The sequence below is a fragment of the Rhizophagus irregularis genome, chromosome 13, assembly GCF_026210795.1.
Source record: "Rhizophagus irregularis chromosome 13, complete sequence".
Lineage (NCBI taxonomy): Eukaryota > Fungi > Glomeromycota > Glomeromycetes > Glomerales > Glomeraceae > Rhizophagus > Rhizophagus irregularis.
The window spans coordinates 1,205,018-1,275,311 of record NC_089441.1 but is presented as its reverse complement, the minus strand read 5'-3'; the positions used below and the strand labels follow the sequence as shown (position 1 = coordinate 1,275,311).

Genomic DNA, 70,294 nt, shown 5'->3' with positions numbered 1-70,294 from the left:
GATACCATTTGCCAAATCTAATTTTTATGATAAAAATAAGAATGCGGCTCGTTAAATTTAAAGCACATTCAAAGTTGTATCGTCGTTCATTGGGCAGATCACACAATCAAGCCAGTTTGTCCATGGTGGTACAGTCAGGCAGGTGATTGACAGTTGCGCCGTACGTATTATCGGCGTAACCTGTCACACATTTCGGACGTGCGAGTTTAAACAAATTTGACGCACTTTTATCATTTGGTTTTTGTTTTTTTGTTCTTAAAATAACGGTGTCACGACACTAATTTAAAAATGATTTCATATTACATATTACATGACAACTAAACTGTTGTATTTTCACTGACAAAGTTTTCTCTTAAAATTTCACAAAAAAAAAAAAAAAAAAAAGATAAAATGACTAATATCGACAACGAAACCCAACCTGAATCTAGTAATAATGTTACAGGAAATACACAGTTTACTTGTATGATAGATGGAAAAACAATGAAAATAATCATGAAAAATTTTAAATATTGGACCAAAGAAATCGGCAAACATTCCAATATTATGAATAAACATATTAAAGAGGTTAAAAAACTTCATGATATGTTTCGTAAATTTGTTAAAGATTCATTGGATTTTAATAATCGTTTAAAAAATTATGCGGTTAAAGTTTCATCTATTAAAAAATGTCTTAATGGAAATTGTTCTAATGAAGGAATTTTAGTATTATTGAATGACCTTTTAAAAGAATCAAATGATAATTATATATTAGCTAAAGAATTAGAAAAAAGATTATTTGTTGATGGAGGAGTTGGTTTTGATGAAGAAGATGGAATTATGAAATTTTTTAAAAAATTAGTAAATAGTATATTTGGTTACGGAGAATCGGATGATAAAAAATGCGGCGGAATCATGAACGAATTAATTAAAATCCAAAATTCTTTGCCAGGATATATTGAAGATTTTGAAAACGAGATTGCTTCAAATGAGAAAGCATTAATATCATATGAAGGTGATACACGTTATATTATTTATTTTTTTGTGGTATCAAATTTAGCTCGACTTACTAAAATGAAAGTATTTGAAGAAGCTAAGAAGGATGCAGAAAAATGGTTAGACGAAGAAAAAAAAGTAATTAAAAATCAATTGAGTGGTAAGAAGAATGAATTGAAAATGATAAATCTCTTTAACGATAATTTAAGAACAATTATTTTGGGAATTAGTGATATCAAAACTTTTTGGGGCGAGCAAATCGAAAGTATTAAAAATATTATTACAAATCTCAAAAATTTCGAAAGTCAAAAAGATCAAAACATTCAACAAAGTTTAACTGTTCACATTCTTAAGAAAAATTGGGAAGATATAGAAAGAAAATGCCAAAGTTATAATAAAGTGATGAATAATGTATTGTACAACGACTATCTTGATTGAGGCACAAATTATTTTCTTGATATTAAACATGCATAGTGCAATAAAGCATGATGATTCGTGTTTTAACTACAAATTAACTATAGTTATGGGGTCATAAATTATTTTGGGATGTTCGAGAAATTGTTTTTAAAATTTAAAAATTTATGTATTTTTTTTTTTGTAAAATATTTATTTATCAATAAAGTATAAATAAAGTGATATTAAATACGTGATAAAATATACGTAATTTACGCTTCTCTTACTAACATTTTGCGTTAGATAGTAAAATAGAATGTATGTTTTATAATTATTCCCAAATAATTTTTAAATCAAAATAATTATTAATATTGCCGACGAAATTTATATTTGAATTTAGTAATAATGATACGCAAACGCAAATGATCATGGAAAATTTAAGAATTTTACCGAAAATGACAAAATTAAAAATTACATTATAATTGATTAAATTTTTTGTTACGAGATTTATTGAACTTAAGAGAATTATAAATTAGCTAAAGAGGTTAATCAATAATACTAAAGCTTTCTTTATTGCAGATTAGAACACAATAATGACAATATACACGGCCCAAAAAATAATCATATATATAAATGTATAACTCGTATAATCTCTTGATATATCAAAAAAAGATCTATTACTTCTTCATTTTGATACGTCATAATTTAATTGACGCAGAAATTACGTGTCGTGATTCTTTACTAAATTTATTCAAGAATTAGTTTATTGCTTGAATGAGTGTAATAAGAAATTGATTTTACCTCAATGCAGATAAGTCTATCCCTGGTCAATACGTCGTTCATCGCTCTATTATAAATTTGGCATTCTTTTTCTACATTTTTCCACTTTTGTTCGATATTGTGAACAGCTCGTTGACGATTAATGTCTCTACCAGATTCGAGATTATCGATAAGGTATTTGATTCTTTCGGTTTGCATGCCCCAAAAAGTTTCGATCTTGCTAATTTCCATAATAATTGACGTTAAACTATTATCAAAGTCTTTTATCGAAACTATTTCATCCAGCTTACGATACAGATATTTTACATCAATGAAAAGAGAAATAACATATCTAGTAACTGCGCTAGCTAATCCATTACCTTTCGGAATTAATGCTGATATTTTCTTTCTATTAATTTCATCATTAATCGTTTCAATACGACCTGGTAAAGAATTTTGTATTTTGATCAACCGGTCATTAATTCCAGATTCGTCATCAGTTTTTATTTTTTTTTTTAATTCTTTAGACAATTCATGATTTTCTCGAGACTTTTCTAAAAGGTCGTGCATTAATCCTAAAACAACTTCATCAGAATAATTATCAAAATCTTTAAAACATTTTATAAAAAATAAAATATCAAGCGAATAATTTGATAAACGTTCGTTGAATTCCAATGAATCTTCAACAAATTGACGAAACGTATCACGAAGTCTTCTAGTTTCTCTAATATGGTCGGATATAGCACTAGATCTTCCAATTTTAATTCTTTCGGTACAATTTTGAAAATTTACCATGACTTTTTGCATTCCTTTGCCAAATTCCATCATGCTGGCTTGTACATTATCATCACTGAATAGATCAGTTACATTTGTAGTTCCCATTTTTTTTTATTCGTAAATTCAGAGAAAGTTTTATTAATTTATTAGAAATGTGAACGTTCCTTAAATATATCAATAATTGTATTACATAATTTACTTAGAAAAACGATAATAATAAAATTTAAATTCTGTTATTGTTTAAAAAATCGGTCATTATATTTTTTTGGCTAGCTTTTATTATATAACCTTTAAAAATAAGTCACGTTATAGGAATTCCACAATTCAAATGATCGCCGATCAAGAGTGTGACTATTACTTTTGCGATGATTATTAAATAGCCTATTACGTCATAATTACAGTTAATTTTACAGGACATGTTTAGGACACCAAATATCCTAATGTCATGTGATCGAGTTGTCGGCAAAGAATCTTTTTGCTATATACGATACATATGTTCCATCACGCAATATAATATATATTTTTTTTTTTTACGAAAACTTAGATATGCATTTCATTCTCCTTTTTATATTTTTATATATTGTATAAATACCGCTTCTTGGGAAAAAAATAGACGGTACGACTAATATAAATATTACGTACTAGAGGTACCGCAGCGATCACTTAAATAATATTACATCATAATGACATCATGAAATTTAGATAGGGATTTCATCATCATGACTCGCTCATCGAGAAATTATTTAGGTAAATATAATTTGGTCGTGAATTTTACGTAATGCATGAATTTTCTTATTAAAAAATGCAACGGTAATTGTAACCCGTTTTAACCGGTTAAAAATAATTCCGGTCAAAATTAAAGAAAATTACCGTAATTAGCCTTCCTAAATAAGATTGTCGGTAAATCTTTCGAAATATGTAATGTAACGTGAATTAAATTGATCGACCAGGTCATTTGACCAAAATAATACAAAAATGGAACGAATAAAAAAATAAAAAAAAATCTCATTTTTTCCTTCTTAAAAAAAAAATATTTATTTAACAAAAATAAGGTTTCTTTTTTTAGTAAAAAGATGCCTTTATCTTCATTACCTGATGAATGTTTTGGTGATATACTCTCTTTTCTTGATAACAGATCATTATATAGATGTTTATTCGTGAATAGGTTTTATTGTAAACTTTCTATTCCCATAATTTGGAAAGAACCTTTTAGACCCATTTACAGAAAACCTAAATTTCCATTAGTAATAAACACTTTACTCGTCTGTCTTAATGAGGATGAAATTTCTTCCTTGATTCCTTATAAAATAGATTTTCCAATAAACAAACCACCTTTATTTGAGTACGGAAAATATGTGAGAAGGATCGATCAAGATTTTGTTAAACAAAATATTATTACTTGGCTTAACCCTTCTGAAGGATATGATGTTGACAGACATCAAGATTATAGAGTACAAAAATTGATGGATGTTATATATCATATGATTTTACGACAAGGCTCAAATATACAGAAATTTAAATTAAACGTATCTCAAAATGATTCTTATATTGACTTACCAAAAGTTTCCACTTTTATAACTTTTAATCCTGGAATTACGGATTTAAGATCTTTGAATATGGAGATTGATTTAGGGCATAATCATTATATGAGTTGTCAAAATACTATTGAATTTTTAACTATTATTCCTACATTTTGTCGTAATATTATTAACTGTGATTTATGGATTTTCAAATTAAACAAAATTTTCGTCAAGCCATTTTTAGATATTATTCAATTACAACCTTTAGAAAGAGTCTTAATATGTATTGTTAATATAGAAGAAAATGCTAAAAAAATTATAAAAGCATTAGAATTTCGTTCAGAAACTCTAAAGGAGTTATTGTTTGAATGTTTGGATTTTCGAGATATTGATTTATCATTCATATCAAATTTAAAGCGTCTGGAACGACTTAAATTTATTTATTGTAAAGGTTTTATATCACATCATTATGAATTTCTATCTGATAAAAAATTTCAACTTAAAGAATTAAAACTATGGCATAGTGGACTTGATGACCTTTATGATAGATTTGATGGTAATGACATAAAATTAAATGTTATAGATACTATGATTAAATCTCTTGGTGGTGAATCATTAAACAAACTATCCTTAAACATTATTACTCTAGAGACAATCAGAACAGTAAAAAAATACTGTCCGAACATTACTTTTTTACATATTAAAATCTTTTCAGGACAATATTTGGATTTAATTATTCCCCTTATTTGTGAGTTACCATATTTAAAAATTTTAAATATTCAAATTGGATCTTATAGAGTTAGTGCAAGTTTACTAGTTAAAACTTTGGGTGATTATTTGACAACTGTTCATCATTTATTCTTTGACTTTTTCATTGATTTATCATCCTTTGAATATTTTACTAGTAATTGTAAAGCTAATATAGAAAAATTTATTATTCCTAATAATAAATCTTTGAGAGAAGGTTATTTAATATGTTTGAATAATTATCAAAAAGTTCATAATTCTTTGAGAGTGTTGGGAATTGAAGATGAATTTGATTTAGATGATGAGGAATCAGAAATAATTGAAATAATTAATTCCTTAAAAGAACAAAATGTTAGAATTATCCCATCAAGTCAATTATTAAAGTTGTTTTATTAAAATAGTTTCTTTGAGGGAGGGAATTAGATAGTTGCATTTATATTTATATTTATATTTTAGATATTTGGTTTTGGATTTTAGGCTTATCATAAAGTATAATTAAAAAATCTTTTTGTGTATCAAATTTTTATAATATTAAAACAAAAAATTTTTTTTTTAATAATAATTACAATAATAGATACCATTGGGTAATGTGCATCTTGCGGTGTGTTGATAAAAGGTGGATGATATCCTATCCATGTTCCAAGCCAACAATAAAACCATTTTAGTTCCCTTATCCAATATATAACGATTTGGCATTAGTTTAATGTAAATATGAATTTAGGTTATCTGATATGTATAAGCATTTATTGTTTATTATTTGTTATTATTGATCTTTTTCCTCAAATTTTTTTTTTTGATAAGTTGGTGAAATCTTTCAAATTCCTTATCCATATCTTATTCGATTCAACTTGTATAATAATGTGATTGTGAAGTAAATGTTATGAAAAAAATGATATTTTTGTAAGATACAGTAATTATGGGTCAAACAAAAGATTAATTACTGTACGTAATATGATAAATTATTTATATTAATACTTTAGCGAGTACGATGATTAAGTTCAAGAAAGAAAGGAGGGCTCTAATAAGGAGAAAGGTTAAGTAATTAACGTACACATACTATCTATCATCGCGTAAACTCTATCTTACTTGTCCTCTTATATCTAATAATCCAGAAAAAGATCACAAATATCAATGCTAATTAATTAAGAAGCCCATTTCAAATGAAACCAATGAAACATCGTTATTTTTTTTACACGTAAACAAAGAAAATCTTAATTACTGAATATATTATTTACATCATTATTTGCCTTTTAATGACATTTACTAAATAATACAGTACCATATATCTGATATAATAATAAAACCTTGTATAATTTATCAACGATTGGTCTATTTAGTTTAATTATTTACGTCTAACGTTATTTAATGTATAATATTAATTTTGCTTATTTTAGTTGGTTTAATTCTTTGATAATTTTTTATAATTAAATTTTTATTAGTATATACTATTATCATGATACAGAGGTAATCCTGAAATTATTTCATATATTATTATACCAAAACAACAGCTTTGATGTAATTTTTTCCTTGTAAATTTCGTGAGCCAAATTAAAGTAAAACATCGTATATTCAATTGTAATATTTATTTATGCAAGTGTGAAAATAAAAATTTTAGTATTTTGAATCTGTTGTAGGTGGTAACAGAATCTATATGATTCCGAATCCAATAAAGGACGTTGGCCAGAATTAAGGCATAGTGCCGGACTAGGATTTCATAATGCTGGCCAAGATCCGGTATTAAGAAACCACGTACAACAAATCCAAAATAAATCATGTACTTATTCAATTGAAGATAATAAATTTACTACTCTATAATACAATATACTCTACATATAAAAATATCAATAAATAAACTGTAATATAATGCATCCTTAATTCATTTAATAGATTTATTCCAATTTGCTCTATTTACTTTACCAACAAATCCGCCTTTTATAGCATAACGATAATAATATTGTAAAATCTATTATAAAATATCTCTTGCTAATTCTGAATTTCTTGAACAAATATAATATTGTTATTTTCAATTTTTTTTTTTAAAAAAAAAATGTAAATCATCAAGCAATATTTAATGTTTACGCATCTAAAAACTATCAAAAAAACAAAAACAAAAAAACAAAAATTAAATATTCCGAAATAATTTTAGCTATTTATCCAATTTTCCGAAAATAATTTGTGTTCCTTATGAAGGGATTCCAGAATTCTGAAGTTTTGTTCTTGCTTTCCAAGATAATGTCCTAAATCTTTATATTTTGTTACATTTTCCAGATATTTTAGATGTTTTTATAGTTTTTTAGGCATATATTATGGACATTCTCGATGCTAATACTATAGTCCAAATTTTTTTTATTGTGTTCTCACACTCATCCGTACCATAATTGATATATATTACATACTATATATATATATATATTTACGTATTTACATGATGAATCAGCGAGATCTCTTCTCATACTGGAAATTTTTTCTGATATGATGCTAATTTATCAGTTGAATTAAAAAACTTTACACTTTTTAATGTTATTTGACTTACTAATTCTTTTAAAGTACTTTGGGTTTTTTTTTAATTTTTCATTTCTGTAGTCTTTGCCCTGTGAAAAAAGTCGATCCATTTTTTATATTCCATCTTTTTTCCGTAAAAGGCTCATATTTCCGGAATTAATAACCTTATATCACGGAATTTTATCGGATTATTTACATTTTCCGTGAATGGATCCGTGAAAGGCTCATTTTTACGTAGTTTTTACAAAAATAACGGTAAAATTTTTTATAGGGCTGGAATAGAATGAATTTATAAATATATTCATAATTTCTAATGCTATAAAGTAATAGAGATAAAATAAAATCTTCACTGTGATAATCATAAAATCAAGAGGAGGCTTCTCTTGGCTTAGCTAATTAACATGGCTTTTTATTTTTAAAAGATGACAAATCATTGGTAAGATAGGATTGCTAAACTGGGCTTGGTTGACAATCAAGTTTATTTATACTCAGCCTAGTAACTAACTTTCAAATATATAATAACCCAACCATTTTTCAAAAAATTATTTTTATTAATGCATAAAATATTTTGAGTATCTTACAAATACCTGATTTAAAAAATGAATAATACCAGAGGCTGAGTACTTTATGAGATATATAGATAAAATTAGCTTGTATGACCTCATTGAGAGTTACCAACTTATGAGTGAAATTAACAAGGAACACAATGGGAAATTTTGCTGATCAATGAAATGAAGATCTGAAGGAGGTTACTGCTAGGTTGTCTGTAAAAAATAATAAGTTGCTTAAGGAATATTACCAATATCATAGAACTTCAGCCATAAGAACCTTCTTTCTATAATAATCAAATAATTGATAATACAACCTCCTAATTACCTTATGGTTTAGAAAATAAAATTGAAGATAGCATATTAACCATGACATTGTGACATTGATATTAAGAAACAAATTATGCAAATATTTTTTAATTTTATTCAATGATTACTAGTTTTTCTCAATATACCAAATCTATACATATAGTACTAAAGTCTACTATATCAAAAATAATTTCAAGTAAAATTTCAGTTTATTATAAAGATAAGGAAAAAACAAAAAAAAAAGCAGTAAAATGAAAAGTAAGCCTGAAAATCTAAATGAAATTCAGAAGTATTATGAATTTAATGATGATGATGTATTTTATGATTTATCAAGTCTTGAAATCAAAGTATCTCTTAAAGAAAATGTGAGAAAAATGAAATGTTGACGATATTTTCAAATACAGTTGGGTGCCAACTAAAGGCAATGAAAACAAAGGGAAATTGAAGGTAAAGGCAGAAAAGGATGGAAAGAAACCTACCTGGCCACCCCAAGCCTCAAAGACCAAAGAACAAAAGTCTGAAGCACTCTCAATCACAAAAAAAAGTGGCTGGAAAATAAAAACAAAACAAAAAAGGTATTTGTTAATGGTACTTTGCAACAAATATCTCTATTCCTCCAAATGTTTGTACTTTATTAAAAACTGTTTATAAAAGTTTTGATTAAGCTAGATTTATATGAAAAAATGTGTATTCATAAAAATATATTATACAAGGAATAACATTACATTTATTAGATGCAGGATGTAATCTGGGATACAAAGCTAGCAAATTCCACTAAAGAAATACTTTGCATTTGTCATAAGTAATAGAAATAATAGTACTTGCATGACTGATAGATTCAAGATAGTGGGAATAACTTAGTTAACGGTGCACATATGAGGTTTATAGATGATGGATGGTTTATAGGTTAATAATATTAGTATAGATTAATTAAATTTTATTTCTCTGCTAACAAATTTATAAATGTGTTGCAGATAAAAAAAAATAATAATAATTATCTTAAATCAACTTGTTGATAAGGCTTCTTTCAAGTTTATTCACAAAAAGACACAATATTTGTCAGACTTATAACTCCTATTACTCCAATAATTACTAAAGATTTTAAAGAATCTGATATTAAGCAATGAAAGGAATTCAATTGTGAAAACATGCTACAGTAGTCCCAAATAATTAGTCTTAATTTTCAATTCATTTGTGAAATCCTTGCTTAATAACTCTCTTTATAATCAAAAATAATTTTTTCAAAATTTTGAATTGTTACAAAAAAAACAAAATGACTGCAATGTATGAATTATAACTAGTTCTCAATATTATTTATCAAGAATAATAACAAGGTTATTTGGATGTTGATGGGAGATATGTTACAATAAATATTCCAGCTTTTACCATATCAGTAAAAATAACTGTTAAATTAATTTTCAGTTTTTACAGCAAAATGCATATCATTTTGATTATTTCCTTTATTTATTTGACAACTTATTAAAATAGAAATTTTAAATCCAAAGTGTGATATCTTCATTGCTTCAAACCTTACTTAAAGTATGTATAGTAAAAACATTAATTTTAATATTTAATTTTAATATTAAATAAAAAATTAAACCTTTTAGTTATAGATTTATTCATTTTCAGAATGAAGAAGATAAAACTCAAATTAATGGATAAGGGTGTAAAATTGGAAAATGGAAAGAATATAAGAATAAGTGCAGATAATGATGCAATCATTGAAATACAAGATCTTTACAGTGCTTAAGGTCATAATCCAAAACGTATTTCACTTAAAAAAGCACAACAATTTCAAATTGAGGAAGAATCATCAGAAAAATCAACAGACAAAAGAAGATACAAAGATGGTAAATATATTTTATGATAAGAGGACGAAGAGGTTTAAGATATGAAGATCTCTTGGAATAAAAATCATAAATAAAATAGAAATACGAAATTTTCTTTGAAGATTATTTTTGCTTTTTATGTTTGATAGGGGAAATTCCTGAATTATATTTTTCAAGTAATTCATGGGATTATAATTCTAACATATTACATTGCTGTAGATCATGGAGATTAGGTACAAAAGTATCATGGGATTAAATGCGGTAAAAGGATTGAATACAGAACAAGAATCCCTTCCTGATAATATGAAAGAGGAGATTGGGCAAATTTAAGAGTATTACAATCTAAGCTCAGAGTACCAATGACTGATACAGATATATCTCTATATAGTGAACTCAAAAAAAATCTAGCAAGTATTGCCCTTTCAGATGTAGCAAGATCCAGAGGCAAGCATGGTTATTTCTGATGAATCAACATTTGGTGAAAAGTTAGGGCAAATGCAAAAATAGCCTCTTAAGTGCTGGAGATTTACGTACAAGATTGCAAAAAGTTGATCCATGGCTCACATAAAAAATTAGAATTTATACCACTTATTATTATTGATTTATTATTTACCATAATGTAATAAGATTATTCTTAATAATTTATTATTAGTAATTATCCTTTTACCCAAATATACAATGTATGAAGTATTATTAAATTAAGGAATTTAATGCCACAATGGTTAAATAACATTTACATATTCAGCATTGTAATACTTATTGATCTTTATAGCCATATGGGACTCTTTTAATAATTTCATATAACTACCTTTTAACCCTAACCCTAATCAAATATACTTATTAGATTTTTCATTAGTTATTTGGTCCAAATTTATTAAATATAATGATGTTGAAAACAAAAATAGCTGTTATTGAGATGTAGCACACAATGGCCTAACTGTGAAGTAATAGACAATAGTGATTATACATTAAGTTCTTGTCATAAAAATGGAAGTTGCAATTGTCAAAAATGTCTTACTTTATGCTTTTCATAATCAATGCAGTATATTCCTTTCTCCTAAGTAATTACAAACTCTTCACAATATAAGCAATAAGCAAAGGAAATCTAGAGATAATAGCATAGTATTTAAAATATGGGTGCTGGGGGTTGATTGTCTCCTATATGTTATTACATATAAGTAAATGGTTATTTTTTTGTAGTTAATGAGAAATCTTTATCTTTAGTTTAAAAACATATTTAAATATGTCTTCAACAATACAACAATCACAATTATCATAGGGTACACAACAATCACAAATATCATTTAACAGTCTAGAAGAATTCTTCAAGTATGACTACATTTGATAAAGCTGTACTAGAAAATTTTTTATATTTGAAGTCACCATTTCTGATAATAATGATAAAGTATTGCATCTTACAATAATTTATATTAATTAACTCAAAAACAAATCATTATTGTTATTATTGGCCTTAGAATTTACATAAGAATATTTACATTGAAAAGTTGATAATAAATCTGTTAAAGAAATGGATAATGGACTATGCATAATTCTACAATGCTCAGACTAAATGATTTTTAAAATGGATTATAAAATGTAATAAAATTTATGGCAAATGATTATCAAAATAGTGAAAGTAATGAAAGTAGTATTGATAATTTGTATGATAATTATAATCAATATTTTCTGTATAATCAACAAATTTTTTTGATAATCTGTTATACCCATTTTTGTCCAATCTGGAGCGGCTTCTTTTTTTCTAGGAATGAATTTGCTTAAATATATACTGGCTGTAATTATCTAACATATAAATTAAATTGATATATTGATATAGATTATATATAGCAATAATAGCAGATAATACTTCAAACAACAATACATTTTTAAAAGAACTTGAGCAAATTTGTACTCAAAATGAAATTAATTTTCTTCATAAAAAAAATAATATGCAATGTCTTGCACATATAATTAACTTAACAACTAAAAAAATTTTGAATTATGTAAAGGCTGGAGAAGCAAGTGAATATTAATTTCTGTTCTACACTAATAATATTTATCATCAACTAAATTACCATCATTTTATTATTATTTTTGTTAAAATCATTATCAACTAAATGGAAGCATCATTAAAAATATCTTAAGTTCATCAATATTTATAATGCTTACATATTATTTAGTGAAAGAAGACACTGTTTTCTGTATATATACAGTATCTTTACATATGTATAAAAGCAACTATAATTTAGTCTTGAGATATCATAAATACGATCAATCTTTCAAACCAAAAATTTCAAAAAAATCAATAAATAAAATTTTCTATTTAATTATTACTGGAATTCAACATAGTATTATATTCTATAAAACTCACCTTCAAGTGATATGCTATTTTGTGATATTATTAATGGATATTCAAAAGCATATGATTCAGTGAGTACAACAATGTTAGAAAAAGTTTGAAAAGAATAAAGCTGCCAGAAAATTTTATTAATATAGTGATAGAGATAAATTTAAATTGTTTCAACAAAGTTTTAGTAAATAATGACAACAGAAGAATATTACATGCAAGACTGGATCAATCATCAATAAGATAAAAAGTCTCAGTTTTCTTTATTGTTCATGAAAATGTCTTCATTTCTCAGGCTCGTTGTGAGATTTTTTCGACCTGTACCACGTAGACAATTAATATCATTTGTTATGTTAGTTGTTACTAATGGTTAATATTATCTTTAAGTATCATATTAAAATGCTAGATCATATTTTTCACCAAAAAAAAATTAGGGGATTTTTTTGATCAGTTAGTATATAAGTTCATTCAATTTAAACTTCCTCACAATCTCAAAAATCATGATAAAAGTCATATGTAAAATCTTTGTGAAGAATTTTAGCATATATATTGAAAAAGATACAATGTTGGAAAGATGTTTTTTCAGAATGGTGGTGTCAAAGCAGAGATACACGTAATACATGTGTAGTTGCATTTTTACATACTACTTATGACATAGTCTCCAAAAATTATGGATAAAAAAAGTGAGCTTAAAAATTATTAGGTACAATCCCTTCAAATGTATCAATTACAACTGATGTATGAAAATAACCTTATCTTAATGTAACAATACATTGGATTGATGATATGTAAATTTTACTTGATACCATTCCATTTTATAATGGTCATACTGCTGAAAATCAAAGTAATGAAACCATTAAAACTTTAAGAGAAATCAATATAGGTAAAAAGCTCTTGGAATTTTTAACTGATAATGCATCCAATATGATTACTACAGGATGTATATTTAGGACAAAATTGTTTGAAGAATTTGAAAATAATGATATAGATCACTTTCGTTATGCTGCACATATTCTTAACCTTGGAGTTAAAGAAGGAATAAAATTAGTTGATACAAAAAATTCATAAAGCACAGGAATTTTCTGTAAACTTCAAAATTCACCTTCATTACTTAGAGAATCAAAGAAAATTTTTGAAATGAGAGAAACTCCACTTTTTAATGCCTGAAACTGATGTTAGAATAGTATTTATATAATGCTAGAAAAGTTTAACACATTCATTCTATAATTAATATTCTTGTTACAAGTAACCTTACCCTATGTAACAAGATTGGAAATGTATTTCAGTTAGTGTTATTTAAATTCTTTATGAATTAAATTAATTAAAAATGATATTAAAAATGATTTTTATAATAATTTAATAATTTATTTAAAGTAGGATCTATTAGTTATTCTTGAGCCTATTTATTTATTATGCAACAACAATGCTCTCCTCTTCCTCATTAGTACCTACTCAGGGTAATTTACGCGTAATCTTTTGTGGCTTAATTCAACTCTTAAATAAACATACAAATTCTGAATACAGTCAATCAACTGTTGCTAATGCAATAAAACCAAGCTTGGAACATATTGGTCTTATCTATGGTTCCAGGTCTACTTGATCCATGCTTTGCTCTACTAAACTAAGTCTTGGTAAATTACTTCTCAAACTCAATGTATAATTAATAATGTAATCTTATCTATTCATTGTTAGACTTCTACCTATACTTTCCATAGATGAAAATCTTGAAACAAACTTATAATTTTAATGAAAAAATACAAACAATATAAACTACAACATACTTCATATATGAAAAATATGAGCCTACACAAGAAAATGAAACAAATTATATTACTTATTGCTAAAACATCTCATAAATTTTTTCTTAGTCTTGCAGCTATAGAAAATAGCACAACTCATTTAAGTACAAGAAATGAAATTGATGCATATTTTTCTGAACCTGAAACTAATGTGGAATCACTCTTATGGTGGAAAGCAAATGTTAAATAATATCCTATATTGCAATGGATTATCGTGCTATTCAAGCAACTAGTGTAGCTAGTGAACAAATATTTTCGATTGCTAAACATACAGTTAGTCCAACTCATAATCATATTAATCCAGAAGTAACACGTACTTCATTATGTTTAAAAAGCTGGTATGTAGAACTAAATTAGTATGATCATAAAATAGAATGGAGTTGACAGATGGCATTTTTAGTTTATATTTTTTATAGTATAATGTTGAACTTCATTATTTTTAATAATTAAGTTTCAAGAATAAAAAATGGCATATAATTAATAAATTATATTGCCAAGTTTCTACTATATTTTTTCAAAAAAAAAAAATCAAAAATAAAATTAAATAAATCGCTTTCAATTTTGTGCAACATAAGAATCTGATCAGGTGTACTAATATGTCCGGAATGGACAGATCAATTACAGATATTTGCAAAAATAACGGACCACCTAAATCGATTTTTGCAAACATACGCAGTCATACATGCATAGTAGTAAACTGCTAGAATTATTGTGATATAACTGCGGATGACTGCATATGAAAAATTCAAAAAATGAATTTGACGGTCCGGGCAGATATTCCCATGCGTATGACTGCATATGAAAATTTCATAAAATGAATTAGATAGTCCGTTATTTTCGCAAATAGCTGTAACATCTCCGTCTATAGACAGTGCTAGAGGCCTGAAAAACGGGACCTGGAACTAGGGATTGGAATCGATTAATCGAAAATCGACAAAACATAGTAAAATCGATTCTCGAGAATCGATTCTCAGCAATTTTTTACATGTAAGTTAACCTGACTCCAAAGTAATTTTTCATGCCGGCCAAGTGCTGATTATTTTTGCTGAAATTAGAAACTGATTCAAAGTCAGGTTGGTCGTCTATAAGAAAAATCTTGAAAAGATTCGATTTTCGATTCCAATCCCTACCTGGAACCCAGAAACCCGGACCCGGATCCAGGTTTGGGCCGGCAATTTTCTTTCAAAATTCACCCGGTCCGGATCCGGGTTGGCATTAAATTTTCCGGCCGGGCCCGAGTTTAACCAGGATTTTTATTAATTCCGGCCAAAATTTCGTTAATTCCGGCCGAATTTAGATTTAAAAATTTATGCATTTTTTTTTTAATTTAATTTAGATAACTTATTTCTTTTTTAGTTTATTATGTCATAGTTTATATATTTTTCTAATAATTTAATTTTTTTCGCCTGTATAATTTTTTTAAACGTCGCACAACAAATGTTATAACTTAACTGCACTAAAATTTTAATAAAAGATAATTAAATAAAAGAAACTGGCAGTTAGGTAAAATACAGCATTTATATTAAAAAGAGTAAATTAATAAAAAATTGCCAATCAGTTTGTTAAGCAAAGATTTGAATCTAATAAAAAAAAAGCATTAAGTAATAATAATTTATTTTTATCATCATTATTTTTTTTAAAAAAAATTATAAAATAAGAAAATTGAATATTTTATGTTTTTATTTTTTTCTATTTATTTTATTTAATTTTATTTTATTTTTTAAAATATTGTTTTAGTATTAATTTATTTTATTTTTTATATAATAAAAAAAATAATAAACACGCATTGTAGTATGAACAGATCCCGATCCTTCCATTAAGTAAAAATAGCGGAAAGCAATGTATTTTAATAAAAGATAGTTAAAAAAAACAGTAAATTATACTTTCGTATATAATAAAATTTTTATTTTTTTAAAAAAATAAAAAGAATAAAAAATATATATTCATTTTATATCAAAATCACAATTTTCCGTGTTGGTTAAAATTAACAAATTGCTGTGCCACAAAATTTATACATGTGATCTACATTATAATTATTATAATTTCACGTTATAAAATAAATAAATTAGAATTTTATCATTTTTTTATTGCATAGTTTTAATATTCATAATTTTTATTATATTAAATATTAATATTTTTAAATAATTATGATGAATTTGTTTTGTTTTAACTGTTTATAAATTAACGATTAAATTTCTTTGATTTTCCGAAAACTACGACTATACTAAAATGATCTACGTATAAAAATTTTTTTGATTTGAAAAAAAAAAGGAATTATATTTTGTACAAAAATTTAATAAAAATCTCGTTAAACAAAAAATACAGACTTCTAGGCAGTGCTAAATGGTACTAAATCCGGTTTTATTAAAATTTTAATAAGATTTATATTATTATTACTATTGTTAATTTGTGTAATTATTTTGCTGTTATTATTACACAAAATTAAAAAAATGTAACAGGTAATATTCGTAATATTCCACAATTTAAACTCTTTTTTATTTGACAATATATTCGGCACGAAGTGCTGCACAAGTGATTTAACTGGTATCACGTGATTCGAATGTTGCCTGATACGATTTATTATAATCATTTTTAATACATTAATCCAATACCATTCAATCCATTCAATCGATCTAAATATGCAAAGACTATAACACACATTTACAAAAACATACAAAATTTAACATTAAGCATACTTTATTCACATTTTGAAAAGAAAATTGGCTTTTAATAAACGGAAACAGTTTATAGAGTTTATAGACTTTGATAAGCATCATAAGATTATGACAGTGTTTTGTTAGCACAGCACACATGATTATTTTTAGTTATGTGAGCAAGATTGAAAATCATGTGCGGATATGTGTGTGCACACGCCAAATTTAAGAGATGTGTGCAATGCGCACATGTTTATTAAAAAATATGAACTTAATGATTATTATATTTTATTATCAATATTTCCAAATCTAGTAAACCAATACTCGTAAGCACTTTCATAGGAACTAAGTTCTAATGGACTAACCATTAACGGCTTAACGCGTTTTTGTGGCTTACGCGCATCAAATGTGCGCGATTTATTGTGCAATGTTTGCAAATCCTAACCCTCATTTATTATAATTTGTGCGCAAATTTAAAGTGATGTGTGGATCGCACATTCCGCACATCCAATTTTGACCACTGGAGACATAACAGGGCTCACTCATTTACTATTAGCTACGAGTCTCTTTAGGGCCGGAATTATATAATGAAATATGATTTTCGATCTATCACCTAAAATATTGAGTAACTCCATCTGGAGTCGTTTACACGTTAATTTATATATTTTGAAATTTTATACTTATATAAATATATTGTCTAATCGATTTGATTTTTATTATTTATATTAACATACAATACATGAAATGTACAAAAAGAAATGTGATATAAGTAAATGTTAACAAAAAAAATTTGTTCTTTTAATTATTCCTTCATCTAAATATTTTTTCAAAATAATTCCATATTCTTCAGTAACCCAACTTTCATCGCTAAAAGAAATGTAAAATTTAATTGGAAATTTATTCCTCCAATTTTCAAAAAAGGTTTGTAAGCTTTCAACCGAAAATATCCAATAACCATTAAATGAAAATTTATACAAACTTTTTGGTGAAAAATCAATAATAATTTCTAATAATTTATCACAAATAATTTGTTTCTCATTAATTGCTGAAAGATCTATAGTTTTTAATTGTGGACAATTTAATAACATTTCTCTTATTTCATCTAAATTTTCAAGTTCAACGTCAATTGCTAATTTCTTAATCTTTGGACAATATTTGGCGATCGCCTTAATTAATTTACTAGTATATACGGAATCTTGGTATTCATATCTACGACATATATTAATTTCTAATAAGCCTTGATGAGATTTTTCGATCAATTTATAATCATCATAATTTGGTAAATATGAAATTTTAAGATATTGAAGTTCCGGAAAAGAAACAATTGATAAATATTTTCTCCATTCTTGCATTTCTTTACCTTCATTATAATATTCATAACCATGATCATTATTAAGTTCCAAATGTTTTAAATACTTCAATGATAAAAGAAATTTAGGTGATATTGGAGCAATACTTGGTTTTATGATAAGTTTAGTTAATTTTCCAGCTTTTCTTTCTATTACTTCACTTAATTGTGTACATTGTTTTTGACCGCCTTTAAAATATATTAATAAAGATTTTAAATTTTTTTGAGCGTCAACAAGCATTATTAAGCCTGGATTATTTCCGTTACAATACAATAATTTTAAATCTCCAATATTTTGACAAGTTTGTGCCATATTATTTAAAGTTAGTGAATTAATACATTGAAAATCTATAATTAAGGAATATAATTTTGAAAAATAAGTAAATGATCCTGGAAATTGAAATAAAGGTAAAACTGTTTGCCAATGAAAACTTATGATATTCTTACAATTATTAATAAATAATTTATAAATTTCTTGTTCTAATAAAATTAATTTATAACTATTTTGAATATTTTGAAAATTCATTAAATCAGATATTTCATCCTTAATTAATAAATTTATAATTCCATCAATAAAACCTGGTAAAATTTGTGATAAAAAACTAAGATAATTAAATAAAGGTCGTCTTGAAATTATAGGTGAAGGTAACACAATGTTATTTTCAACTAAAAATTTTATTGATGATGTTGGTAACATATTAATTATTGTGGTGTAAAATTTATCATGTGAAATATTTTTAAAAGCAAGAGGATTTTTCCATAATATCGGTATGGTCATTCGACACCAAAATCTATTCACCAAAATGCACGAATATAAGGAACTTGAATCATTTTGCAATTTGGTAACGATTATTCTTAAACAATCCTCAATAAGATATGTCATCTTATTTTGATATTTTACTTTTACTTCAGTTTTGAGGCGAAATATGTTGAATAAATATATAAAGAGGTCGTGAATGAAATTTTTCGGGGCGTTGGAACTGATCTTATTTGTACTAACCATTTTTGGAAATCTATTGAAGTTTTATTCATATCGGCTTAGTTATCCCGATTAATTGGTTGCCGAGACTTACACAACAAAATGATGATCATAATATTCTGAATAGAACAATCAGTTCAAAATTAAATGATTTTTCTGCAATTGGTTACAACCAATTAACCGGTTTGTTGTACCCGGTTAACAGGGTTACAACAGGTCCCAGTATTCCATTTATGGTCTCGACCATGATTCCAAAACTCATTGATATATCATGTGAACGTTATACTCTCCTTATTAATTACATAATTTCGTAATTTGTTTTCGGTTTATTGTTACGCCGAATGTTTATCTTTATTACGAAATATTATCTAAATAATAATGATAAAACGCCAAGATTGTTAAGATTGTTGTGAAAAAAAAAAAAAAAGATCCAGATGCTTGATAAATTAAATTTTTGCATGAGATGTTTCATAATAAATTTGTACATATACTGTACGTATATGGTTTCATTTATTACTATGCTGCGTCTTCATTTTGAACCTCGGAGTTCGTGCCAATTTTTTTTCCAAAATAATAAAAAAAAATAAAACAAAAAATCCCGTTATTTAGAAAACTCTTAAAAGGGTTTTCTGGAATTACCAGATATTGTCTAAAATATTTTGTAACTTTTTTATGCGTTCACTAAAATTCCTAACAAAATTTATTGGATAACGGATAACATGAATTTATCTTCAAACTATTACCAACAAATACAACAAATACGATATTCATATTCTTTCAATAAATGTAACAAACAGACATGAGAAACCTCATGATTAATGAAAATTAGCTCATTTGAAAATAAGAAACATCTTTTGTTCCATCACGATTGCTAACCTGTTGTATTTATAAATAGCAAAGCGACGTATCAAAAAAAGTTGGACTGAGAATAATGTTGTCGCTAATTTGCATATGATTATGACAATCAATCCTTTTATAATCTCATTGGGAATTTTTTCATTCAGATAAGATAAGAATTATTTATCAAAATCTAAAAATACATAATTAGAACTTATATCTTCTAAGTATATTTCATGGTGTTGAACTTAGTTTATATTAAGGGAGATAACTTGACTATAGTACGTGAGAACATTACACATATATCGTCAAACGTTTCACAATTAAGAATTATTGGAGTTTGTTCTTGGAAGGATAGCACTCAAATTTAAATATATTTCTGAGCTTCTACAAATACATTAAAATAGTTATTGAACCTGGAATAGACGGTTTTTTCCGATACTTGAGACGAAAATTTACGTTGGAATTTTATTCATTTATGGTTGTTTAAATTTATTTATTTTTAATTGCGTTATATTCAATTTTTTCGTATTCAAATTAAAATTAAAATTTACGGTACTTTAAAAAAAGCTTAATTGGCAATCATTAATAATTTATCACGTGATACACTGATACGTGAATTTTTAAACACAGGTGTTATTATCAATAATTTCACGAGACATTCTGTACTACGACGTCAAATGTGATCACTTAACTGCGTAGTAACAAATCACAGGATTCTGTAAACTTTTTTAACTTCAAATTTTTAACTTTAAATTAACTTTTAACAGATTAACCTTTTAACTATAAATCTTTTTTTAAATTTTTTTTTTTTACGAAGCTTTCTCCTTCCCCTTTCACTCTCTATCATTTTTTCCTCTTACAATATCCTCATCTGGTTTATTCAGGTCGAGTACATTTCTTTTTAATACTCTTATTCACGGAGACCAGCAAATTTTCTGTACATAATATGTAACGATCTCTTAACTATGGATGTGACGTTAAATAAAGATGCTGCAATCAGTTCCCGATTACTGTCTTCAATTATTGTGTAACAGTTCTCCTTTCCATTGCTCTCTCTCATAACTTCCTTTTTTTTCTCTTCCCTTTCCCTCTCTTCCTCTTCCCTCTATTCCTTTTCCTCTAATTCGTCCCTCCCCTACTGTAAAAAAAAAAAATTAATACCCATTTGGCTGTCTAAAAAGCACGTAATGATTAATTGGTTTATTTTCATATTCATTACTTTCCTTTGTCTTCATTACTAACAATCATATTTCTTTTTTTTTAGGTTTCAGCGGTTCTCTTGTGAAATGTAAGTAGATTTTTGTTTCTTTTATTTAATTTTGTTATTTTCTCATTGGTACTAATATTTCAATATTTCACTTTTTTAGGTTTTGTCTTCCCGTCAGCCTTCAGATGTGGGAGGATTTAATCATTTAACGAAACTTTCATCTTTACTTTTCAGAACGTGGAATTTGGTAAGAAATCAGGCAATTTTTTTCTAATATATTCTTTTGATGAACTATTTCTAATGTTTCATTTTCTTTTTTAGATGGCTGATACTACCTTGAAGTTTTGGAAGCATAGTGGAGGGATCCAGATATCTTTTTAGTATTTTAATGAAACGTTTACTAGCGTTTCATTTTCGCCCTTTTTTTAGAGAACCAGTTCCGATGTTTCCAGACCAAGTTTTCAAAAAAATTTCATAAAATTTATTTAGAATCCCGTCTTTGATTTGGATTCCAAGGCAATGCATACTTCTAAACAACAGGTTTAATAGATGCGTTTCAAATTTTACATCCATCAAGAAAAGTATCCTCTTGGAGTAATGCGAACATGAAAAAACAGAATAGATCGTTTTTGGATCTAATTTCAAAAATTATCTAAAAAACTTTTTTATAACTTTTCTTTTCTTTTAATTTTGTAGGAAATCCGGCTTGACTTGGGAATACTGAAACGAACCCTTGATTAGCAGGTTTTCGAAAGTACAGTACGAAACTCCTTGAAGAAGTTTTGTTAAACTTATTTTTCATTTTTCCTTGGTAAGTTTCGATTCACTTTTAATACATCTTAAAAAAAAAAATTTAATTCTTTTTTTTTTTAATTTTATAGGGTTTCCGGTTTCGATATGGGACCTCAGATCCTAAAAACTAAAAAAAAAGTTCTTTCCTCAGCTCCAATTTTGATGTATTTTAGAACCCTGGTAAGTTTCAAGAATTTTGAGAAAAGTTATTTTTCTTTCTTTCATACATAGGATACCAGCTCCACCTTTTTTACTGGAACCCTGAAATAAGTTTACGAAATACCTTCGAACTTTCTTTTAAAAAATCTTTTAATAATTTTTATTTATTTATTTATTTATTTTGTAGGAAAACAGCTCCAATCTAGAGATACGGAATCCCAGGACCCCGAAATATATATAAAAAGGTAAGTGGCTTTCGAACTTTTTACTAATAGCTGTACGCAAGGGTTTTCTGTAAGTTCAGTACGCAAAATTACCTCCTTACTTTGGATAATTGGAAAAAGTACGCAAATTAATTTCCTGACCCGCCGATTCATCATGTGATTTACCTATTATCAAACTTGACATTTATCGAAGAATAATTTTTGGTTGTGCCTAGGGTTCAAAAGAATAATAGGCTGGACGGTTCCTCTCAAACCATGGGGGATTGGACGAACTCGCATTAGCTTAGTTTTGCTTCGCTATCTTTGTATTCCGATCTACTAGCAATTGCTTGTAGTCCCGGATCCGATGTCTATAATAAAAATAAAAATAAAAAATGAATAATTTTTTAATCACTTTATATGTCACATAATCATATAAATGTATTTATTAAATGTACTGTACAAACATTACACATTTTTTTGCACTAAATAAAGTGCTAATTATTATTTTTTGCACTAATAGATATTTATATTTATTTTTATTTATCTCATGAAATACTATGATCAGCCAAATTACTAAAAATACGCAAAATAAACCCTTACTCAAACAAAAAAACTGTTAAAAATACGCATTTTAATAGTCTGACCGTGGCTAAAAAATCCTCAGGTTGTACGCAAATCAATACCTAACCCCGTAAAATTTCTCTATGTTGGCGACGCAATTATGCACCTTACCCCTACATATATATTTCGGGGTCCTGGAATCCCAGTAAGTTTCGAACAATTTTGAATCTTTTTTATTATTTATATAGTATTGTATTTTACATTTGTAGGATAAGCTATATTATTGGAAAATTTTACATTTATTATCAATTTAATTTTATTTACAGATTAGAATAATAACTTTGCAGAAATCTAATGTTTTATCGCTTAATTGTTAAGTGATCGTCATGAATTAGGCCTTGATTACGTAACTGCTAAGTTATATTAGCGAAATAGTCTCAAATTGTAAGAACATCGTTATTGTTTCATAACTAATTAGTTTCAAAATCTTATAAAATTATAATATTTATTTTAAAAATAACAAATATAGTAAGAAAAAAATTAATTTGGAGTATTTTTGCAGAAAATTGACAATGTATTGGCAAATTTTTAAAGATGGTTCAGCGGTTACAGTATTTAATTTTTTACGAATGTGTTTAATAATTGACTTCTTAAGTGTAAATTTCACTAGTAACTTTTTTAAACTTTTTCAACCATTTTCAACCTTTTTCTTTCTTTTTTTCCTTCGTCCTTTCCCCTTTTCCTTTTCGCTCCCTTAATCCTTCCCTCTCTCTACAATTTCCTTAACGAATCATTTAGTAATATTTCAGTTTCACTTCTATTCTAAATTCAGAAAAGCCTTTTTTATTTCCATATTTGCATTTTTAATTTTTCACAAATTTTCTTTAACGTTAAAATAATTTCTTTTTTTTTAAAAAAAAATGATTTATATAATGTTGAACGTTTATCTCTTGTAACTGCTATTACGGCATTCCAGTCTCTTTGGATATTATGGTAAATGGTTAAATACTTTTTATCGTTTTTTCTACTTTTAAAAAATGAGACATCTTTACTTACATTTTGTTCTTTTATTTAATTTGGTTGACTGGTTCTTCGGGGTCTCTAAATGCTGAATTGAAAATAAGTATTTCATTTTTAATTTTTTATTATGCTTTAACTAAAAGAAATATTTACTAACATTATCTTAGTTTCTTTTCTTTTGTAGGTCTCGTACAGTTTTGGTCGTGGATTTGGATTTCGGTAAGTGGATTCATTAATATTGTTTTTTTCAATGAAATGTCACAAACATTTCATTTTCCTTTTTTAGAGGCTGCCTCTTTAACTTTTAGGACGCGAATTTTGGTGAGTTTTTTGTTCTTTGTTTTCTTTTCTTTAATTCATTTACTTTTAATAACAAACTGTTATTAACTGTTCTTTCTTTTTCTTAGACAGCCAGTTCCGATTTTTGAGTTTTTGAAACATTTGAAAATTTTTTATCATGTTTTCATATTCTACATATTTGTATCTGAATGGAACATTGAGTAAGTTTCGAAGTTGGACTTCAAAAGTTAAATTTTTAAAGTAACATTCATTAAGGTTTCTTTTTTATCCTCCTTTTGTAGGGTTAAGGCTAATGTTACTTTTTTCTTTTGTAGTTTGACATTTGGAATTTAAAGACATATGGTAAATTTCAGAATTATTTTGAAACTTTGACTTTTTATCAAATTGAAAAATGGTTTACTTACTGTTCTAACCATTTTTTAGGGCTCAGCTTCGTTTCATAATAGATAAGCTGTGTAAGTCTTGATATTATTTGAACTTTGAAACTTGATCTCTTAGTTAAAGAAACAATTATTAACTGTTTCTTATATTTTTTTTTGTAGTTTCACCTTCAAATTTTATTTTAATGGGCGAGGATGCTGAATTGAATCTTTAAGATATATCTTATAAAGTGAAGTTGATATGAATGGTACACCAGTAATAGTCCCGAATTTGGAAATTATTTTTTATATGAGGAACAAGTATTTCTTTATTATATCAATATATAGAATTGTTTCAATACAAATATTAATTATGTATTTACTAAAATTTAACAATGTAGTTTAATTATGTATTTACAAGATATTTACAATATATTGATTAAATTTTATTAATTATTTATACAATACATTTATTAAATTTTATCAAATGGTTAAGAAGTTTAAAAAAAATCGTAACGACTTTGATAATAAATTCGTAACGATTTGTTGGATTAATCGAAAAATTGATCTGCGATCGTCTTAATGCGCAGTAACTGCATGTAGCCGTGAATTTTCAGTAATAATCGTCTACTTGCACGATTTGGCCAGTGATTTGGCCACGATTTGTTTACTATTTGGACACAATTTGATACATTTCAGTAAAGAATGGATTTTGAGTATTATTCGATTTTAGAATAGAACAATTTAATAAATTTTATACAACACTTTACAACATATTTTAAATAAATAAATTATAACTCTTTAATATTTGTCATATATTTATTTTTTGCGATTTCAAATACTATTTTTGTACGACCCGAATAAATCAGGTGTCGATTTCCTTAATACGCAGTAACTTTATACATACGATTATCTTAAACTTATCGTGGCCGTTTTAAACCATATCATGACCAAGTCTTGGTTATAAGGTCTGTGATAAAATTTCAACTTGGTCACGATGTGATTTCGATTTTAAAAGTTTCTGCAAAGTAATTCATAATTTGCTATGCAGTATAAACAAAACAATGATAAAAACAAACTTTTCTTTAGGATGCAAAACGAAAGATATACAATGTATGAACGTTTATTCAAAGAACCGGTAATATCTTATTCAGTGCACTAGGTGCCCGGTCGCATACTTGAGTACAGTCATGTGCATTTTATGTAGACAGTCACCGGACTCCGATCTCACCTGACTCTAATTACTTATTGAGTTTGAATATAACGAACTGTCTGAATTTTTTTAAAAATTTTTTAACTTTAAATTTCGTAATAATAATTTTAAGAATTTTATAACTTTACAATAAATAGTTTAACAAAATTATTTTGCTATAAATGAACTAAACAAGAAACTATGTAATCATTTTATTGTAAAGGTTTTTTTCGAAGATAATAATAAGAATCTGAAAAAAATAAATTTATTATTATTTAATATTTCATGGCACTTTTAATAAGGTAAAGGAATATAACTAACGTGTAGAGCGAGTCATATTTGTAAAGAAAAAGGTAGAAGTGCAATGTAAAAAAAAATAAGAAAAAATGGCGTGAAAAAAAAGAAAATAACGCGAAAAAAATACAATAAAGACAAAAATAATGCGAATAAAAAAAAAAATGTAAAAGGGTGCCTATGTTATTAAATCCAATCTACGATTAAGTTGATGACTCATGATTCTTGAAATTTAGCCGGAATGAGAGATCATAAAATGCACATGACTGTACTGAAGGTATGCGACCGGATTTGAATATACACTCAGAGAACTTAGCAATAAACTTCAATTTACTAAGTTACTTAATATGAAGGAAAATTATTCCTAATAGTATAATATAATATTGTATAATTTAATCGTTCTTACAATTATTAGTATTAACATGATCGTAATTAAAGCGCCGGTTTTTGCAATTAATTTAGAATTTCCTAATTATTACTGTGAGAGAGGCATTAGCTTTTTACGCAAGATAGTACATCGAATCGAAGACTTTCATTGATCAATAGAAATCCGCAGCAAATTATAATAATGGGAGTATCAGTCTCAACTTTAGACTTCGCAACGCTAGAAGGATACGTATACAAAAGTGAAAAAGAACGCACAGAGATTCTAAAAAACGCAGGTTGGGAACTAGAAGCACAAGACCATGATATAGCAATATTTATGGGAACTGACGTTATAACAGCGGCGTTAATAAGAGCTGTGGTCACAGTCTGCCTAACGAAACAAAAAGATGCAATGGAGGCATTTTATAAAAAAGTTACTGAAAATGAAAGACAACATTTTGACCATGAATTGCAACAACTTTATTCACAAGGAAATGCCTTACAACATGAGTTACATATAACTAAAGATAAACTCCGAAAACAAGATAAAGAAATGGAAGAATATTTTAAAGCTATGCCAATAAACCAACACATGGCCAATATAGAAGTAGGAACAAACGACAGACCAGAATATAATACTACAACGAAGGTACCTACAGGACAACTTATAACGATAGAAGACGATAACGATAACACCTCCAAAGGCGAAGGCTCTAAGAGCGAAGGAAAAAAGAGATGTCACGTGAACGAAAAACAGATAGATAAAAATGATATGGAAGGAGTTACATTAACAGCCAATGGAAACAACATATCAATGCACGAAAAAAATTTTACAAACGTTAGAACAAGATATTACGCAAAGATCAACATTAACACACAAAAATTATCAAAAGAGGAAATAGAAAATGAACTTGAAAAAATTTTTAACAAAGAAAGATTTAGGACTGACATCTCAAATAAGAACGGTAATACATACATATACGTAATGTTTGCAACAAAAGAAGAAAGAACAAGGTTGACCAATAGCGAAACGATTAGTAACAACGTGGGCAGATTCTACCCGGATCAAGAAAAGGAAGTGACGATCAATGACCCGTTAAAATGCGATATTCAAAATATACCGATCAAAATCAGCAACAGTGACATAAGCGCTGCATTAGATAACTATGGATTGGGTAGTACCAACAGAGTTTTTAACAATACCAAAACATCAAAAGATAGAAGCAAACGACACAAAAGTGTATTAATAGATTTAAAATGCAACGATGCACAATTAAGAGATACATGGTCTATACCAATTGATAAAAATGGCAATAGAATCACGATAATACCCCAAAATTTAATGGCAGAACAGAAACAGGAAAGGAAGAAATACATGGCCAAACTTATAGACGTAGACATGGGAATAGACTATAAAGACATTCATGAAAATCTAAACAACGTAAAGGCTAAAGAGTGGTATATCAATGAAGACAAACAAAAAGGAAGAAAAACAATTACAGTATACTTCAAAAATGGACAGGAAAGAGACAACGCTATGAAAATACATTTTTTAGTAAATAACAAGTGCTTCACATGGAATAAAGGCTACATCGGGCAGCCCTTTTGGACCAGCCAACAAAACTTCAACAGAAGGTACAATGGAAGGAAATCAAATTATCAACACGGAAGAAATAATGGTAGACAAGACGCAAGTGATTATAGATTTGAAGGGGAACAAAGAGGACGAAGACAATACAACAACGTATATAACCCACAATACCGACAACAGACAGGACGACCCAATGAACATAGACATAACAGAAATAATAACTTTTATGAACAAGATTACGATCCAAGATTTATATCATACCCAAGACACAATAGACACAATGATAAACGACAAGAATTTAGAGTTAGTGGAAGAAACTATGACAGAAGACCAAACGGGAGAGGATTCGGCAACTATAGAAATTACAACACTCAACAAGGATATAATAGATACACACAACAACAAGAATCTAACAAAAGAAGAGAAGAACATCAAAACAGAAGTGAAGGAAAATACGGAGGAGAGAAGGACTCTGGACAATACATCGGCAGATACAAACATAGACAAACAAACTACGATAATGATAGAAGAGGAGGAAACGGGGTCCATTATGGACATAGATATTGAATCAACTTCACATTTGAGGAGTATGTATGAGGAGGAGACTTTGGACGATAACGATACGCTAAAAAATTATATAGAAAAAAATAAAATCATAAAAAACAAAAAAACAGATAAAAATATAAACAATAACAAAATCAATAATAAAATAAAAATAGGATGTATAAATATAAGGGGACTAAATGATGATAAAGGAACAGATAACAAACAAGAGAGATTAAAAAATTTTATCAAAAAAGAAAATTGGGATGTAGCGGGAATTAACGAAACAAAAATTAAAAAATCGAAAGGAAAATACATATATAGAGAATGGGAAAATATGATGATTAGGAACAACAGCGCTGAAGAAGAAAAAAGCAAAGGAAGTCAAATTTTAATACAAAAATATTGGACAGAAGTACGAACGATTAATTATCAAGAAATAGAAGGATACGCACAATCAATAGATATTTTACTTAAAGGAAATAAAAAGTCGATAAGAATTATAAATATCTACATGGTCGGTAACAACAAAAACAAAAAAAGGAAATTATATCAATAGTAGATAGATGGATAGATAATGGGAAAAATGAAAATTTAGATGTAATAGTAATGGGAGATTTCAACGAACAAAGACAAAACAAAGGGAAAAAAGATAAAAATATATTTTTAGAAATGTTAGACAGTTATAATATGGTAGACATCCACTGTTTTTTCAACAACGATGATCCGATTGACACATGGACAAACGGAACAATAAGTACAAGAATAGATTACATTTTTGTGAATAGCGAAATGCTTCAGAGAATTGAAGAACACGAAGTATTAAATGTAGAAAACAAATTATTGATAGACCACAAAGCATTAACGGTAACTATTAAAATAGATAACGAGACAACAATATCAAATAATAATAAGGGAAAAGACACAGGATACTTTAGAAACAAGTTTTCAGGTAAAGAATGGGAAGAAATTGCGGAAAGAGTAGAAAATAGTATTATAGAAAGACAAATGGATATGGACGAAAATGAAGAAAATAATGAAGAAATAATAAGTGAAACAGACAAAAAATGGATCAAGCTAAAAAATGTAATAACAAAAGAAATAACTGAAATGAAACAAGAATTAAGAGTAAAGAACAATACCACAACGAATACGAAGAAAGAATACAACTTGAACATCAAAGAAATGTCCGATTGCGATAGAGTCAAGATCAAATTAAAAATTATTAAAGAAATAGAACAATGCTGGAAAAAATGGAGCAAACTGGTAATGGAAAAAAATGAATTCAACATAGAAACAAGATAGAATTTGGATGTAATGGAAAATTTTGGTGCAAGAGAAAGGAAAGTAATTACTAACTATAAGATACTAGTAAATAGATTTAACGATATCTGTAATATGAAGATGACAACAGAGACGAAAAATAATACAATACTTTGCACGATAACCTAGAAGACAGTACATCGATAAATATATCTAAAGTCAAGATAGAAAAGGAAAAAAATAGATTGTTGTGTGATATGGTAAACGTACAACAATATGAAAATAGTCTGGCAATAGAGAAAAATTAGAAAGACAGGAACAACTAATGACAACAGATTTAAAAGAAATGATTATTAGAATCATGGATAAAAGAAGAGGACAAATCAAAATAGATAGTTGCCAGAAAACAAGTGAAGACAGGGTTAGAATAATTACAAATCATGAAGAAATAAAGGACGAAGTAGTAGAACATTATAAAAATTGGACGTGCACAAGAAAATTTGATGAAGAAGAGTTTGGTAAAAACTGGGAACCGTATTACAACAAACTAGAAACTGTTGATGAACATATATATGATCATTTATGTGATGAGGTGACACTTATAGAATGTGATTTAACATTAAAAAACGTCAAATATGACAAAGCAGCTGGTGCAAGCGGTATTCCTTACGATTTCTGGAAGAAAAGCGGATATTACACGAAGAAAGCATTAATAGAAATAATAAACCTCGTAATAAAAGAAGGAACATGGCCAAAGGAATGGAAAGATGGAATAATATATCCAATCAAAAAAACAATGGAGTGGAATAGAGATTTAAAATTAACGCGTCCAATAATGTTAATCGAAACAGCAAGAAAAATCGTGATTAAAATACTTACAAATCGTTTGAACGATATCATAACAAAATATAATATTTTAAGAGGAAAAAATTTTGTGGCATTAAAATATGAAAGTACATTTGAGCCAATTAAAATTTTACAAGCAATAATCGAGAATGCTAATATTAACAAAAAAGAAGCGTGGATAGTGCTAATGGACATAAGTAAAGCATATGATTCCGTAAGCTCAAAGAGTTTGAAGAAAGGAATGGAGCGCATAAAGTTACCAGAATAATGGATAAATTTGGTTTTAGACATATCTCACAATAAATTCAATAGAGTAATAGTTAATAATAATTTAACCGAGAAATATAAAGTTGAAGACAGAATCGATCAGGGAGAGGTGTGGTCTCCAATACTATGGAGAATTTTTTACGACCCATTGTTATGTAAATTAGATGACATGAGAAAACAAGTAGGCTATGAAATTAAGTCGGAGTTCAAAGAAAACATAACAAAAGAGGAGGTGACAAATCATAGTATTTCAATTAACGCGATTGCGTTTATGGATGACACGACACTAATAAGTAGATTACATGACCAAATGATGGATATGTTAGAGATATGTCATAGTTTTTATAAATTAAATGATATAAAAGCAAATCCAAAAAAATATGAAATAATTAGAATAAACAGTGCGGAGAAAAGAGAGATGATAATAGAGGGGCAAAAAATAGAAAAAATTAATTCAAAAAATGGTAACAGATTTTTAGGAATTTTCTTTACGTACAATAATAACAGAGCAGTTCATATTAAAAAAATGAAAGATATGATAGAAGGCTTTGTCAAAATAATGAATAGGAAAATAATAACAGATAAACAAGTATGTAAACTGTGGAATATTAATATGATACCGGCGTTAGAATACCAATTACAGGGAGTAGTAATTACAGAGAGCGAAGCTAAACAATTAATGGCGCCAGTAAATACGTTGATTAAACATAAATGTAAGATGCCAAGTACTCTGCCTAATTGCATAATATACGATAAAGATATATATGGAGTTAAAGATCTATTTAGTTTACAGCTCGAAAGTCTAAGTAAAAATATAATGTATATGGCAAACGGTAATGAAATAGTTAGATCAATATTTAAAATACAAATGGAGCAGATGCAACAAGAAATATGGACACCATTATGTTTTGCAGAAAAAGTTTCTCAAGTCAAATTTACAACTAAAAGATTCGTCGGGAACGCATTAATAGTACTGGATTATAAGAATTTTCGTTTATGTGATCATGAGAATTATGACGATTTGTTTCAAAACCACAGAATCAAAGGAGGTCACATTCTGATTGAAGAAGTTTTAGATGAAGAATTTAAATTTTATAAAAATAGAATTAAAAAATGTGGTGTTATGTTCGTAGAACAACTAATAGAACCATATACAGACAAAATGATGAAATGGACACATTTTTTGAAAGAAAATGGCTTAGCGTTGAGAATAGAACCAAAATGGTTTAAAATTGTAAGAGATCGTATAACGATAAATGGTATATTAGAAAGAGAATTATATAACGAAATGTTAATCAAAAGAATGGGAAAAGAAGATACCAAGAAAACGAGAAGTAATGAAAATCTTTCAGAAAAAAGTAGAAAAGAAACTAATAAAGAAGTGATTACATGGAGAGATATTAATTCAAATGATAATATTTGCAGCATAAGGTCCAAGAAATCACGTTATCGTTATTATGACGAAATAGGTAAACATATGTTAGAATATGACAAATTACAAGAGAACAACGATGTAATCAATTCTCCATTTTTGATTAATTATAAAGGATGTGATTATAATATCAGAAAGAAAAAAGATCGGAGTTCTGAATGTTACATTTATATAGAAAAAGATATAGCTATGACGATACCAGGAAGATGGGAAAAAGATAACGAAGACATTAAATATATTAAACCATACATGACGCTCGAAAATATTGATAAAAGAAATGTGAGCGTACATAGAATTGCAAACACTAACAAAGAGGAGATAATAATCAACGATATGGTTATTGACAAAGATAAAAATGATTTACGAACAAATGCTAAGTTATGGTTAAACAGTGTCATAGAAAAAATGGGAATTTATGAAAATTTAAACAATTTTATAGATAATGATTTTTTTGATTTTACAGATAAAGAAATTTTTCTTCAGTTAGGAGGTATAATACAAAAAGGTCCAGATTTAAATTTAGACGGATTTTTTGGGATAGAGATATTTGCAAAAAATAGTAAGGAAGAAAAGTTTAGTATAGAAGGAAAAGTTCGTAATACAAGAAATGAAGGAAAATTTATGCCATTGGAATTATAACAGCTTTGATGGTTATACCAGACAACACGATAGTGGATCTAAGGACCGACGATAAAATATTAACATGGCTCATCGAATATAGTAATATAGGTAGTAATAGAAGAGAACTAGATGATCCGTGTTTAAGGTTGCTTGCCGAAACCTAGGGGTTTAGGCAAGATGGCGTTTCGCCGAAAAGCGAAATTCTGCCGAAACTATATTAAAGTTATATTAAAAAACTGGCGAAACTTTGGAGAAAGACGAAACTGCCGAAACTTATTATAAATGCCGAAACTGCTGAAACTCTGCCGAAACTATAATAAATCTATAGTAAAATTTTGACGAAACTAATCGTAGGATTTTGAGGAGGTTTAGACAAGTAACCTTATCCGTGTTATATTTTCTTAAATTGTATTAATACAGTTTTAGAATTAAAAAATATTAAGTTACTAATCAACGAGAAGAAAGAGAACGATATGGCGGTGCTGAAAAGTGTGAAATTACCAGCGTTAAAGAAAGAATTGATCAGATGTAAACACTCAATCAAAGAAGTAGTAGTAAAATATTCGAATATAGCGGTGGACGAATATGCATTAAGATGGAATTATAATTTGATAGAAGGTGCATATAGAAAATGTTTTAAAGCAATTAGTAACAATATAAACAGGATCGATTTAATATTATTGGATCACGTGAAAGATTGTTTCGTGGAATGTAATGGAGCCAATGTAATGATTGATTGGAAAGAAACGTTTAGACTGATTAATAATGAAATTTCAACAAAAAGAAATGTTACGAATAGGATAGATGCATCAATAAGATCATTTAGAGTTAAAAATTTCTTAAAGATATTACCCACTTATGAGCGCTTATACGAAAGGAAAGTTTGGGGAATTCAGAATACGAAATGTCCTAGATGCATAGTAGAGATTAGGGTTGGATCGGTCTGGTCCGGTCCGGTCCCAAAAAGACCGGTCTTTCAACCTGGACCAGATCGGACTGGGACTGGACCGATTTAAATTCAAGAAATTTTGTCCCCATGATTTTAAGACCTCTAAAACATTAAAGAACGTTGTGAAACGTTTTTTAACATGTAATTTAACAAATAAACAACGTTTCGCAACGTTTTTTAATTATTTTAATAGAAAACGTTGCGAAAATGTTTTTTATTAATAAGTTCATAAAAAAAAATGTTTTTCGCAAACGTTTTTAATTATTTTAACAAACAACGTTGCAAAAACGTTTTTATTAAGTAATTAACGTTTTGCAGCGTTTTTTATTAAGTAATTTAATAAAAAAACGTTTTCGCACGTTTTTTAATTATTTTATTAATAGGAAACGTTACAAAAACGTTTTTTATTAATAATTTCACGAAAAAAAGGTTTTTGCACATTTTTTTAATAAAAAATGTTGCGAAAATGTTAAAAACCGAACTGATAATCGGTTTTGGCAAAAACCGTGCCCTAGAAGTACATAAGCACAAAAATTTGGCTCATTTTTATTGGATATTAATAATATAAGATCGGTCCCGGTCCAGACCGGTCCTCAGATCTCAGACCGAAGACCGTGAAGACCGGTCCCAAGACTGACGCAGGACCGGTCTTTGCTAGGACCGATCCAACCCTAGTAGAGATAGAGACGTGGGAACATATATGGTCTTGCGGAAAAAATGGTATTTATAATGAGAGCAAGTTATTCAGTGATAGTATTGAAGAAATATGTGAATATGTAATGATGGACGAAGACGTGAACGAAATAAAAGAATTTAAAGAAAATTTAATGGACATATTGACCAATCGATCTAATATCATGATTTTGCACAATATGATCAGGGAAATTACAAGAGGAATTATTAATGAAAAATGGATGAATGTATGTAAAAATAGTTCATTTAAAACAATCTTGAGAGATATTTTCGATCTATATTTGACAAAAATACAAGAACACATATGGAAGGAAAGATGTAACAAGACGACAGAAATAGAGAAACAAATGGGTATATTTAAAGATCTTAAAAGGAAAAAGAGGGATGCTGACGATGATTCGGAGGATAAGGAAACAGATACAAGAAAATTAGATAAATCAAAAAACAAAAAGAAAATAAAAAATTTGATAAAAACCGATTTAGAAAATAAAATTAAAAATGACGTATTTAGTTTAGGAAGCTTGAATAGACATAGGATAGGTAACAATATAATTAGTAATTTGATCAATACATAATAATATTTAGTTTAGTTTATTTTTAGATAGCGAGATAGTTTATAGATTTATTAACACTTTGGTTACGCTTATCCGCGCCTTGGTTAGATAACCCATGCTTTGTTATGAAGAGATTCATTATTGTATGATTTTGAATTTCAATGTATAAATTTTATAATTATTATGTAAAATGATGCGTTATTATTACTAATAAAATAAATAAATACGTTTAACAAAAAAAAAAAAAAAAAAAGACTTTTGTTGATCATCACGTTATTCGCAGTGGGTTTAATTGTCATAATGCTGGAAGAAATTACCATAATGCGAATTCAAATTTTTGTACGAACTTGGTATAGCATTTCTTTCCCCTTACTATGAAATATGTATAGAGCAAAACTTTTTAATTTTAATTCAACGATATTCTAATTTCTTGCTAAACTACTTCATGGATTCCATCTAAATATGTTAAACTTATAAGAAATTTCAATTAACGGAATTGAAATTTTGTGATCCTTATTAACGCAATTTATCGTGCATCATTGCGGAAAGGTTTAATTCAAAAGGATTTAATATTAAAAATGACATCAAAAATTTCCATTTCTATAACCCGAACTTCATTTATTAATTGGAAACGTAATTTCAGTTGAAGATATTATCGCGGTATATCCTTGGAGAAGATGGTAGGAATTGTATTCGATCAAATACTTTAAAATGTAATAGTAATTAATTCTTTGACTTGAATCATATCACAATAAGAAATCAAAGCCAACCATCAATGTCAGTAAACCCACTAAAATAGATTGATCAAATTCATCATGTTTTACACATCACCTATCAGAGAAATGGTTAACAAAAAAGATCATTTTGGTTTTACAATTTCAATGGCAAAAACAAGTGTCCAAATTGCAGTAGCAGAAGGTGTTACAGCAGAGACTAATGGGAATTCTTTTGCAATTTAATTTGAAATATTACAATAATACCGAATTAAGTATAAGTGAAATTCAATTTACATTATTCTCGTCAACTTTTAACTGATTTGGATCTTAGTTACAACCTCCCATAAGCCAAAAGGCCGACCCAAAACGACTTAAAGCGTCAGTAGAAGATAATACTAATCAATAAAATACAAAGCTGATAAAGAAAATAATTAAATTTGTTGAATTAAGCTTTATTAATAAAGTGTAATCATATGACATTATGGCATTAAAAACACGTGACGCTGGTGTGACGATAAATAGATTTTTTTTATTAGTTGTAGAAATGGAATAAAAAATCAAGCAAAGGAAGAAAAATTTTAATACATTATTGTAAAGTTTGTTTATTAATATTATGTGGATATTTTATGATATTTTATACTTTTTAGATCCTGGACGCTATTTAACTAAAATTTAGTATAAGAACTTACGCTTAGGTGAAATATAACTGATAATTAAATTTAATCCTTTATTAGCTTGATTGATTTCTGCTTTTATACACTCATTATAATTTTTTAAAAAATTTATATACAAAAATAATCAACGTCAATTTTTCAACTATTATTTTGAATTTAATGACTAAGGACAAGAATATCATTATTACGAGAGTTGTTACACAAATGCTTTTAATGGAGTTACGATATTGTAGGAGCCTGTATCACACGACAATTTACAATTAATTGATCACTGCATCTATAGAATTCTTTTATTCTTTCATGGAATTCCAGTCAGAGTTCATTCAAAATCTTTCCATAATGAATTTCTAGATTAATTGTTTACTATAATTCTTTAGGATTTTGAACTCCTTACTTCAAATATATATACTGGAAGGTTTTCTTGAACGCTACAAATAAATTATATATTTTTTTGAAATAACAGAACAATTGATATAATTATTGTTTATGATGTCAGACGATATGATAAGTCGCCTAATACGAATTGCTATAGTTAGTAAAGGAGGGATAAAATGTAAAGAATGTAAGAAAAGAAAAATTATGGACGAAAATCATGAAACTTGTCAATTATGTTATGAAATATTCAGACTTAATTTAAGTGGGAACGAAGTCATTGATGACATTATCAGAAATACACGAGTCAATTTTGTTACAGATTCAAAATGTTGTATATTAGAGTTTGTTCCCTATGATCAATTCAAAAATATAGAATTTATTGCTGAAGGAGGATTTAGTAAAATTTATAAAGCTATTTGGGTTGATGGTCCAATTAGTGAATACCTCACTAGTAGTAATAATACAATTGTTCGTAATAACGATTATACAGTTGTTCTCAAAAACTTAATAATTCTAAAAATATTACATCCAAGGAACTGAACGAGGTACAGTCCATGCAATATTTCTAATTTTCAACGTGATGGTGATAAATTTATTTTTTTTTATTTAGTTTAAGGTATATTATCAGATTTTATCAAACGGTAGTAGTTATAACGTTATTAAATATTTTGGAATTACTCAAGATCCTATTACTAAAGATATGATGATTATCATGCCATATTATAGTTCAGGTGATTTGATACATCATTTAAGTAATAACTTTTATAATGTCAGCTGGATAACAAAGTTGGTTCAGCTTTATCATACAATATCTGGACTTCTATTAATACATCGAGCAAAAATCATCCACAGAGATTTACATAGTGGAAATATCTTATTTGATAATTATTATGCGTACATAGGTGATCTGGGAATAAGTAGATCTGCAACTGATTTAAATAATGATAATGAGAAATATGGTATTATTCCTTATATGGCACCAGAGATTTTTCAAGGACAAAAATATACTGAAGCTTCAGATATATATAGTTTCGGAATGATTATGTGGGAATTTATGACAGGTAGAAGACCTCTTTGGGATGAAATTCATGATATAGAACTTATAATCAAAATATGTGATGGTTTACGACCACCAATTGTTACAAATGCACCCGAAGGATATATTGAATTAATGAAGGAATGCTGGCATTCTGATCCAGAAAAAAGACCAACCGCTGATAATATATTTTGGAAAATTTATAAAATGTGTGATAATGAACGTTATAGAAATCAAACTAAAATTATTAAATCATCAAATATTGGACCTGTGACAATAAATAATCCAGGTGCCATTTATAAGAGTAGACCTTTAAGTTGCATGATTCAATCTGCAATCTCTTTAAGGAGTTCAAGGAGTCTATCCATCGGTAACAAATTTATTAATTACAACGCATTTTATTGCAAGAAAAATTTTAACAATTATTTATTTTTGAACAATTCTTAGATCCATTTTATTATTATCAGAAAAATACTGGTAATTATTCAGTTTTTGGTTTAATGGTTTTTTTTATGTTCTTACTTATTAGTATTAATATTAATATTATTTTAAAGATAAAAGAAAGTTAGAAGATGATTCAGTTGAAGAAAGTAATGACAATGGTACGGTAATTAATTTAATAAATTATTATTTTCATTATACTTTCTATTATTTATTCACATTCATAATTATTTAGAACAAAGTATTAAAAGAAGAAAATTTATTGAAAATGAAAATGAAAATAGTGGTGAATAAATTACACTTTAACGATCGACATATTTCTTTCATAATTTTAATTGATCCTTACGATTTGTAGATTACTTTACAAAAGAAATCGGATTAGATATTAATATGAGCTCTAATCAACCTCGTGATAAAGGCAAGCAAATATGTGTTATATAAAATATAAGTCAACATTATAAAATTTTTATCTAATTTTTGTTTTAAATATAAGGATATGTCACCAAAGAAATTGATCTTGATATCAACGTTCTTTAAATTATATTATACGGTACTGTAAATAGCTGGATTGTTTTAATAAACAAATATATTAATGTTCAGTTATATTAAACCATCGATAGATTAATTTTAAGTAATTACAATGATGATTTTTATTACTAAATCATTTTCATGCATGATAGTAAAATGAAAGTATTGACCATTTATATAATATATACGATTTAATTATTTTTTTTTTATATTACGAACAGTTATTATTAAATTAGTTATATACGGTTTATTAGTAGAGTATATTAATTAAATAAAATTATTTAGTTTTAAAAAATTAACCTTTCAAAAATCAAAAATTCTTGGAATATGAAAACTAAAAATTATATTTTATATCTAACAAAAAAAAAAATTATTAAAAAGTTTATTAAAAAAACGGTATTTTATTAGGATATTGCTAAACATCACAGGTAGTGATGGTCACCGATGGTGAAATTATGATGTAATGCCGGTCAGTATTTTATTAGGCTTTTAATTCTGGTCGAAAATACATCATAATGCTGGTACGGTGACTATCACCCGGTGAGCTTTAGCTTAATTAATTAAAATTGTCGCTTTTGCAAAAAAAAAATGTTTAATTTTCTTTTCTTTTGGAACAAATGATAAGGCAGTTATATGTATAATGATAATATATTTTTCATCCCATGATGGAGAAAGTTCTTTATAGCATAATACTTTGAATCTACTTGTATAATAATAGGTCGTTAAGGTAAAAGCCCGTTTTCAAAATTACGCCCTGGTGTATATGAATCCATCGTATTCTCCAAAATAGGTTTCTTCTGTTTGTTGTATTGTCAGCCTTATGCAGTGATTATTCACAACTGTTCATTTCAGCAGTATGCAATTAGATCATTTAATTTACATTTTGTAGTCGTGAGCTCATTTTTAAAATTTTGTTATACTGCTGTAATTTAAAGATTTTTTTTAGGTATATGGATAAACTTGTACTGTATGATTTGGATGCAAAAGAATGAAAGGGTACATCAGGACGAAAACAAAAGAAAGAAAGTGACAGGACAAAAAAAAAAATGAAAGTAAGGCGTCAAGAACAAGAATAACAAAGGGAATGACATGATCGAAACAAGTTGAAAGGGAGGCATCTGAAACGAAAAATAACAAAAGGGATGCATCAGAAACGAAAAAAAAATGAAAGCAATAAATTGAGTTAACTAACTTATTTTTATTAATAAAATTTTCTTTAACTGATACGTTATAATAATTATACTGCGTGGTAACATGGTTAAATAGACCGATCGAGTTCGAGTTGATGGGCCAGGTAAAAGTAGTGGATCCAATACTCTCATAACTGCACAAATTAAAATAATATCTTTCTCATATACTGAATTAATTCTACAATGGATAAATAATAATTATCAAAAAAAAGTTTATGACACGATAAAATCCACGATTTATATATAGTTCAACTGTTTTATGAACAAGATCTTTTGTCATCTTAGAACAAAAACGAATTAAATAATAAAGAGTATAAATAATAAATGAAAATAAAAAAAATGAAAGGAGTAAAAAATAATGTATATAATATTATTAATATTAAATAGGAATATTTTGTATAATATGAATTTTTTACATACTTATTTAATAAAAAATCGATTGGCAAAAGTGTATAAAGAAATGATATAAATAATACAAATTTTATCGTGAATAAAATGTGTAAAGGTATGCGTATTATGTTTATTATAATTAAAATAATGGATAATGTTGAAATATCTAAAATTTGAATTAATATGAAAAACATTATTTCAGAATTATACGAATTGATCAGTTTAATTTTTTTTAGAAATTTAACAGAATTGAAATTCCAACATTTTTTAACGAAATATAGAACATCTCTGATTTTTTCTAGTACTGAAGCATCTATTAAAAATTCATCGATATAGTAATCAGTGCAATGGCGACCGTTAAGGAAAGTGAATAAATTGGGTAATCAGGTCTTTGTATGATCGTCATTAATGGAAAGAAATATTCCGTACCAAATGAAATATATTACAATGATGGGAATGTATAAAATAATAATTATAGGTGAAAATAGTAACAAATAAATTCTTATTTTCAAATTATATTCCTTTGCAAAATGAATGAATAAAGCTGATATAACGAAGGAAAATACCAAATTAATGTTATTACAAAATTTGTCATCGAACATAACATATATATAGGTAGCAAATATATAAATTCAAGAAGGACCATGATTATAAGGATCGCTAGAGAAATATACCTTAAAATTATTGAAGTCATTTTTTAGAGCAGGAAATAAAACAAAGTACAACCTGAATTAGTGTCGTATATATATTTGCATATATTATTGCGTCATACTGTAGTAGATCGCCAGTGTCAGGTGAAATTTTGTTTATAATGTGTCTCTCCAGAATAATCAATTGAATGTCAGATAATTGTTCACAAGGTGAAACAATTTAACAAACCAAGACAAAATACAAAAAAAATATAGCGGAATTAAAAAAATTGACTAATCATATAATAATAGTAGGGTTACTTAAATAATAATATTTACTTATTACCTTTCTTTCTACAATTTGACCAATTTTACTATCTATTCATTACAGATTTTTATCTCTATTAAAATATGTTAGCAATGAATTGAGTAATAAAACTTATCTTTATTAATAATTTTTTTTTTTTGTTAATACATTATAAATTTTTAAGATTTGATCAGATTAAGATATTTTTTTTCCCTTATTTTAAACGTTAATATTATAAGAGAAAATTTTTGTATCCATAATGCAAAAATACATTCTAATCATATGCCTAGAAGCTGTTATTACCTTCTCTAATAATTTTTTAGTCAAGCTACTTGTCAATGTTACACAATTTTTACTTAATGAGTTGACCTATAACATATATTGCGGTATTCTATTTTTAGTCGATTTGCATCAGATTTTTGAACCATATCTCATCCTTCTGTTGCTTCAAACTTTTTAAGTTACAATAAATTGTGAAGTGGTAAGACGTTGAATTTCACTCAAATACTACTCCTTTGACTCACAAGTGTGAATTTATTTCTTGCTATCATTTTTCCTATATAATCTTTCGTTCCAAGTCATTTTTTTTTTTTGAAAGGCCTTATAAAGAAGGTCGTGTGAAGAAAGGATGTTATTTAGAAGCGTACGAAGTATTTAATTTCTGCACGTGATTGAAGTCACGTGACATTTACCAACAAAATTTTTAATTTTTACAGTGGTACATCAAACACCTGGGTAAAGTTATCCTTTCAGATGGCTTGGTTTACAGTTTTATATTTGTATTACTTCTGATTTTATTATATAGTTTCTTTATAATCATTATTAAAACTTATTTACTCTGAGAAATAAAAAAAACTGAGAGAAATAAAATTTAATTTTTAATTAAAAAATAATTTTACAACGATATTATGCATGCTTTATTTTACAGGTCACACATCATTTAGTTGACAAAGTTATTCGATAAATAACTCGTCTCATTGAATTTTATGTAAATATTAATTTTAAATTACAATTTAAACTCATGAAAAAACCGTTGAAAATAAGCAAAAAATCCCTCAAAACTTAACCTTGTAAAACATTTATGACGATTACGCAATTATGCACCTCACCCTACATACTGTATATATATTCAGGGTTCCATTATCCCTTCAGAAAGACGAAAAATGTTCCAGAATCTGATATGCCTTTGATAATGAAGATTTTTTTTTTATTGGATTGGGCTGAAATAAACGTTTTTCATTATTTTGTTTTGTTTACATATTACATAACATATTACATAAGAATAATTACATGAATAGGAAATATTAAAATAAAAATCTATTGTGAAAATTTAAGGGGTTTGATTAGTTCTGATCAAAATCTCATCACTCTTACACAGATTTAAATATTTTTTTATTTTAATGGTGCACAAGATGTGTCAAGATTATTATTACAAAACAAATAATAGCGTAGATTTCATTGCGTACTGTATATTATACTTGAAAAAGAAAAAAAAAAAGGTATTTTACGTCATTGTTACAAAGTGATCGAACATTATTTAAGACTTCTTCATATGATTTCCTTTTTAAGTGTCCCATTTTAAATTAATTTTATTTGTTTGGTAGAATCAATAGAATTTTTAAGAATTTAATGAATTGACCAAATTCGGAAATTTGTAACACAAAAATCATTCATCGAATGATGCAATGTGTGCTGTAGATCCTTCCTTTTTTGGAGTATAATCGGCAGGTCTTTTCTTGATATATAGAGTCCCTATAATGTAATGAAAATTTTTTAAATTTTCAATACATTATAGGAATTCTCTGATGATCAGCTTCAGATTCAAATCCCAACATCCAAATCTTTATTCGCTGTTTTGTCAAAAAATCGGTACCAGGTTTGCTTATGCAAAAATAATAAACCCAGATGGAGTCCCCTAATAATCGTTTGGAAAAAGATGAATCATCCAGTGGAAATGAAGAAATTGATAAATTCATTAAGGAAACAATCGACGAAAATAATTGTAATTATTATTACTACTATTATTACAATCATCCATTATTTCTTGAATGGGTACCATATGAGAGATTTGAAAACATAAACCAAATTGGTGAAGGTGGATTTGCAAAAGTATATTCTGCAACATGGAGTGATGGTAAAATAAAATATGCTAAACAAGATGATGGAAAATGGAAAAAAATAGGTTCTGAACCTATGAAAATTGCTTTGAAAAGAATAAAAGGATCACATAATATGCCACCTGAATATTTAAATGAGGTATTTCATCTCACATGTTATTTTATATTTATACATGTTTGTGCGTCAGATGCCGATTTGCACCGGCCTACATTATCGGCCCAATATTGCCCAATGTTATAATGCCTTAAGTGGTTGGCCAGCATTACTAGGCCAGCCGTCATACTGTCAGCTGACGCTAATCGGCATCTGTCGTACAACATATATATGTAAATTTATCAATTAATTAAATTTTTTATTTTTGAGTCATAGCTTAAAATATATTGGAGTTTATGCTCGAAGGATACTACTTATCTAAAATTTTATGGATTAACTAAAGATCCAAATACTAAAGAATTTATGATGATTATGGAACTCGCAGATCAAGGAAATTTAAGAAATGTTCTTTCAAAAGATTTTAAAAATATTTTATGGAAGGATAAATTATATATTTTAAATAATATAATACGAGATCTTAAAAATTTACATAAACTAGGATATATTCATAAAGATTTTCATAGTGGAAATATATTACAAACTTGTAATTCAAATAATAAAACAAATATTTCGTATGTTTCAGATTTTGGATTATCTAGACCAATCAATGAAAAAAATTCAGATAATAAAATATATGGTGTATTACCATATATTGCTCCAGAAGTTTTGAATGGTGAGCCATATACAACATCTTCTGATATTTATAGTTTTGGTGTAGTTATGGCTGAATTGTCAACTGGAAGACCACCTTTTTATGAAAGAAAACATAGTTTGAGTTTAGCATTAGAAATATGTAATGGATTCAGACCAGAATTTGGAAAAGGAACCCCTGAAATTTATAAGAAATTAGCTTATAGATGTATGAGTGCAAATCCAAAACAAAGGCCAACAGCTAATGAATTACATACATTATTATATTATTTGTACTATTGTATATTTGATATTGAGAATTTTCCATACTCTGAAGATGATTTTCAAGAAAAGTTTGGACATGAAATAGAAGAAATTAAGCTTAAATTTAAAAAAGCTGATGAAGAAATAAAAAATATTTCAACTTTATATAAAAATAATTCTGATGCTATTTACACTAGTAGAGCATTTAAATTTAATAACTTACCAAAACCAATAGATTCGACCATTATTCTTTCATACTTAGATGATGATAACTACCGAGGTATTGTGTTTAAAGGATTTTATTATTTAGTGTATATTTAATTAAAAACTATAATTGCTAATTAAAATTAATTAATACTTATATGTAGAATCGATAGAACATGATTCTCAATTAAATAATTTAGATGTGTTAAATATTAGTATTAATAGTTAAATCTCTTTAAATTAAATTTTTGGGTGATTAAGAATTTTTTAAATGTGTGAATTCCTTAACATGAACTTCTAAAAAACTTAACTCACAATATTGATGGAAAAAACCTAAAGATTTATATAACCATCCTAGAGATTTGTGCGAGAATTTAGAATTAATTTAAGAAATTTAAGAATCCCGGTGCTTCTTTTTATCACATTTAAAAGGTAATTTAGTTATTATTTTTGTTAGTAATATAATTGAACCATTATCTGTATTAAATCTAAACTATAAATTTTCAAAATTGAGTTAAGGGTTCGGACTTCTCAATTTAAACATATATACCGACTGTATGTGGAATTGAATATAAGACCAGAATATTAACGTTAAATATTTTGGTATTTGTCAAGAAAATCATGATTTACGAAGCACGAAGCCTTTAATCATCGCGTGTTCTACCAACGATAGCTTTCAAATATTAAAGCATTATATCCTCACTTTCGTTAGACAAAATTGAAATCTTCCAGATCAGTATGTGCGCATTCATAATGTATAGAATGCTTATGAAGCCGAATGGTAAAACAATCAGATTTTAAGTTCTATTTCTTAGCAAATTAGAATTTCAAAAGATTATGAAATAAGAAAACGTCTTTTTTTTAACGATAACAGATAAGGAAACCTGCAGGCCCAACATTGTAAGATCACATTAAAAGGATAAATTAGTGGACAGCACACTTTTTTGCGTTAAAACGTATATATATTTTTATTTTTATTATAAATCCCTGTAAAAAATCTGATCCGTGTTTTACCTTTCCATGTTTTTTCCGTAAATGTATCATTTTCATGGAATTTATAGCCTTAAATCATGGAAATTTTCATCTCGCTAACACGGATATCCGTGAATGTATCATTTTCACGGAATTTTTACGGAAGACACGGAGAAATAATGGAAATATTCGGATAAAAATTTTTTATAGGGAATAAAAATCAATATACAAGTAGAAAGATTTAAACAACATTATGTTAAATCAAATATAAATAAATACTAATCACGTAAATGCAAAATGTTCTAATTCGTTCTTGAAATCTTCAGGGCATTGAAGTTTTTTAATATTAAAAATACAATAATATAACATAGTATGTAATTAATTAGTTGTTAATCTTTGTCGTATTCATTCATATATAACAATTTTTTATAAATTTCAGGGGTTCCTTTACCAAATTCTGGTCTGAATCCATTACATATTTCTAATGCTAAACTCAACCCATGTTTTCTTTCATAAAAAGGTGGTTTTCCAGATGATAATTCAGCCATAACTACACCAAAACTATAAATATCAGAAGATGTTGTATATGGGTCACCATTCAAAACTTCTGGAGCAATATATGATAATACTCCATATATTTTATTATCTGAATTTTTTTTCATTGATTGGTCTAGATAATCCAAAATCTGAAACATACGAAATATTTGTTTTATTATTTGAATTACAAGTTTGTAATATGTTTCCACTATGAAAATCTTTTATGAATATATCCTAGTTTGTGTAAGTTATTAAGATCTCGTATTATATTATTTAAAATATATAATTTATCCCTCCATAAAATATTTTTAAATTTCTTGAAAGAACATTCTTAAATTTTCTTGATCTGCGAGTTCCATAATCATCATAAATTCTTTAGTTTTTGGATCTTTAATTAATCAATAAAATTTTAAATAAATAGTATCCTTCGAGCATAAACTTCAATATATTTTAAGCTATTATTCAAAAATAATAAATTATGTACAGTAATTATAAAATAAACTGTAGATTGAAGTATCTTATTTAAATATTCAGGTGACATATTCCGTGATCCTTTTATAGGTTCAGAACCTATTTTTTCCATTTTCCATCATCTTGTTTAGCATATCTTATTTTACCAGTCATCAATCCATGTTGCATAATATACCTTTGCAAATCCACCTTCGCCAATTTGTTTTATATCTTTAAATGATACTCATTAAAGAAATAATGGATGGTTGTAATAGTAGTAGTAATGATTAAAATTATTTTCGTCAATTGTTTCCTTAATAAATTTATCAATTCCTTTATTTTCACTGGATAATAATTCATTTTTTCCAAACAATTTTACAATAATAACAATAATAACAATATTAATGAGGGAAAAGTCGTTTATTAAATGGGAAATTCATTTTTTTTTACATCTGGGTTTATTAAACTTGTTACACAGCAATTTTGGTACAATATTCAATACCGTAAATTGGAAAACGGATAAAATGAGCCTGAAACGGAAGATTTCATTAATGAAGTGGATTTATCTAATATATATAATTAGGGAAGATTCATTGATTGGCTGAAGTAATCAAATAATGAATTTAATAAATGATTGAATGTTTGTATCACAAATTCGCAATAGTCAATAATCGTCATTGGTTAAATATCAAAATGGAAATTAAATGAATGATGAATGAACATTTGTACCATCATTACAATGATAAATCATTCATTGATTATTAGCGATAGTATGCTTTTGGATGATAAATTTCTGACGATCATCTTCCAAATTTATTCACTTTTTCGCTTAATTTGTAGTTTGTCATACGATCTACATGCATTTTTTCATGTGAACTTTTTTGATTCAATTTTATATAGCTATAGACGTTGTTATTGCAATATTGCTTCTTTGATATCATTAGAATAAAATTACAAAATATTCATTTTTGTGCCACTTTCGCTACATATTAACTTGAGGCATCAAACAATAAGTTTTATATTTGTATTTGATTTTGTTGATCTTTATTGATTTTCAATAAAAATTTATTCAAATATATTTCTTTTTCGTTAAAAAAATTGAAACGTGTAGATGATCATGTAGATCTTGTGATAATCAAAATAAAAAAGTGTTAGACGAAAATTTTTTTCAAAAATTTTTCTTTTTTTATAAATTTTTTTACATTTTTTTCTATTTGTAAGATTAAATATTTGGATATTACATAATCACAAATTAAATTTATAAGTGTATTTAAGTGTATTTTTTTTAGAAAATAATGTGATATTTCATAAAAAATATTTTTTCTTACTATTTTTATTTTTAAACTACTTGAATTTATAATTAATGAAAAAATTAATTAAAAATTTATGTCAGGTCATTTTCAAATTTTTATCATCTCAGTTCTTAATTTTTATATTACATTTATTTTTTATATAAAATTTTTTTAAATTAAACTTCTTTTTCCAAATATACTATAATCTCCACTTTGGCCAAATGAAATCAACTTCATTTATTAATTAAAAGTTGTTCAGGCATGTTGAAACCACTTGAATATTAATTTTCATGAATATAGGTATAGTGCTTAGAGAAAATTGCATTTCTTGATGATATTAACTCTCTTTTCTGTTTTTTAACTTAGAGCGTAATATTTCCACTTTAGACAAATGAAATCAACTTTATTTATTAAATGAAAGTTGTTCAGGCAGGTTGAAACTACTTGAATATTAATTTTCATGAATGTAGATGTAGTGCTTAGAGAAAATTGCATTTTTCTTGATGATATTAACTCTCTTTTTTGTGTTTTAATTTAGAGCGTAATATTTCCACTTTAGACAAATGAAATCAACTTTATTTATTAATTGAAAGTTGTTCAGGCAGGTTGAAACCACTTGAATATTAATTTTCATGAATGTAGGTGTAGTGCTTAGAGAAAATTGCATTTTTCTTGATGATATTAACTCTCTTTTCTGTTTTTTAATTTATAGCGTAATATTTCCACTTTGGGCAAATGAAATCAACTTTATTTATTAAATGAAAGTTGTTCAGGCAGGTTGAAATCACTTGAATATTAATTTTCATGAATGTAGGTGTAGTGCTCAGAGAAAATTGCATTTTTCTTGATGATATTAACTCTCTTTTCTGTTTTTTAATTTAGAGCGTAATATTTCCACTTTGGGCAAATGAAATCAACTTTATTTATTAATTGAAAGTTGTTCAGGTAGATTGAAACAACTTCAATATTAATTTTCATGAATGTAGGTGTAGTGCTTAGAGAAAATTGCATTTTTCTTGATGATATTAACTCTCTTTTCTGATTTTTTAACTTAGAGCGTAATATTTCCACTTTGGGCAAATGAAATCAACTTTATTTATTAATTGAAAGTTGTTCAGGCAGGTTGAAACTATTTGAATATTAATTTTCATGAATGTAGGTGTAGTGCTTAGAGAAAATTGCATTTTTCTTGATGATATTAACTCTCTTTTCTGTTTTTTTAATTTAGAGCGTAATATTTCCACTTTAGACAAATGAAATCAACTTTATTTATTAATTGAAAGTTGTTCAGGCAGGTTAAAACAACTTGAATATTAATTTTCATGAATGTAGGTGTGGTGCTTAGAGAAAATTGCATTTTTCTTGATGATATTAACTCTCTTTTTTGTGTTTTAATTTAGAGCGTAATATTTCCACTTTAGACAAATGAAATCAACTTTATTTATTAATTGAAAGTTGTTCAGGCAGGTTGAAACTACTTGAATATTAATTTTCATGAATGTAGGTGTAGTGCTTAGAGAAAATTGCATTTTTCTTGATGATATTAACTCTCTTTTCTGTTTTTTAACTTAGAGCGTAATATTTCCACTTTGGGCAAATGAAATCAACTTTATTTATTAATTGAAAGTTGTTCAGGTAGATTGAAACAACTTCAATATTAATTTTCATGAATGTAGGTGTAGTGCTTAGAGAAAATTGCATTTTTCTTGATGATATTAACTCTCTTTTCTGTTTTTTTAACTTAGAGCGTAATATTTCCACTTTGGGCAAATGAAATCAACTTTATTTATTAATTGAAAGTTGTTCAGGCAGGTTGAAACTACTTGAATATTAGTTTTCATAAGATTTCATTTTTTTGTAGCTGTATTAACTTTAGAACACTTATTACAGCTTATGTCATTATTTTAAATTATAAAAATTAATTTATATTATTGGCTAATTATAATCACATGATACTATTTGATTTAATAATTTAATAAAATATTATTATTTAAAATTAAATTCATATAAATGCAACTAATATTAATAATTATAATTTAAGCAGTAAATTCATTGACCAATTCTTGTAAATTTTATGCTCAAATTATGTAATTTCTTTGATCAAATCAATATAAATTCAGTATAAATTATGGTCAATCATACAAATGGTGCATTTTTGTGATATGGAATTGTGCATTTTCCTATATCCTTATATATAGTTTAGATACATTATTTTTAAGAAAAAATTGTATAAATCTTATTAAAACATGATTTTTTATAGGGTCTAATTATAATAAAATTTTATTATTCGGTAACAATTCAATTTATTTATATCAAAGAATTTTTTTAATTATAAATGTTATATTTGGGGGACGAAGTCCCCCAGCAAATCGCATATTCTAGTTGAATTAAATATAAAAATGAAAAAAAAAATGATTGTCGATTGTATCAATACGGGAATAAAAATATTTTTTTTTCACATATTTATGGTATGGTTTGACACGAAGTTTATCCGCAGTCAAAGTAATTCTGGGGCTAGCACTCGGCCGTATGCGAGATGAAGTGAATTTTTATTCATTCAAATATTACTAAAGTCAAAGGCAGATTTTTTGCAAATTACATCATAATCTAAGGAAATAGCCGAAATAGCCATAATAAGACATAGTGAACATTCATAAATGGTTCAACTGAATAAATAGAAATTACAATTAACAACTTAACAGATAAATCGAATTTTGAAATCTTTAATGACAAAATAGAAATGTGAAATTATCAATAAATATAGCTTTAAATTCTTGTAATAAAATTGAATATAGTAAAGTAATTATAAACAATTCATGACGTATTTTGCAAATCGCAGCCATACTTTTGTTCTAATACTGTAAGGGAAGTCAATTAACAAATTGCATTAATAATTTACGTCCAGATAATTCGCATATTTAGTTCTTTATGTCGGAGTAAATTTGTTGCAATATGTTCTGATACATACACACTTATCAATATCAGATATTGCATAAATAATTGAAATTTCTATCGTTTCGTTAGTCTAAAAAAACAATAACGGTTAAAAAAGTGAAAAATCAAAATGTTAGTAAGACATTTCGTTAAATAAAACAATCAAAGAAAAACTCCGATATACACCAAAATTCACAGTCCAAAAATGCGGTCGTTTAAAAAAAGTGAAAAATTAAAACGTTAGTAGTATGTTCATTAAAGAAATATAATCAAAGAAAATTCAGATACCCACTGAAAATCCACACGTCCAAGATCCAGTTATAAAAATGGAAACGTTTCGCTGAAGAGAAAGTTTATAAATACTTTTCACTCTTGCCGAAATCCATGTTCATAGATATTTGAAGAAATCGTCTAAATAGGATAAAAACGAAAAGGTAATATTCATTTCATTAAAGAAATACCTATTCAAAAAAAATTCCATACTGAATTTCCAAAAGAAATAAATTAAAAATAAATTTGTGATTCCCACCAAAATACCACGCGTCCAGAGATCAGACATCTAAAAAAAAAAGAAAAATTGAAATCTGAAACGTTAGAAACGTGTCATTAAAGTACTGTAAACAATTAAGAAAAAAATTTTCCTACCATATTCCTATACGCCTAAATACCCAAAAAACCGAGCCGTTTAAAAAAAAATAAAAAAACAAACTATTTGAAATTGTTCGTTAAATAAAAACAATATCGCTAATAGCAATAGTACAAAAGTCAATAAAGTCACATTATCAAAGGTTAAATAATTGTACTCTGGCAGCCAATAAATTTATTATTTTTTTCACAAGGAAAGAAATGCTTTTTAAACATTTCTTAATTAAAAAAAAACTCTTCCAAATTCTCATTTTACCTTGGGCCTGATGAAATCGGTGTTTCTACAAAGATACAAAAGACCCCCCCCCCTCCCACGGCCATTTTTACAAAAAAGAAATAATCAAAACATGCCTACATAATAGGAGGTACGCGTTACTGGCGCGTTGCATAAAATTGCGGCGGACAGACGGAAATTTTTTGTGTGATCATCGACAAAACATATAGTCCTACGGACTAATAAGATGATATGATGCAGTAAGTAAAAAATTGCAGAAGACAATTAATTGATTATATTATACGGTCTATCCAGTATCAGGAATTAATTATAGGTTTGAAACTGATTTTATGAGACAGCTATTAGAATTTTATTACTTGCGAATAATATTAACATTGATGAAACATTTAGTTCCTAAAATAAGTTTTCCATCTTTTTCTGAAGACCTCCTACGTTGTTTGGAGGCCAAGTATCATTGGAAGTCGACCGTATCAGCGCCTCCCACCAAATCACCTCGTAAGTCTGATAAAGACAGAAAGAAAAACTCGCCGCTAAGCAAAGAGAAGAATTTGGGCAATAAGCTCAAGTCTTCGACTCGTTCGCGTAATAAATCCAAAACTCAACAAAAGACTGATGATACACGTTGAATCTTTTTAATGAGCGAGTACAATTCCTAATATAGCATAGAGAAGGTGTCTTTAACGTTTCATTATAATTTTGATTAACCACGTGGCACCTTTCTTTTTTGTAGGACCCAAGGCAGTTATGTTTGATGTTTTAGGAGCGTTTAGGGGTTTTTGTAGGATGATGATTTTGTTTTTTTTAGTTAATTTCTTTTTTATTTTTTTTCGGTGTCCTTTGGTTTTTTTATTTTTTTTAGCTCCCGCTTTTTTCCATCCCCGTTTTTTTCTGTCATATTCCAGGCCCCAGTTTGTTATTTCTTTTCGTTTTATTTTTTTTATTTCATTTGGGCTGTAGCGTAGTTCTCCAGCTTTAAATAGTGCCCAATCGTGAGTAGGCCCCGTATGGAGTGAAGTCACTGTAATTTTGTCGTCTTTTAAACTTTTGTTAAGTTTTTTTTGGATGTACTTCTGTGTTACTACTCTAGATCAAAATAAATAAATAAAAATTCCATCTTTTCTCAGCCGTTCTTTAGATATTGCAAAGCAAAAATATTTGAAAGTACATTTTTCATTCATGTAACTAGGGGTGTAAAATAGGCCTAAAACCAAGCCCACTTTGTGGAGAGACACTGGAGAGGACTGCCTTGTGTTCATTCAGTAGCTCGTTAGAGAGACCTTCACACCTGTATATTTGTTAGTGACGTATCTCAAGTTGCGTCCGTCATTCTTGCGTATTAAAATATATATCTTTATCCATTTTCCTTTATCGTGCTTACTACTTCCTTTGGTTTATTCTTCTAATCTATTTAAAACATTATTAACTAAATCAAATCCACAATTCCATATTATGATCATTTGTTTCTAATGAGTAAGAGATGTTACTGCGTATTTGATGTTACGAAGTCACATGGCAATGTGACGCCACTGAAGTTCACTAAAAAAGTTAATGTAACAGTGTAACCATAAAGTTTCAAATGCCTGCACTACTACATGTAACTGATAAACTAGAAAAAATCAAATTTACTTAGACATAAAACATTGATATTTTTTTTTTTAATTTCTTTTTTGATATAATGATAAAAAAGTTTAATACTGAAATAATAACTATTCATGCTAAATAATTATCAGTAAATTAAAAAAAAATTTGCTATTGAACTATTAAAACTAATTTATTTAATTATTTTTTTTTTTTAACTACTTGAAATACTTCGTAATTTTCTACTGTAAATTTGTCTGGAATACCTATATTAGGATAGATATGACTTCCATTATTATTATTATTATTAGTCCAATTTTTCGAACTATAACTATTTAGATAACCCATTTTAGGTCCATATTCATTACCACAATAAACAGCAAAAAGTTTCTGATTAACATAACCTAAATATTTTACTGTAGAATTATTTTTTATATCTGTAAAATTAAATATGAAACTATCAGAAGTTGTTTTCCATTTATTTCCTTCCCAATCAAGTGGATTATATCCTCCAATTAACTGTGTTGAACCTTGAATTTTTGCTACCCAAATAGTAGCTCCTTTATTATCACAATTATTATGAAATGATTCAGTATTAAAACCATCTTGATTTGAACTATGTAATAATTTAAAATAGTAAGGATTATTTTTTAAATTATAATAATTTGAAGAATCTTTTCTATCAATCCATGAAGCGAAAAGTGTGATGTGTTTAGGTTCAATTAATGTTGAATCAACTTTTAAACATAATCTCCTTGATGGTGTTATATCAGTTTTAGGTTTCATATTAGGAACTATATGAAATTCTAAAAGATCATTAATTAAATCTAGTGGTAAAACATCTTTATAACGATAAACCTTGTAAAAGAAATCTGCAGGTTCAATATCATAAAATCTAATTAATGGAACATATCTATGTAATGATCGCTCGATTTTTATAATATCATCTTTATTCCATTTTTTTGGATCATTCTCAATATTTTGTTGATTAAAACACCACCTCAATAAATTTTCCCAAATTTCAACTTCTTCAATATCCAAATCATCTCTTTTTAACAATAATTCCAATAAAGGAGCTTTTAAATTAACAAAATTATCAGAATTAAATAAAATCTTGGGTTCTTTACAAATTTCTTCAAGAAAAAAATCCCATAAATCTGTAAACGCTTCATGATGATAAACAGTTTCAAGAACACCGGATGGGTTTTGATTTAAAAATTCAGTTTGATGCTTAATTAAAAATTCTTGAATATAAGTAATCAATGATTGAATATTAAGTTCATCTACAGCTATCAATAATTTCAATACATCTGTACCTTGTAAATTATTTAATTCAATATTTCCATAATAAATAAATCTAAAAATAGAATAATTATTAAATCCTTTAAACCAAAAATATATTTCTTTTTTAAGTTGTATTATTACTACCTTAGAATGATGTCCAATAAATGTGGTGAAATATTTGGTTTCTTAAAGATAAATTTTCCATCCTTTTTTTCGGCCCATTCATTAGAAAATGCAGAACGAAAATATTGAGATCTTATACATAAAATATTTGAATGTGCATGGATTTCTTTAATGTTTGGTTCTTCTCCTGCATAAATGATAACGTCATATCCAAATTCTGACTCAAAAAGATTTTTATAATCGTCAGATAGTTCAGTCAAAAATTTTAAAGACATTTTTGTAAAAAGTCGCAAAAATTAAAAGTTTGAGCTTCACCTTATTTATATGATTTTAATGGATGATCGTTACACGGTAAATTTTTGTACTACAATATTTAAGTCGAGAGGCGTAGAAAATTGACGTAATGTATCATAACAAAAAATATAACAGAAATGTACGTAGTACAATCAGACAGATATTTAATTTGTTTTCGTATTTTCACTTCTTTTCTTTTTTCATTCATTCGATAAATTTTTTTCAAGTTACTTAATGCCGTAAATAATTCTATGCACTTTACTCATTGTTATTTGAAAAATAAAAATTAAATAAAAAATTTTTTTTTTCTTTATAAAAATAAATTAAGATTTACCTTTGAGATTTTTCACGTTTGCTAATAACACCTTTTGCTCAACTAATTCCAATAAATAGGAAAAGAGAAAATTTGAAAATTAATATACTCTTAAAATTTTACAATTTTTTTTTAATTAATTAATTTGATATTTAAGAGGATATAATTCAATCTGTACTCTGAAGGATAGAAATGGTCTTGAGTATTTATTGTGTTTGTGACATCTATTTTGACAATTGGGAGTTCTATATGGTATATTAACCGAGTTTTATATCATGGTCAACTAAACGATAAATACTCTATTTAAAGATAATTAATGCTTTATTAACATTATTCATAATAAAAATTTATATTTCAATAAAGAAATCAAGAATAAGTACACTGTAATAACAATTAAATATAAACTTTATTAACAAATATATATAAAGAGAAATAGCAACCTCTATAGAAACTTATGAATAATGAAATATCCATTTTAAAAACTATTCATTTCGTCATCAAATATTATTAAGTAAACAATTTTGATAATTTACATAATCCTCATAAAGATACATAGTAAAGTTATTACCTTTTATAGAATAGGATATTGACAATTTATTAAAGTGATAAAAATCAATAATAATATGGCCAATTATACATATTTACATTTGATATTTTTGTTACAATATAAGTAACACACCATAAATTTATCAATTTATTTGTTTTATCTGATGATCCTTGATGGTCCTGATAATATAAGAATAGGTAATATTGTTAATTATTTGAAAGAACCTTCTTAAATTTCCTTGATCTTCTGCAATTTGTGCGTGTGTTCATTATAAATTCTTTAATTTCTGGTCTTTGGTTATTTCGTAAAGCGTTAAATAAAATCCAAAGAAACAAATATCCAAAATATCTAATCTATAAAATTTTAAATCAAAATAAATAATTGAATTGCTACTAGTAATAAAAAACATATGAATAATATTTTAAATTAAGTTATTTGAGATTTCTCTCTTAAAATATTATTAAATTGAGATACCGTAATTTAAAGTTATTTATTATACTAGAAAATGGTAACCATCATAAGCCCAACAAGAATCAGACAACGGAGACATTTTGTATCACCTTAGTATAGATTGTTATACTTTGGAATAATTAAACTAATGTTACTCAATCATAATAATCCTAATAAGTAAAAAGTATAAATTATATAAAAGCGTCCGAATTTTTGGAAATATAGATTGAATTTAAACTTAATTCATTCTTTAAAAACATAAATTTCTCTCTTATTATCTAATATTTGTAAGATTTGTTTAATCATTGTCTTTTACATTGTAAGAATTATTATGGTTAATAAATCATTAAATGAAAAGGATGTATTTGTAACGTTAATTAAGACCAAATTTTTCAGAATAATACAAATATTAAATTATATGGTAAGATATTTAAAACCATTTCCGATGAATTATAAGTACTATAAATCAAATAAATTGACTATAACACATTTTAAAAATAGCAGTTAAAATAAAAATAATTTATTTGCTAAATCAATTTAATAAATCGATATAATGAAATATAAAAGATACGAGGTGTAATTTAGTAATGAATGTCAATATTTAATGAGTATTAATATTAATAATAATCTTTTTATTTGAATTGTAATTATATATATTTTACAATAACTTTAATGTCATTATTTAGAGCTTGGACTCGCACTCGATTCAGAAATTTCTTGACTCGAGTCAACCGGGATCACGTGGTTGATAGTGCCGGCTGAACCCTATTTGTAATTCCTGCCGGCACTATGACTATACGGCCTGGGTAAAATTATGGATAAGTTTTTTGGCCCGCACTTTAACTTTGACTCGAGTCCTGGACTCGAGTACTCTTCGAGTCAAAAAAATTCTTGACTCGTTTTACTCGAGTTGACTCATCCTGATTCGAGTCCAAGTTCTACCATTATTTACTAATATTGTCAGTTAACTTGGCTCAGGAATTAAATTGCCCTTTAAACTTTGATCTTTTATCTCACCACGTTTTTTTTATGGAAGGTTGGTGATTAACGTGTGACGTCCGTATAGAATATCTATAATTACAAGATCTCAATCAATTCCTTCAAAATTTTTATATATTATATGTCATGATACAATTGATACACGGTAATATGGTGCAAATTTAATGACATGCGTGATATCAATCTTAGTAATTATTTATGATCTAATATTCAATACATATGACATATCAGGTATAATAAACTACTTAATCAAATGTTTTAATTTACAAATGTAAAAAAATAGTAGGTGTAAGATTCTTTTTTTTTCAAAAATTATACATAACATCTAAAATAAATGGAATTAAAGACTAATGCAAATGGAACAATTTGAAAACTACGCAAAAAATGACATATTAATTTAATGTATTTCGATGCAATTTTGACAATAAAAATTACACTGAATATTCATTATTAAAAATAATTAATAATATATTAGTTAACTGCAAAAGGATAATTCAGTGTGGAAATTATTTTAATATTGAAATTTATATTATATGTTAGTTTATCAAAAGTGAATAAAATGAATCATACTTCTATCTGAGTAATTGCCAATGATGAGATAAATTATCCTAAATATTCATTGACATAAAAATGAAAATCAATAAGAAATCAATTTTTTTACAAGTATTCAATTACTTAAGTTTTTATTTATAAATTATACTCATTATAGCTAACTTGTTTTCATCATACTTCGTCATAATTCGGAATTAAATGTTATATAGTTACTGTAAAAATTCCATTATCATTAAATTAAATAACGTAAATTTTAAATTTATTTTCATTTTTTTCTATGAATTATTTTTTCATAAATTCACAATATAATTATAAGCATTTTATTATATATAATTTGTTAAATTGTTATTTTATTATAATGAAAAATTTAGTATAATGTACATAAAATATATAATAATTTAAATGAATATATCTCATAAACAAAAATACAAAAAATATGAGATAATAAATTGAAATTCCATAAATATCGAAATATTTGTTTTGACTATATTAAAATGAACAAAATTTAGTATAAATATATATAAATTATTTGTAATAAACATAATAAACTATGCTTGATTTTGATTATAATCAGTTAGAAACTTCTAAATCAAATAATTTAGAATCTTGACAATCTATAAAATAATAAAAAATTATTAGTTGTGGATTTACTCAAATCATCATAAAAGTAACATTACCTTTACTATCTTCATCAAGGTATGAAGTAATAATAGATGAATTGATGGGTTTTGGCAAATTACTAAATGTAAATACTCTACTAGTGTATATTGCATCAGGATTTATTTCATATGAAGTTGAAATATTTGGTATCTCTTTATCAGCTTTTTCAAATATGGCCTTAATTTCCTTTCCTTTATAACCAAAATTTTCTGCCTCTTTATAGTAACCATCATAAGAATTTAACAAAAATGCTATTATGTCATTTAATTCACTGACTGTTGGTCTTTGATCAGGATTAGCATTCATACATCTATAAGCTAAATTCTTATAAATTTCAGGAGTTCCCTTTCCAAATTCAGGTCTGATTCCATTACATATTTCTAATGTTAAGCTTAAATCATGTTTCCTTTTATAAAAAGGAGGTTTTCCAGATGATAATTCTGCCATAATTACACCAAAACTATAGATATCAGAAGATAATGTGTATGGTTATCCATTCAAAACTTCTGGAGCAATATATGGTAATACTCCGCATATTTTATCATCTGATTTTTGTTCATTTGATGATGATCCAGATAATCCAAAATCTGAAATATAAGTAGTAACACCTCGTAGTATATTCCCACTATGAAAATCTTTATGAAAATATCCTAAATTATGTAAAGATTTAAGATCGTATACTATATTACACACAAAAGCTAATTTCTTATTCCAAAAAATATTATTAAAATGACTTGAAAGAACACATCTCAAATTTCCTTGTTCTGCTAATTGTGTAATCATAATTAATTCTTTTGTTTGTGGGTCTTTGGTTATTCCATAAAGCTTCAAAGAACCAGTGGCTGAATTGTACAATCTCCAATGTATTTTGAGCTGTTATATAAATTCAAATTTAAATAATTAATTTTAACTATTACTAAGAATTAATTTTAAAAAATACTTGTATAAAAAATATACCTCATTTAAATATTCATTCGAAATATTTTGCTATCCATTTAATATTTTCAAAGCTATTTTTATAGGTTTAGATTCCTTTCTTTTCCAAGTTCCATCATCTTGTCTAAAATATTTAGCTTCGCCATCAATCCAAGTTGCAGAGTATACTTTGGCAAATCCACCTTCATCAATTTGCTTTACATCTTCAAATCTATCAAATGGTACCCATTCGAGAAATAATGGATGATTATCAACATTCTTATCATATTTTGCATATTTTGCATTATAAATTGTATCCTTAATAAATTCATCGATATCATTATTCCCACTAGTCCATTCTTCAATCAAACAACGAGGAACACATTCCTTACACCACGGTTTACAATTATTATGATCGATATATTCTGAATTTAAATCATTGTCAGAAAAATTTAATTTATTAAATTCAGATTCTATTTGAATTTCATTATTTATATTTATTATTACAGTATATTTTATATTTGGAAATATTTTTTTGTAAAAAGGGGAATTTCACGTTTGAAAAAAAAAAATTGGTATATTATAAATGAGGATAAAAAAGGTATTAATAAATTGACAATCAAATTAATTGTATCACGGTAATATATTTTTTTTTTAAGGAATTATATATATTATTAAAAAAATAACAAGTGTAATTGTAATAAGTTAAATATTTTAAAAAATTTGAAATAAAAATTATGTCGCTTTGAAACATATCTTTTAAGATAATAATTTGAAATTTAATGTTTCATTTGTTATTTTCGTCCAATTATTTAATAATTCATTATAAAGAGAATAAAGTCTGTAAAATAATTAATTTTAGTGCCAAGTTCTTTTTTAACTGAAGTTTTTTGTAATAGAGAGATCATTAATTTCAAGAAGATGTAATTTGTAAAAGGTGAGGATATAATGAGCGCCCAAACCTATATCAATAGTGAAAGATATGATAATTAATTACGATATATAAATCTCATGCATCTGATATTGCAAAATGCAAATGATATTTTTTTAAGAAGAAATCACAACTTGCTCTTTTATAGGTAAATAAACTATAATAAAATTATATAGCTTAAAACTCAAATACAGTCAAACCTTTATATAACGATATGTATATGAAATTTTTAGAAAATATCATTATATCAAAGTTATACCGATATTTATATGTCCTCACATATAGTGGGAAAACAAAATAAGGTTAGACTGTAGGTTATATCATAAATAGTTTGTATACCTCAATGAGTTTTACTTGCAAAATATTTTGTAATTAAATAAGTATTTTTTTTTATACTAGATCAATTTTATTTTACACTGGATAACACACTAAAACCATGCTAACCATTTGGATGCAATAAAATATGAAAATATTTATTACCGTATTTATAAAAATTTTTTTTTTTTTACTTCATTAAATTAATTTTTTTATATTTTAAATAGGAAAATAAGTAGAAAAAGTAATTTTATCAAGTTATTTGTGGTTTTTTATAGAATTTATCTAATTAACTTAGATTTTTTTAGATCTTGGACGCTATTTATTTACTTTTCACCAACAATTTAACGACACCATACAAGGATAAGAACTGTCATAGTGACGATGTAATTTTATGCGTAAGCTATTCATAAAATTAAAATAAGTTAAGAGCCGTAAATAATTACGAATCCTTATATTTCAAGTTAATATTGATTGTTGATTATTTATTAACAATAAAACTTGGGGAAATGTATTAGAAATTCAACGAGATTATTAATTGCTTAATTTTTTAAAAGTTAAATTTAAATTACTTTAGTGCATAATATTAATAAATAAAAAATTGGTTAAAGTGAGTTGGAACTAGTTCCTTAAGGTAATGGAAAATTGTCTTTTAAAGAATTTTTTTTTACGTTAACGTCGTTTGTGATTCAAACACGATATATGTTCATTATGTTGGACGAGTATTGAATAAGCCTGTAGGCGTGATATGAATATTTTTGATTGGTACATAACCGAAATTGATACCTAATACGTAAAATAAGAAACATATTAGCTACAGTATGTACAGTATTTGGTGCTATCGAAGTATCTATCTCTTCGTTAAAATTAATTAAATAATAATATATATAAATGAAATTGAAATTTCGCAACTATCATCTCTAATATAGATATAAAATCTTGTTTTATATATTTGATAATTTTGTTCAACCATTGACAAATTTAGCTTCACATGATTATCGGTGTGACGTTAAGTCATTTGATCAAATTCGAACGTAAGTGTAGTGTAGTGCACATGTAGATGCTTTAAAAATATTATTGAGCCCAGCCCACTAACCCAGTTATTTATAAATAACCATGTCTTCCTCGCTAAAAATAAAACTTTTGAAATTTGATACCTTCAAAAAAACTTCTTTATGTTTTCAGCTTGAAGAAATATTGGATTCTTATTTCAATCGAGAATAAAAAATATCTTTATTTAACAAAAAAACAGCTATTTCATATATTATACATTTAAGAACGGATATCATTTTTCTTTTTTAAATCAGATCCTATAATGATAACTATATTATGAAAATTCCCAAGATATAGAGACTTACTATTTATAGTCGCAAAAGAAAGATAAGGTGATGTGGATATGTTATGTAACACATACCGTATAAAAGAATCTTAAATAATGATATCATGATAATATATTTAATATCGTACGAGAACAATTGAGAACAATTTGATTTCAAATCAAATTATTCTAATAAATACTGCGGTCGAGACAATTTTTTCTTATTCGTAAAAAAAAAAATTTATTCTTATCAATAAAATCAATAAAACCAACTATAAAAACAAATATGACGCAAATTTGCTTTTATAGATTTATATTCAATATTCAATAAACTGTTTTAGTAACGTTTGTAATATAATATAATATTTATAATTGTTAAAACAATAAATAAATATTAATGTTAAAATCTTATTTGTATAGTATAGTGATAAAATAATTACTAATAAGCTACATTGGTGTCACATTGATTTTCCATTTTTATAAGTTTTTTAATTGAGTAATTCTTACTGCGGCGATAATAATTTCATTTATATAATATTCCTTTTTCTAATTTTTTTCTACTTTCTCACACTCTCACAATCTTTCATCAAAAAAAAAAAAAAGTATACATATATATTTTTTTGCTATAACTTCACTTGTTAAACTTAATAATAAAGAATATGTCTTCTTCCGAGTTTTGCGAAAGTTTATATTTATTTGAGGATGATGAAGTTGTAAGTATTATTTTTCATAAAATGTTTTATAAAATGTTTTATAAAAAGTTTGACTTGATCATTAATGTTCATTTATTATATAAAAAATAATTATTTTAGGATAGTGAACGAAATTTTACTCTTAAATCTCTTGGTGCTCCCGTAATGGTTCATTTACCTGTGGATATTTTTGAACGTCAAAAATTTTCTAAACCTTCATCTTCACTCTTAAAGAAACCTTCTGCTGATGAATTTTTATCTATGAAAAGAGAAGATTTAAAGAAAAATCTTAAAGATTTTATTGATGTGGCTTTTCCTTCTTCAACAAATCCTTATAATTATTTATTATCAAGTCCTGGTCCAATATATAATTTGGAAAAATTTTATTTCGCTAATCAAAAAGATTTAAAAAAACCTCCAAAATACAAATTTTATTATGATAATTTTTTAAATTCTTATTTTTGTACATTAAAATTTAATGATAATATTGAATTTTCTGATCAAATGCCAACAAAAATTTTAGCAAAACTTCATGTAGCTTATAAGGCACTTATTAAAATCAAAAAACAATTGAAAGATAAGAATGAGAAAGAGAAATCTGCAAGAAGAAAAGCTGAAAAAATGAAATATATTAAAGAAAAGTTAGAAAATGATATTTTAGCAAAAATTAGGCAAGATAAGCAATTGAATGATCAACCACCAAAAAAATTTTATTTACATCCTCGAGTTCAAATGTTATGGGCTAATAAGGAACGTGAACCGGAGGATGATAATTGGTTCATGGAAAATATTAGTAAAAGAAATTTTTCTTTATTTAGTGATTTTTATCCAACTTATAAATCTAAATTTATTTCAAACAAACGAAATTTTGATTTAAATGAAGAGGTAAGAAAAATTTTATTTAATCTCGTTTCTTTATATTCCAAAACTTATAAAAAATTAATTTTTTTTATTTTTTTATTACTTAATAGGAAAATGTTCACTCTCATGTTAATAAGAAAATTAAATTAGAGAAGGAAATGGTAAGTATTTATATTTACAATTTCTATTTAGATTACTCAAGCTGATAATATACGGAACAAAAATAGTAGGAACCAGTACGATATTGTTGATTAACATCAATAGTCTCAGGGAAGCCATTTGAGGTTCTATATCTCAACCAGAAGAGTCAGAAGGACTAAATTCAGGGTATATTGGATGGTATATAATTAGGCTAGTTGCATTTTACAACAACTTTTTAATTTTTATTCTTTTTTTAAAGTAATTACAAGATTAATAATAAAAAGAAATACTTCAAGCATATTTTAAGATGGTACTTTTTTAAAGATGCAACAGATGAATAAATTATTAATCTTTTGTTCACTTGATTTGGCTTAATTTTGTTTATTATACTATCCAAAGTATAAAATAGGTTTCATTTTCTTTTCCAGATCCTGATTAATTGTACAATGTACGTACAATAGTCTATTAGCAATTAATTGTATGATATAGAGAGTCATGGTCTGTCATGACGACAGAAATCTCGACTAACTAGATTGATCATTTGATTGATAATCTTGACTGTTAATTTTTATTAATTTAATTTGATAGTTGATCGGTCAAATAGTTTGATGAGAAGCCTGGAAGACTGACTGATTATCATAGTCATGACTTGTCATGACTAGCTATGACCGTGGCTGTTTCATCCCTTATGGGTATAGTTTAATCCGGAGTATAATATGGGACCAACTAATATTATGTAATATATAACAAAATAATATTTTACCATATCCAGAAATAACTCAACCAAATTAGTGAAGTCTGCGTATTTTAAATAAACTTTTCATCTTAAACCAAATTTTTTCAAGTTACACGAATTTATTGTAAGTTTATTATAAAGAATAGATTATTTACTTAAATAATAACAATTATCATAATGTTTAGTTATTCTATTATTATTTTCTTGTTTCAACTAATGAACTAATATAAAAAAAAAAAGTTGTGGTAATTTTGTAACAAATAATCAAATAATATTTTATAATAATATTATGAATTAAAATTATATGAATTTTTTTGATGATTAATGTAAATTTGTTATTCGCCGTATTATTATGATTTATGATTTTGCTAAAATTTTGTTTTTTTGTGTGAATCCATAATAAAAGAAATACAGAGGAACGCGAGTAAATACGACTAGTATAATCAAGGAGTAAAATAAGACACGAATAAAAAAAATTTTAAAAAAAATTTTGAGTATTATATTAAATATTCTACTATTTACAGTATATAAACTTATATTTCAAACTTGATTATATTTAAATTTAAATACTTCAATTTTTTTTTTGTTAATTTTGTTAATGAAATAAGATCATAATTAATATCTTAAGTTTTTTTTAGAATATCTTTTCATAATCTTATTTTGACCAGGACTTTTTTTTTTGGTAACATATATTTCTTATTATTGTTCATTATTTTATGATTTCATTATTTTGAACAGCTTTTTAGAAGAAAAAGTCTTTGAAAATATTTTTTTTTTGACAGCATCTCTTGTGAAATGTATGTATTTGGAAGTATTAAAATAATTTGCTGCAACACTTCAAAATGGAAATATACACTGGAATGATAATAAAATTTAAAGAGTAAAAGTACAATAATGTAAGAAAAGAAAATTATCAAGCTTCAGTAATGAAGTTAATTCAGAAGTATAAAGAAAAATTAAATAATATGAACATTTTGTAAATTTAATATAGGGTCCAATAAAGAAGAACAAGTAGTCATCTTAAAAGTATTATCTAAAAAGTTATCACAACATTAAAGGGAATTTGGATTATAAGATGTGAAAAGTTAAAAAAATAGATAAAAATAAGAAATTACCAAAATAAAGAGAAGAGAGAGTCAGAGAGATTTTAAGAGACAAATGGAGATATATTAAATAAAATGAATATAATAAGAAGGAGGAGAACAGTTTTTCATAAGTTTTTGTGGTTGTTATATGTATTTCTTGGATATCTTTTACACTTATATCATGTATGCCACTTTACAATTAATTAATTAATATACAATAAACCCTTATTAGATATCAAACATCTTATCATAATTCATTTTTTTTTTTACATTTATTTCATTTCTCTAATTTTTTTTTTCTTAAATTAAACTAGTTATATATAATTCTTATTTCTCTATAATTTTAATAGTTTTAATTTTAATTTTTAATTTAATTTTCGTATAATATTATAATCAGTGTCATGTTCGGCTTGATTCTCTTCAGACTCAGAAAAATTCTTATAATACTGTAATCTTTTATAATATTTAAAATTCACTATTTCTGTCAAACATTGTGAATGTTTTTCAAATATTTTTAAATAAATAATAATATCATTAAGTGAACTATTCTTAAAATGTCTATCTGTTCTTTCCACCTCTTTTTTTAAGTTTGTCTGCTACTTTATTCAATTCTATTCCATCATATCCTTTAGCTTTGTAAAAACCTAGCATGATATTTTATTCTTTAATAAGCTGAACTTTTTCTTAATTCCATAAAGAATTTTTTACATAGTATATCAGAATGTTGCAGGAGCATTACACAGTACAATGGAAATTCATATGCGTGATGTTCAAAATCCTGTAAGTTTGCTCCAAATAGTCTGACTACAGCAGTAGCTTATAATTAAATTAAAAATTTCAATACATATTGTTCTCCACATGAAGGTATTTGATCAATTCGTCCCAAAGATCATGCATTGAAAATATAATATGGTTAACAGATAGTATATTAAATTTTGGTAGATAGAAGATATATAGTATATAATGTTTATCTATAAAATTATATTGGTTTAACCAATTCTGTGATTGCTGAAGCTGTTGTAAAGTCTAGATGAAAGGTGTCAGGAACACAAGTAAGTTATTCTTTAGTTAAACAAAGGAAGGCTTTACCAGAGACTTTCTTAATATATATTATGTCAAATATACTGTATAGAACAATAAATTGTTGAAATACATTATCATATTCAAGTAATAGGTAGATATTTTTGTTCCTTTAACAGATATTTGTGTTGTAAAACATATTCATAATGCTCATTAATACTTTGATCTCTTTATTATACAGTTATGAATTTTTAACATAATTAATTATACTACATCTTTTATCTCCTCCCCTTACTTCATGTTATTCGTATTTGGTCTTCTATATGCTCTGGTAAAAGAACATTCCAATTATCATTGGCAAAACTTGTATTATCCTGCCATATTATAGTATATTTTGTAAATTATATCATGATAATACACTAATTTTTTTTTTTAAAAACTAATTTCTTCAAATCAAAAAAAGCAGCATTTATGGGATTATAATTTAAATTATTCACATTTACTTGAAAATTAAAATAGATTTCAGAATCAACATACTTTATCATGAGGGTAATGACTGATTTGTCAATTTTTGGTATTGCTTTACAATTTAAAAAAAAAATCTCTTCCCACCATTTGTGAGCTGATAAAATCAACTGTTTAAGAACTGTAACATAAGGCTGAAACCCCATCTGCACGCTATTCCCATTTAAGAAATATCTCAAGAACCTTGCATATATAATACCCAACTTTGAGTTGTTAGACCTTTGACTTATGAGCAGCTTTTAGTGCTTTAAAACGTGCTTGAGATTTTTTGTTAGAAGTTTAGAATGACAGAAAGTCATGTTGATTTTTAGGAGAATAAAATATAGATTTGCAAGAGGTCAGAAACACTTGAAAAAGTTGTGCAAGAATATTGTGAAAGAGTGAGGAAAATGAAAAAAGAAAAAATGAGTTCTTAAATAAGAAAAAATTCTTTATCAATGTTGCACAAATGTAAGTAGGTTCCACAGATTTGATAATCTAAAGTGAAATATTTAATTGTAAACCATTTTACATAATTATTGCCTTCAAAGAGAATATTTAACTATTAAGAATATATTGTTCACCATTTAATAATTGCTTATTGAAAAATATTCCAATCCAATGTTTAAACATATTTATAGATATATTTTCAAAGAATAAATGCATAATATCAATAGGAAATGAGCATGGAAATTTGGTAGATTTAAGTTCAAAAAAATATTATCCTATATTTTGATCATTCTGAACTATTTAATATTTTCAATAGAGAAGAGTGAGAGAATTATTCTATTATTTTTTTTTTGGAGCATGATTATTTTTCTTTTTTTTTTAAGGAGTTTTTTGCATAAAAAAAAAATCATGATAAAGTTTTTAAATTAGGGAATAATCCATTACTATGTTCTAGTATTTTCAAAGTATAATTATTGATATCAATAATAATTGTTATTATTTAATAATAGTTCATCATTTACTATTAAAAAGTTTTAAAATTAATGATTTAATAATTTAATATTTCAAAAATTTATGAAGACTAGTGGCTTCATCCCAGTTCCAAAATGAGTTTAGAATTATTATAAAAGTTTCTATTCACTCTACCTCAATTTTCTCCTAATACTTGTCTCAAGAAAGTCGTTCCCATTTACTTCTTGTTCTTGCAGTTTATTCACAGTGCTCTCGCTCAGCTCTAGGTTTTTCTTAAGGTTCCATTCTTATAAAAAGGTAATTAACTAATCCGTGCTATATTTCTTAATGATTTTGGTAGACAACTGGGCCATGACAGTAGGGTTGTTAATGTTTTATCATATTTTCAATGCTTGCAGTATGCAGTATTGTAACTATTTCCCTGAATTAAAACTTGTCTTATTGATATTTTATATTATGTATGATATGATTTGAATTTTCAGTTTAAAAGTAAGGTTATTCTAAATTTTTTATCTATTTTCTCATCAATAATATATAATAAATTGATTTTATTTGGACCATTTCAACCATTCTACTAAATTATTATTTTCATGAAATATTGCTTGAACTTATTAAGAAAATTCTCTTCTGTGTCAAACACTGTTTTCATAAAATCCTTGCATTTGGATTTGTAAATCAGAAATTTCTTTATTTCTTTTATTATTCAAATTTTTCTATTTTTTTTGTGGTTTCACAATGACTTGTGAGATTTCAATATCAAAGATAATTCTTTACTCCATCTTTTTTAAAGGAAGGGATCATTTGCTTAATATAATTTCTTTTTCTTTTGATAATTATTTACTATATAAAGGCTTTACTATAGTATGTAAAAATTTTATTATAAGAATTATTGCAATTCCATATAATAAAGAAAAGAATCAAATTTTAAAAAATTTTTCATTTTCCTATGATAATATTTCATTTAGTCATAAATTATATGGCTATATTATTCAGTTATCTGAAAGAAATATATTTCAAAGACTGTATTATAAAAAAATATCATCAAATATATTGCCACATTAGACTATTATATAGTTTAATAATCATCAATAATTTTTACTTATAAATTTCATTATAATTCATCTTTAACCAGTTTTATTGAAATCACTACATATTTAATTTAGTAAGAGCCTTCATTTTAAAACAAGTGAAATCAGTTTTCTTTTGATGGTATAATCTCTTCACAAAAGTATTTAAAACACAATATTGGTGGATGGGTTGAAGAAGTAGAATGGCTTCTTTCGTGTTTAATTTTTACTGGTTTGTCTCTTTTTTTATTTGCTAAAATCCCAAAGTGCTTGTCAAGTAAATCACATTGTATTTAACTTCAATTTAAATTCACTAATTGTTTCTTTGATATAAAATCTAATTTTTGTTTAGCAAAATGACAGGCAACAATATTAATGATTTTGGTAAAATAAGAATTTTTGTAAAAGTATATAAATTTGTGTCGTCCATATAGGAAAATCCAGGAAAATTAATAGCAATAGAACTATATTTTCATTGATATTTGATCTTTGTTTCCTATCAACATGATATTTTAAGTTTAAATTTTTGATTTTGATAGTAATGGGTCGTAATAAATAATCCAGAGATGTTTAAGAAGATATTGTAAATAAGTAAGGAAAAAGGGAAAGAAAAAATGAGTCCTCATATATTCCAAAATATAGGTAGAATATCAAAGTATATTAGCATTGGAATTAAGTCAAAATAGTTTTGGCCATCTTAGTATTTAATGATTGTAAGAATGCTGAAGATGATATAAGTGATTCAAGTAGTATATAATACTTTAATGTAATCAGCATTGCATCTATATTAGTA

General features: G+C 26.3%; 17 protein-coding genes across 18 annotated transcripts; 12 read left to right on the top strand and 5 right to left on the bottom strand.

Moving 5' to 3' along the window:
- Positions 1–251: 251 nt before the first annotated feature.
- OCT59_004891 (uncharacterized protein) lies at positions 252–1,410 on the top strand (the record flags this gene model as incomplete). Its single annotated transcript, XM_025313234.2, has 1 exon — positions 252–1,410. Exon 1 carries the CDS (start codon positions 391–393, stop codon positions 1,408–1,410), a length of 1,020 nt encoding a protein of 339 aa, XP_025187801.2. The 5' UTR covers positions 252–390.
- Positions 1,411–1,845: 435 nt separating this feature from the next.
- OCT59_004890 (uncharacterized protein) lies at positions 1,846–3,447 on the bottom strand. 2 transcript variants are annotated; one of them, XM_066138007.1, is made up of 3 exons: positions 2,505–3,429; positions 2,167–2,365; positions 1,846–2,106 (listed from the first exon to the last, which is right to left on the bottom strand). In XM_066138007.1, the coding sequence occupies exons 1-2, from the start codon at positions 3,004–3,006 to the stop codon at positions 2,238–2,240; spliced, it is 630 nt and encodes a 209-aa protein (XP_065997193.1). In that variant the 5' UTR covers positions 3,007–3,429; the 3' UTR covers positions 1,846–2,106; positions 2,167–2,237. The 2 variants fall into 2 exon arrangements, with proteins under 2 accessions (XP_065997193.1, XP_065997192.1); XM_066138006.1 differs by having other exon boundaries at positions 2,167–3,447.
- Positions 3,448–3,974: 527 nt separating this feature from the next.
- OCT59_004889 (uncharacterized protein) lies at positions 3,975–5,976 on the top strand (the record flags this gene model as incomplete). The annotated part of the gene is made up of 6 exons (XM_066138005.1): positions 3,975–4,977; positions 5,071–5,551; positions 5,625–5,657; positions 5,743–5,784; positions 5,868–5,873; positions 5,970–5,976. 6 exons carry the CDS (start codon positions 3,975–3,977, stop codon positions 5,974–5,976), a joined length of 1,572 nt encoding a protein of 523 aa, XP_065997191.1.
- Positions 5,977–17,848: 11,872 nt separating this feature from the next.
- Positions 17,849–19,384, bottom strand: OCT59_004888 (uncharacterized protein; the record flags this gene model as incomplete). Its single annotated transcript, XM_025313236.2, has 1 exon — positions 17,849–19,384. One exon carries the CDS (start codon positions 19,382–19,384, stop codon positions 17,930–17,932), a length of 1,455 nt encoding a protein of 484 aa, XP_025187805.2. The 3' UTR covers positions 17,849–17,929.
- A 1,169-nt stretch (positions 19,385–20,553) lies between these two features.
- Positions 20,554–21,856, top strand: OCT59_004887 (uncharacterized protein; the record flags this gene model as incomplete). Its single annotated transcript, XM_066138004.1, has 8 exons — positions 20,554–20,655; positions 21,033–21,038; positions 21,138–21,209; positions 21,355–21,500; positions 21,585–21,608; positions 21,688–21,700; positions 21,762–21,774; positions 21,849–21,856. 8 exons carry the CDS (start codon positions 20,554–20,556, stop codon positions 21,854–21,856), a joined length of 384 nt encoding a protein of 127 aa, XP_065997190.1.
- Positions 21,857–22,046: 190 nt separating this feature from the next.
- On the top strand, positions 22,047–22,719 carry OCT59_004886 (uncharacterized protein; the record flags this gene model as incomplete). Its single annotated transcript, XM_066138003.1, has 4 exons — positions 22,047–22,067; positions 22,283–22,338; positions 22,409–22,499; positions 22,666–22,719. The coding sequence occupies 4 exons, from the start codon at positions 22,047–22,049 to the stop codon at positions 22,717–22,719; spliced, it is 222 nt and encodes a 73-aa protein (XP_065997189.1).
- A 686-nt stretch (positions 22,720–23,405) lies between these two features.
- On the top strand, positions 23,406–24,693 carry OCT59_004885 (uncharacterized protein; the record flags this gene model as incomplete). The annotated part of the gene is made up of 7 exons (XM_066138002.1): positions 23,406–23,450; positions 23,673–23,689; positions 23,775–23,901; positions 24,222–24,238; positions 24,450–24,484; positions 24,552–24,586; positions 24,673–24,693. 7 exons carry the CDS (start codon positions 23,406–23,408, stop codon positions 24,691–24,693), a joined length of 297 nt encoding a protein of 98 aa, XP_065997188.1.
- Positions 24,694–26,978: 2,285 nt separating this feature from the next.
- On the top strand, positions 26,979–28,934 carry OCT59_004884 (uncharacterized protein; the record flags this gene model as incomplete). The annotated part of the gene is made up of 1 exon (XM_025309957.1): positions 26,979–28,934. The coding sequence occupies one exon, from the start codon at positions 26,979–26,981 to the stop codon at positions 28,932–28,934; it is 1,956 nt and encodes a 651-aa protein (XP_025187806.1).
- A 984-nt stretch (positions 28,935–29,918) lies between these two features.
- OCT59_004883 (uncharacterized protein) lies at positions 29,919–30,215 on the top strand (the record flags this gene model as incomplete). The annotated part of the gene is made up of 1 exon (XM_066138000.1): positions 29,919–30,215. The coding sequence occupies one exon, from the start codon at positions 29,919–29,921 to the stop codon at positions 30,213–30,215; it is 297 nt and encodes a 98-aa protein (XP_065997187.1).
- A 1,939-nt stretch (positions 30,216–32,154) lies between these two features.
- On the top strand, positions 32,155–33,357 carry OCT59_004882 (uncharacterized protein; the record flags this gene model as incomplete). The annotated part of the gene is made up of 1 exon (XM_066137999.1): positions 32,155–33,357. One exon carries the CDS (start codon positions 32,155–32,157, stop codon positions 33,355–33,357), a length of 1,203 nt encoding a protein of 400 aa, XP_065997186.1.
- Positions 33,358–35,070: 1,713 nt separating this feature from the next.
- On the top strand, positions 35,071–35,556 carry OCT59_004881 (uncharacterized protein; the record flags this gene model as incomplete). Its single annotated transcript, XM_066137998.1, has 1 exon — positions 35,071–35,556. The coding sequence occupies one exon, from the start codon at positions 35,071–35,073 to the stop codon at positions 35,554–35,556; it is 486 nt and encodes a 161-aa protein (XP_065997185.1).
- A 2,987-nt stretch (positions 35,557–38,543) lies between these two features.
- Positions 38,544–39,218, top strand: OCT59_004880 (uncharacterized protein; the record flags this gene model as incomplete). The annotated part of the gene is made up of 5 exons (XM_066137997.1): positions 38,544–38,706; positions 38,784–38,813; positions 38,891–38,938; positions 39,013–39,063; positions 39,133–39,218. The coding sequence occupies 5 exons, from the start codon at positions 38,544–38,546 to the stop codon at positions 39,216–39,218; spliced, it is 378 nt and encodes a 125-aa protein (XP_065997184.1).
- A 4,508-nt stretch (positions 39,219–43,726) lies between these two features.
- OCT59_004879 (uncharacterized protein) lies at positions 43,727–46,197 on the top strand (the record flags this gene model as incomplete). Its single annotated transcript, XM_066137996.1, has 8 exons — positions 43,727–44,077; positions 44,309–45,206; positions 45,295–45,332; positions 45,489–45,562; positions 45,650–45,685; positions 45,820–45,911; positions 46,005–46,030; positions 46,192–46,197. 8 exons carry the CDS (start codon positions 43,727–43,729, stop codon positions 46,195–46,197), a joined length of 1,521 nt encoding a protein of 506 aa, XP_065997183.1.
- A 12,708-nt stretch (positions 46,198–58,905) lies between these two features.
- OCT59_004878 (uncharacterized protein) lies at positions 58,906–59,301 on the bottom strand (the record flags this gene model as incomplete). Its single annotated transcript, XM_025329208.2, has 2 exons — positions 58,906–58,949; positions 59,013–59,301. 2 exons carry the CDS (start codon positions 59,299–59,301, stop codon positions 58,906–58,908), a joined length of 333 nt encoding a protein of 110 aa, XP_025187811.2.
- A 183-nt stretch (positions 59,302–59,484) lies between these two features.
- On the bottom strand, positions 59,485–59,778 carry OCT59_004877 (uncharacterized protein; the record flags this gene model as incomplete). Its single annotated transcript, XM_025324131.2, has 1 exon — positions 59,485–59,778. One exon carries the CDS (start codon positions 59,776–59,778, stop codon positions 59,485–59,487), a length of 294 nt encoding a protein of 97 aa, XP_025187812.2.
- A 204-nt stretch (positions 59,779–59,982) lies between these two features.
- Positions 59,983–61,084, bottom strand: OCT59_004876 (uncharacterized protein; the record flags this gene model as incomplete). Its single annotated transcript, XM_066137995.1, has 2 exons — positions 59,983–60,383; positions 61,042–61,084. 2 exons carry the CDS (start codon positions 61,082–61,084, stop codon positions 59,983–59,985), a joined length of 444 nt encoding a protein of 147 aa, XP_065997182.1.
- A 2,049-nt stretch (positions 61,085–63,133) lies between these two features.
- Positions 63,134–64,278, top strand: OCT59_004875 (uncharacterized protein; the record flags this gene model as incomplete). The annotated part of the gene is made up of 4 exons (XM_066137994.1): positions 63,134–63,187; positions 63,287–64,051; positions 64,138–64,188; positions 64,258–64,278. 4 exons carry the CDS (start codon positions 63,134–63,136, stop codon positions 64,276–64,278), a joined length of 891 nt encoding a protein of 296 aa, XP_065997181.1.
- Positions 64,279–70,294: the final 6,016 nt, after the last annotated feature.

Coding starts and splice junctions, on each gene's coding strand:
- OCT59_004890 (XM_066138006.1), bottom strand. CDS start 3,006: ATGGGAACTACAAATGTAACTGATCTATTCAGTGATGATAATGTACAA.